This window comes from Coffea arabica, chromosome 10c, assembly GCF_036785885.1.
Source record: "Coffea arabica cultivar ET-39 chromosome 10c, Coffea Arabica ET-39 HiFi, whole genome shotgun sequence".
In the NCBI taxonomy this organism is placed as follows: domain Eukaryota; kingdom Viridiplantae; phylum Streptophyta; class Magnoliopsida; order Gentianales; family Rubiaceae; genus Coffea; species Coffea arabica.
Genome location: NC_092329.1, coordinates 9,003,955 through 9,064,902, shown reverse-complemented (window position 1 = coordinate 9,064,902; position 60,948 = coordinate 9,003,955). Strand labels below are relative to the sequence as shown.

Genomic DNA, 60,948 nt, shown 5'->3' with positions numbered 1-60,948 from the left:
CGGTTAGCTTGAACTCGACTCAAGTTCGGCATTGATCGAATTTGAGTTGAGTTTTAACTTAAGCCGCTCACGATCGACTCACGAGTGACTTGACTCATATGCAGCATAGTTGAAACCAGCCATGTTACCTAGATATACCTATTGTTGTTTTTTTGGTTATTTCCGGCAACATAGCTAACAGCTCAAAGTATTAAAGAAAGTTTCATTTAGGATCCTAAAAACAATAATTTCTGAAATTATTATATCTGTAATAAGAAATGCTTGAATACAGGAAGAGGAAATACTAGGATGGATGTCAACTGTACTAGAATACGTCGTGCCCTTTTTTTCCCTAATATTTTTGATAGGTGTGTAGTACACACTAAACCATATTCTAAACTATTGTTTATCCCATCGTACATGCATAAACTAATATTAAATTCATCAACAGATGAAGAAAGTTAATCATACTTAATAAGTTAATCAACCAAGAGGCAAAATCGTCCAACCATAATATTAAAAAGGATATGTCTAACGAGTGGCACTAGTTAAAATATAGTTCAAATGTTAGATTTTTGAAAAGTTAAAATTAATTAGAAAAAGTGTATAAATAAAAAAATGTACTAATTGTTAAATTGTATGTATAAATAATAGGTTGGATGAAATTTACGTAGGATTAATTAGTGGTCATTGAACACTGGATATGAAGCAACATTTCAAAAATGGGAAGTAAACCGAGTTTAAATAAAATACGCACGCGTCAGTCATCCACAAGGGTGGCGGCACTTTTCCCCACCCGCTCCCTCACTAAAAGCAATAAAATATCCCCACACGCTCTGTCATTGGTCCACGTGTTATACGAGGAGTGGTTTCTCTTTAGCGGTTTCGCCCCACCCTAGTATTGAAAGCTGTCTCTAAATACAACTGTGCCCTCATTTCTTGGTTGCTTTGCATTTTTATAGTACGCAACTTTCCTTTTATAGCCGATGATGTGATTCGAGGAAACTGACCAAAACGCCAATCAATCCTTTTGTCTCCATCAACACTACACATACAGAAACACCAACCCACCACCAGATTCACCCTCCCTTCTCTCTCTTTCTCTCTCTCTCTCTCTCTTTCTCCTTCCTCCACTCTTGAGAGCTAGTAAGTCCTTTCTCCGTTTATCGCTTCAAAAAGTCCATCTCTAGCCCTTTTTTTCCTTCCATCTTTTCTTGTTTTTCTTTCTCCGTACAGGTTTGTTTGTTTATTCTCTCGAGCTAAAATTTTTTTTTTAAATTTTTTTTATTGCGAATAGTTTAGGACACTTGAAATTTTTCTAGCAGCGAGAAATTAGTCAAAAAGTTTGATTTTGTGCATACTGCAGCAGCGCGTGAGATCGGAGGTCGGACCAGCATGGGGAGAGGGAAGATAGTGATTAGGAGGATCGATAATTCGACGAGCAGGCAAGTGACGTTTTCCAAGAGGAGGAATGGGTTGCTGAAGAAGGCTAAGGAGTTGGCGATCCTGTGCGACGCGGAGGTTGGAGTCGTCATCTTCTCCAGTACTGGCAAGCTCTATGATTTCTCTAGCTCCAGGTCCTTCACCTTCCCATGATCTTCTACACATTTGTTGAAATCCTACTATTGCACTTCTTTTTTTGGGTTATTCTTTTTCTGTTTTTTTTACTACTAAACATTTTCTGCAATTCCTTTAGATCTATGTATCTATGGATAATATTCAACTTCCATAACACTATAGCTACAAAGATGGAATACTGAATTTTTTTGTGGTTGTAATTAATAAGTGAAACTAGGCAAAATTTATGATTTTTTAATTCAAATTTTGTCCATTTATGCAACCAATAGTTAAGAATTTTTTTTTTGGTACGAATTACACTTATTTCCTCGCAATTTTCTCCAGCAAATGTACTAAGGGAAAACTTAATTGATTTAACTGTAGTTACGCGCGTTAATCATGTATTTGGTAGGGTTTTCCCGGTCGCTTGATGTAGTTGATTATGATCAAGTTGAGCAACATATGTAGGTCCATGTTAATGTTGGTTGGTGAGCTAAACCAGTATCTTAGTTGATTATAACTTCTTTAATTTGACTACCATCAGCTAAAGGTTGAGCTGGCTCAAAAAAAAAATTTTTGTGCTCATAGAACCCGCACCAGGTTATTGTATGTTGATACGAGTAAACTTGCTTTTAGGGACAATGTATGCCAAAATTGGGTGAATTGAATATGTATTTCTTATATAATGACTTCTACTTAGTTCCTTAGTAATCCATCCAATTAACAGTACATTCTTGACTGCAGGAGTGAGAATAATTTCTAGGGGGGGGGGGGGGGTGTGTTATCTGGCTGTTGATGTTGAATACTAATTCTGGAAAGTTAGAACTTGCAGGAATGGCTGTAGAATGTGTATCTTTTAGGCTGCATAATCAATTGAGTTAGATGCTTGGATCAAGCATGAGTACATTGCAATAATGCTTTCTTTAGGCTTGCCTAATGGTCATGCTAGTGTAGTTAGTGAATATAGTGGTGAAGGAAATTAGGAACACGGCCATATGGGTAAAAGCTGCCTTGGAAACCTGCAATGTAAACGACTTAAGAGATAAAGCATGCAATAGAAATAAATGGTCACCCCAGCGTACGAAAACTTGTGAATACTTAGACCACAAGGTCAATTAGATCAAAAGAAACATTAACGAACTGTGAAGTTCTAGAAAAGTGCAGTTTTGGCAATTCTAAGGATAGACAGCGTGCGGTAAAATATCAAGATTAATGAACTAACTTTTAGAAATAGGCTAAGAACAACATCCCAAAGGAAGCTAGTATGGCTTCATCTCACAATTCATCCATCAAGTTCCTACGTATTCGTTTGGAAAGCCATGATATTATAAGGAGTCACCTTCTCCGGTTCATCAAGAATACTGGGAACCTTATCATTCTTGATTAGGGAATGTCATACTTTCATTAATTTCATGCAATCTAACATAAGTTACCTTATTATCTCATGCAGCTATGTCTGTAGCGGATAATAATGGAAGGACTCCTTTAGAATTCAGTGGCACTGACCTAGAGGCTATTAAAGATTTCAGGGAACTTGGTTTACGCTTGGAGTGTGATCTGTTCATCTAGGAAAGTTACATCTTAGTTTGTTGCCTGGCTGTGTCACTTGGAATTAATTCGTAGTTACTTACTTCGTAGAGGAAAAAATCTTGATCATTTTATTCACCAGGGACAACGTTTTACTAATTGGTTTGCATGGATGCTCAATAACTGTTTTTCATACTGTAAGAGACAATTTCTGTTCGACTTTGAATTTCTTAAGCTTTCAGGAATTAGTAGTTGGGAATTATGGCATTTAGAATTGACAGATACTTGCATTTGGCATTCTAGTACCATGGGATACGAGGTAGCATAAATAATATATAAGATCTGGAAGTTCCTAATTAAACTCTTTGCTTTTTTGACACATCTTGGAAGATATGTATTGCATGTGACTGCTAGAAAAGAAGAAAAATACAACAAAAGAAACTGAGAAGACTGGAAACAAGAGAACAAAAAAAACTCAAGAAAGATAAGACGAGAATTATATAGAAGCTTGAATGAGGGGACTTAAAGAAAAGGGAGTATTTGTTAGCCAGACTGAAGTTGTCACCTTTAACCATGTCACCTAATAAAGAGAGGGATGCCTAAGCAATTAAGTTAATTGAGCTTGTGAGGAATTGCTCCTTTCTTTGTTGTGTTTACTTGCCTATTTTTCACTCAACTAATCAATCTTGTGTCTCTTTGTTTTCTTCTTTTTCATATTTTTCTTCCATTTATTGAACAATACCATCTCTCTTTTCTGCCCTCTCTTTTTTCCTTGTGGCAACCAAGGGGCCACTTCTTTAGAGAGGTACATAGAATTTTTTTTTTTTTTAAATAAGTGGAAGGTTTTAGATTTAGGATCTCCAACTTACAATCCCTTTCACCTTAACCCCATAAAGCTTGAGCTCGTATATATATTGCATGGTGGCATGCCATCTTAGCTTCGACGTATGAATGTTAAGAAACCAACTCATCAAAATCTTTTGCAATCATAAGCATCCATACCATATTTAAAATATTAAAGTGGAATAAATTTACTTTATATTAAATATTCCTTCATGCATTTTGTCAGGTGACATTTAATAAAACACCATATACTTTTGTTATTGCCTTCGTAGAATAAGCATATATAGATAGAACTCCAATTGCAAGACGGGAAAACCTTCCTTCTATGGTATAAGACAAGGTTTATAAAAAGATGAGTTAGAAGTTGAAGTATGATTGAGGTTAGGTTGAGATCCATTCAACACTTTTTTTTTGAGGGATAAATAGTGATTTTCCACCATGACTCAAATTCGTGATCTCTTGATTACAAGTGAAAAGTCACACTTCGTTGTCCATTCAACACTCATTTTAAAGTTTGTCAAAGTAGATCCGTCTAAATCATGAATAATTAAAGTACGAAAGACTATGCTTTGGAATCATAGTAGCTGTCTAATCTTTCTTGGACTAGCCTAAGATGGTGATTTCGAAAACGTCCACTAGGCTTAGATGTGGTCATAGATTGCTATTTAAAGAAACAAACTACCCTTTTGAAAGATTGTGGTTGCTTCCTCAATCATATTTTAGTTAGTATACCTTCCTGAAGTAGATATACTTCTTTCTTTGAACTCCGGTAATTTAACTTAAGTTCCCAATCTATATAAAGAGTGCATGACGAATTTGCACCCCACGTGCTCATTCATATCACGAAAGAATATGGAATCAAAACTTTCTGGTTCAGTAGCATATGATTCTTTTCAATTAAAGCTCACAATTGAGAAGCAGCCGTAGGAAGAAGAAGAAGAAGCTTCCATTAACGTTTTAAAACCCTTTGAAACTTAAGCTCTAACATTGGATGTTTAATATACCACTAATTTCCTTTTGGTCTACTGAGGTGAGAAGTAAATGGACGGGTAGTTCAAAACCAAAATACATATCTAAAAAAGAAGATTTGGTGGCCACTTAAATAATTTTTTGGGGCTAAGTCTCTATTATTCAATTCCCCTAAATCTAAAGTAGAACAACAATTTAGCCTACTCGACTAATGTCTTAACTGTTAAAAAGTTTAATTTTTAAGGTTAAAGAGAACATATGATGACATGATACTTTACATTCCTTAGCAAACATTTCAAATAGGAAAGAACCAAATAATGCTCGGATTATGATCTTAGAACAAAATGGCCGAATTGTTACTTTTTCATACGTTATTCAATTATGTTAGAAATGGTATACAGCCAAATGTTAACAAGTTTACATGAAAATAAAACTTGTCCAGCTATTCAAAATTCATGGACAATACTTTTTTTTTTTTATCATTGTTCTATTTTTTGATAGAGAGTTTTCAAATCTAATGCTTTTTTACAATTAAATGCGTATATACTGTCCGTCATCCTTATGGATGTGAAATTTTGCACCCATGCAAGCTATGCATAGGTATGAGCATTGGTTGACATATGTATATCTTGAATATGCCCTTTGTTATATAAAATTGTCTTATTTTCTAGCATATTTGTATCTTTCTAACTCTTTTTGAAAATTATAGTCGAATGAATTAGCGTTTTCTAGTCAAATATCATGGAGAAATCCTCTTGTTTTTCTCCCAAACAAATAAATGACATGAATATATGCATGTTAGATCACAAACTATTAGAGAAGGGTTCCCCTCTCTCCTTCCTTCCACCTCCAAGTTTTCTCTCTACACAATGTGCACATATCATGGTGTTAGCTTATGCTTGTACTTAATGAGAATTCCTCAATATGAATGAGATTTCAATTTTTAATTCTTCAATTATCACCCAATTCTCGTGGTTAGCAGTTGAGATTGGAATGTTGAATTAACTTGCATAATAGGTATGGAGTAAGGAGTCAAAGAAGCCATCACAACCCCAACAACCAATATGCTATAGGCGAATCAACAATAGTGTTTGAATTATGGCGAGAGTTATCTAATTAATACATGAATTATGAAGAATTTTAACAAATTTTAAAAATTTAAAGGTTCCTTCAAATATTTGAATGCATGGCATAAACCCCACTGTTCCGATGAGCTTTTCATGATCTATACCCTTGGTAGAATTGTTTTTCACTGCAAACAGGTATATGTCAGCCACAAAAACCAATAAATAATTTTAACACGAATAAATAAAATGGTATTAACACAAATTAATGCATGAATTATAAAAAAATATAAAAATTTAAAGAGTTCTTCAACTATTTGAATGCATAGCGTAATCCCATTGTTACTTTGAGCTTTTCATGATCTATGTCCTTGATTGAATTGGTTTGCACTGCAAAATGGTATATGTTAGCCACAAAATAAATAATTAAAAGAATCCTCAATGAAATAAAAAAAAAAGAACACATAATTATATATGTGGGTACAACCTGAAAAATATAAACATTTGCAATATTATTGTGTGTGTGATGTGATATAACATCCAATGATCTTAGGAATCTACTAAAAAAGAAAGTTTTCAAAGGACCAAATTAAGAATCTAAGAGTTCAACATATTAGATCAAACATAACAAAGATAAAGATAAATTTTACAAATTGTAGGACAAAATAAGTACACAAGGCTCATATTAAATTATGAAACTCATCAAGCATTTAATAACTCATTCTTTTTAACAAATTGAAACATTCACAACCCTATCGTGGATTGGGAGTCCCTCAATATGACAGCCAATTTAATACAAAGCTTGTTATTGAACTTGTCAAATAGTTTTTATTAGGATGTAATGTTTCATAAATGCCTTTATAATTGAATCATCTAGCAAGATGTAGAAGCCAAATTACATTATTGTTTGCAAAATATTTACCAATACCTATTAAGAGAATTTGTGATTATAAGGAAAATTCAAAAGCACATAGTTTTTTCTCCTATTCTTATGAAGTGTCAAAGGAATAACATTATTTTCATTTAATGACTTTGAAATTTAACTAACATAGCACAAAACGTTGTCAAAATAGACCAAATTAATGATAAGTCAATACTTTACATTCTACAACATTTTTAGTTACTATTAAGCCATGAAAAAATGGCTTGAAAGACAATTTTACAAATCACTTGAAAATCTGTAAAACATAACATAATCTAGGATTTCATTATTCAAAAGTTGAAAATTTGCGAGATGAAGCTCAATAATTAAAATGCTATTTTTAATACCTTTATTCCTAATTAAAAATACACTCACAATTTTGAGCAGCCACAAATAATTATTTTAAGAAATATAAAAAAAGGTCATATATGGTAATTTATTCATGCTCTGAAAATTTTCATGTTCTTTTGGTAATCGTATACACTATTTCACTCCTAAACAATCCAAAATAGACTTAATGTAAATTAATATCCATTTTTAGTAGAAACTCGTAGTATTAAAAGAAAAATGTGTTTTCGCCTATAAAAGTGAGTGCATTCTCATGCCATTAAAGAGCTTGCTTAAAGACCTAAGTAGATCTACATTTACCATTTATATTTTCCCTTACTACTATTAATCAATTAGACTTCTATAGTTTTATTCATTTGAAGGTTCAAAAAGATTAATATGGAAATACATATGCACGTCCAAAAACATGCACATTTGTACTAGTACACATATTCTTCTCTCTCATTTCTTTTCGTGACGGACTCTTAATTTCATGTTAATATGTTTTGATTATGTTTTGCAAGCAAATAGAGCAAAAAAATTGCATAAATGATGTTATTAAAAGTTACAAGCTACTCATTTATTCCATACCAAAAAAAAAGAACAAGTAAAATTATGTATTGAAATGTGCATGTCACCTACAAAAATACATTATGAATTTAATTCTACATATTTCTTAAGATCAGCATGGTTGAAAACTAAAATAAGACTATATTAATTGGCTATATTGGATATTCTAAGAATAACAGAAGAATTTATTCAACTCTATTATATGCATTGTTATGATAGGTTTAGTTTTTGTACAAAACTTCAATATATCCAAGTAATTTCAATATATTTAAGTTTTATAGCTTATTGGATTGAAGAAAAAAGAACAAACCATTTTACCCTAATTTGGTTTGGTTTGGTTTGTCTGTCAAATATAATATTTAACAAACCAAAACTTTGTAAATTTTTCAAATTAAAAGTGCTATAGTACAATATGTTTAATCAATTTCGAGATATCAAAAATCAATGGATTTTCCATTATGTTAGCACTAATTAACTTGGCCATATCTACCAAAATTTTATTAAATCCATATTGTACCATCAAAATGTCTAGATGTGACGCCCCGAAAAGAATAAGTGCGAGAACCCGAAATTTTCTAAGTTTCTAGGGTTTATTTTATTGATCGCCCGTCTTTTCTACATTTTCTTTATTAGAAAAATTTCCCAGATAATTTTTATGAGCAAATATAGTTTTTAGATGATTTTTCTAGTATCGGTTAGTTCTTGAGAAATTAAGAGCGTATACCGGACGTGGGACCCACTAGTGCGGAAAGTTCGGTAAAATTCGGCCAATTAGGTTAAGTTTTGGATACCGGATTTATTTTACCAGGTGCTAAAAGATAATTAAAGGTTGCTATATGGATTAGTGTGAGAGGAAACAAAGGGATATGCATGCATTAAATAGGGTGACAAGTGTCACCATAAGATTTAGTCTTGCCATTTGACTACTATTCATGCCTTTACCAAATTAATATCAAAATTTACCAAAAATTCACCATTTTTCTTCTTCTTCTTGGCCGAATTTTTCAAGCAAAAAGGAAAGAAAACTCTCCACAATTTTGGTCTCCAATCTTGCTCAATTCACCAAACCAACCGATTAATCTTGAATCTTCTCCATATAAACCCCTAGTTTAGTGATTGTGAGGTGATTAGTGAAGTGATTTGGAAGCTTAAGGTGCTAAGTTGTCCTCTTTCTTTGGTTGATAAGGTGAGTAGCTAAGGGACCTTTATTTCTTCTCAACAATGTTTAATTAGTGACTTATGTGAGTCCCGGCGAGAGTTGGGCAGGCGACCCGCCGAACCCTGGGGTACGCCCTAGGGAGAGGTGGGGCCGTCACACTAGACTAGTTATTGACAATGAAAGCTTATCATATCTCCTTACATTTTGAGCAAATAAGTTTTTGAAACCAAAATACCTTTTTAATTCATATATGTGAATCGTCAAATTTGCAATTTTAGTAAAATTAAACCATGGATCTAAAAATCGTGTATTTAAAACCCAATGGACTAGCAACAGATGAATCAAGGTCTACCCTAGATTTGTAATGAGTTAAGTGAGAATTATCTTGGATTGTGTACTATTATTGCTATGATAGTTATTAAGAGATAATAACAATGGATAGTGTTTTGTATGCATGGTTACATAAATGTGTTAAAATGTGTATACACAGTTTTTGTTTGAAAAAAAACTTTAAAAGTTAGGTTTCATAATAACCCAATAGGATAATTTCAAAAACCTCTCCTAAGATTTCTGAAAATTTCACTCACCTCCTTTCAGATTTGAATAATTACACTAACTTCTCTTCATGTAGTAAAATGACTATAATATCCTTCACTTATAAATCATTCCTACGAAGAAAAAAATCTTACAACTACAACTAATCTTTCATTCTAAAGTAATGGCTGCTATACAAAATAAACTCTTATTCTCTCTCTCCGACTCTCTCTCCTACCTTTTTGCTCTTGCATCTCATAATCCACTATTTTTTTGCAACTACCATCTACACAACCATCTAATACATCTCAAATCCTCATTCTTATGAAAATAGATCCTCTTTTTTTTTTTTCCTTTTTTTGTAAGTATTATTAAATTGAAATTGTCAAATGACAAGTCATCGGATTAGATTTGTTATCAAACTAAATGAAGGTGAAAAGGATGGCAGTGATACAGAGTAAAGACAAGAAAATAAAAGTGATAACTTAAAAGGAAATATAGATTGAGGAAGATTACGTTATTATGCCAATTATGTAAAAAAAAATTTTGGTATATAAAAACTACAATCATATTTGCTTAGAGACATGGGATATGATTTCTAGTGTTGTTGTTGGTTACTCCATATTGCTATTCTTGGTGGGTTAGATTATTTTAGCATTAACAAGACTGTAGCCATTTGGATTGGATTTAGATAGTGATATTAGTCAATTTAAACACTGAATTTAAGGTGTGTTTAATAAAACTGAAGTTTGAAATCTAAAATTTGAAGCCTGAATCCATTAAGTTATTGAATTGTTAAGTATTAAATCTAATATATTTGAGTGCAAATCACATTTAGTGATAAGTGAATAGTTTATCAATTAATTTTGGGAGCAAATTTTATCTATAAAATTCAATGCCACTTAATTAATTCATTTTTGGTTATCAAACGGTCTGAATATATTAAGATTTGAATTTATTAAATTTAAGTGTTAAATTAGATTATCAAACAGGGCCTTAGGCAAAAGATAAATGAAGCTAAAGATTAGCTTGAGTGCAAACTTTAATTGTCATAGTTAATTTGCATGGAAAGCTTTCGGCGCAATGGTAGGTTGTCAAAATTGTGAGAATATCAGGATTAACTTAAAATTGTTTATTGAGTTCGTTAGAGTGGTAATTATATCGTTTACAATAGTTGCAACGTCAAATAAATTCATTAGTGAGTTTTTCTCCCTTCTAAGTAATAAAGGAGTATTTAGGATTTTTGAGAACAAATGTAGCATACTAAGTTTATATTGTTACTGACATAAGCATAGAAGAGGTAGGCGTAATTTTTTAAGTTGGAGGGAGCTTCCTGCAATAATCAGAACCCTCCCCGAGAGTAGGGGAGGTTTCTGAACTTATCCCTAGCCTAATTTCTCTTTAGCAATTTTATTTTGAAGTAAACATGGTTTTCTTAAAAGTTATGCGTGATCTTAAAGCTTGTACAAATGTTTTTTTGTAAAAACAAGACCTTCCTATTAAAATATCATTCTATACTACACAAACATTTTGACCAACTCTCAAGAATGATAACAAACCCAATAAGTTTTAACACGTTACACAACCTTTTCTTGCAAAATCACTCGGTAACAATAAAACAAGTTGAAATGTAAGATCTTAAGAAATATCAGACAAAGATGAAAGTTATTAAACAAATTTGTAGTTACAGTTTCCAAATTGTCAAAAGACAAGTGCTATTTTGAATTGTTCTTGCATGTTTTCCAATAACAAATGGTTAGCGCAGCGTAGAAGTTAGGGGTAATTGCAGAAACCTACCCTGAGGTTTTTGACAATTGCATTCACCTTCCCTAAAGTTTGAAAAATAACACTAACCTCCCCTAACATGAATTTGGGACCTATAATTGACATAAGATAAGATGAATTTACTTCTATACCCTAAGAGTTTAAGGTTGTTAGTAAACAAATTTGGGGCAAAAAAAATTAAAGCAATAAACAAGTCTAAGATAGCTAATTAAACAACATTAACAATTATTTTTTGCTTTATTAAGCACTGTACGTGCACTTACAAAATGGCGCCAATTTGTGATTGAAAACATTTGAAAGAACAATACAAATCATATATAATCTACATAGAAGAGAAGCAGAAGCACGAAAAATGTAGGAGAAATAAATCTCTAGACGAGGCTTCATAAAAGAATATGTTTCGGTGGTTTTGTTTGAACTTATTTCATCTTATGCATTCATGAAACAAAAGGAGAAAGACAATAGAAATCAAGGCAAAATCTGAGTATTTTTCTATTAAAAACCTGTGGCAATGAGAAAATAATAGGTAAGCAATCCTTGTTGTGTTAGTTATAGTATGATGAAATTGTTGTGTCCATCATGAAAAGGCATAACTGTGTACAAAATATGGTAAATAGTGTGAAATCGATATACCATAAAGCATGACAATAAGAAGTTCTCTTGTACTGTCCAAAGGTTAAATTTTCTTACTTGATCAATAATCTCTTTACATGCTTTAGAATCTCAAATTTCTAAACAAATGTTTGTTGCTTCTTGTAGATTTTACTGCTGCCATTGTCCTCTTTGCACATATATTCTCTAAGTTTCACTAATTGTTTCCATTTCTTAATGTTTTTCATTTTTTTTTACTAATACAACCTCACAAGAAGCAAAAAAGGTACAAATGGAACGAAATTATTATCTTACTTCTCAAAAGACTCTTTTAATGGCACTTTCTCTAACATGGGTTGAAGTTGCTATTAAAATCTTAAATTTAGAGGAGGTTAGTACTATTTTTCAAACCTCAAAGGAAGTGAGTGTTGTTGTTAAAAACCTTGGGGAAGGTTTCTATAATTATCCCTAGAAGTTATACTACCTATGGCTAATTACATTAACCCTCCCTAAAAGTTGGGAACTTTCACTTTGCCCTCTCTTAACCCAGAAGATGGACATTTTAGCCCTAGACCATGAGCCAAATATGTTCCCTAGTAAATTCACTACACATAACCATCTGAAATGACCAAATAAACCTTCAAAAACCTAGTGTTCCTGATCTTATTTGACCCTATGTTAGAAAGAACCTGATATGCATATGCCATCTTAGTAGGGGAAAAGGATGCCAAATTTCATTAGAAGTTATTTTTATAAAAGGAAGAACAAAAACACATTTTTGGAAACATTGAATTTTCATTCATGATTTTTTTTCACATTTATTTATTAGCAAAAACAAAATTAAAAATTTCCAATGGAAAATTTCTTCCAAAAATAACTAATTTTTACTTTTCAAAGTTTCATTGTAATCAAACGAAAAAGTAACATACCGAAATAACCTAAAAAGGTAGAACAACTTGAATGCAAATTTTACCATTCTAACTTGTCTATTGAGAGGATTTGGTGTAGCATCTAAAATTGAGAATTCATGAATTAGAGATCATCGGTTCAATTCCCCCTTTACTTTCTTCACTTCTCAATTACCCATATCCTTTTGGGAAAAAAAAATAAAAACATAAACTTTTCTGGCCGTTAGTTTATCTTTTGTCCATTCAAAAGCAATTTGAATCTTCAACTATGGACAAAGTGCCAATTGCTTGGAATTGATGGGGCAAAGTGAAAGTACCCTAACTTTTAAGGGGCATATTTCAATTATTCATATTATCTGCTACTACATATGAAGCAATTACTCTAGCGCTTTATTTGATTTTGATTGTCAAATATTGTTAAGAGTAGCCAAGAGATGCATTAAATAACCTACCTATCCCAGTTGTGCTTTACTGTATTTTCAGTGTCTTCATGTCATCATCTCTGTTATGAATTGCAAATGAAAATACGGTATTAGTAAAAAAACCATACTTTTTGATGTTTGGATTTGCTAATACTATAACCTGCTTTGAACCTTCACATATACCATCTATGACTTTCTAATGCCATTAAATGTTAGATAGACAAGCTAGTAAAGATAAGTAAAGAATGCAAATTTAAAACAAGAAGCAAAGCTTCAGAAGGGGGTATAAATTTCTCATTCACTTGTAGAGGTTCGCAATACTATTTTCTTTCACTGTACTGTTTAAGAATTTAGAACTTGGAATATGGCTGATGCCCTGCACAAAACATATGAAAAATAAACTGCATCATCAAACTAAGATAATAGGCAAATCATGCATTGACACTGGAGCACTGCAATGCAGTAGGTCATTGCTTCACTTCAGATCTCTGCTGCATGATACAGTGAGCCTCTAAAGTTATCAGCTACAAATTCAGTACAACCATCTCATTATTTCACCGTACTGGAATTTGAGTGGAACTGTAGAATCTAATTCTTTTTTGAAAATTTTAACATAGCTAATCAACATGTGATATGTCGGTGGTATTCCTTGATCACAAGATAATTGCTCTGTTAGATTACACATAAAGCAAGGAGAGGAAAAAAAGGCCATATGCAGATAATGACGAACCATAAGACTGGATTACCTGGGATGCCTGAATTATGTTAGCGTCATTCCAGAGTTGATAGGTTCTCTCCCTTGGCAACCCCCACCCCCCTGCGGGAAGATGCAATAAATAAAAAGGAACCACTTGGATGACCAAATAGAGGAAAAGATTAAGGCCTAGAAACATCAAATAAGCAGCAGCTTATAACTCCTGAGTTCTACTGGGAAACTTTTGTTGAGTTCTGGCTAGAAAATGAAACTGATGATTGGATTTCCAAATGGCTGTCGTGCATCCTTCCTTCTTTGTGCCCTGCTACTCACGAGTCATGAGAGCTTTAAGCTACTACTGCTAAAATTTGCTTGGTTTAAATTCATTGTGCATCTTATAAACGAAGAGCATGCACTAATTCCTGCTTCCATTACTCAATTCTATTACTGTTGTTCCTGCTAATCTCCTTACCCTGCAATATCCTCTACAGTAGCCTCTTGGTTTAGGCATCTATATTCATTCTACACTGTTCGCCCTTCACTTTTTCAACAATAAAACATTTCTAATATGGTTCATTTACAGCATGAAGTCAGTGATTGAACGATATAACAAAGTGAAAGAGGAGCATCACCAATTGGCCAATCCGAGTTCTGAAGTCAAGGTACAATCCAGGACTTAACTTTCTAGTAAGTTGAAAAGCATAAATGTTTGAAGCAAATGGTGACATATTAAACAAAGGAAAAAGGACAAATTTGAAATAATGGAAGAGAAAAAGCTCCTAGGCATGACATTAAGCGCTTTCACTATAATCCTACACACAGATAAATAACATGAAAATTGTTAAAATGATGTAATATACTGGACCGGCCAAAATGGAGAAAAGTTTGACCATAAACACATCATCTCATAATAGGTTTCACAAATGCAGAACTCCATGATGTACTACATCATAACTAAGAGTTCAATGGCTTCCTAGTTACAGATATTCAAAGAAGGCTCAGATTCTAGCTTCAGAACAGTTGGATTTTGTTTTTATCAATCGAAGGAGAAGAAATGGAATGACTGAAAAACATACAAAATCTAGACAACAAATAGTACCATAAGTTACGAGTTAGTTTGCAGTATTGATAGATATAAACCCATTAAGGCACAGCTCATTGGTTATATGCACAGAAACTGTCTGCTTTATGCTTTAGAGTCTCCAAAATGTTGTTCTCTGCACCTGCAGTGTCTAGGGTAATTATTCTACGTCACTTAACATCCCCTGGGCTTTCTAAAGAAGGGAAAAGCAAGATGATCTGTTTGGAGTAGGATGAGAAAATTAAACAATCAACTCTGCCTTCGTAAGAGTTGGATTTCAGGGCAATAAATTTCAGTTTGGAATCTGCCATAGGCCATCTACTTTTGGGTTAGTTGTTGACCATCTCAATAACTTGGATTGAGGAAGCCCCTCTGACAGGGCAGAGATATGAGGGTAAGCAAGAGCATAAGGCCCAATGTGACAAAGCATGGCCTTTGTTGTTACAATATCTAGCCGCAAGATCTGACATACTCAATGTCAGATATGCATATTTTAATTATGTCTGAAAACATCTCAGATGAATGATGATTCAAAAGAACCAATAAAGACTTGCAACTAAATGGTGCACTCAAAAAGATGAGGGGTATGCCATACTGGTACTTTGAGGATGCTTCCATTTACCCCTTTTTAAAATCATTTTTAAGTCTTGAAAGGCGGAGCAATTTCAAAGAACAAACAAGGTAGACAAGAAGTCAAAGATGGAAATGAAATATGGTTGCAAAAGGAGATAAGAAGTAAAGATGCATCATTAAACACCATGTGAAGCACTACCATGAGGACATTAGGCATTCAAGTTTTGGTAGCAGAACAGGAGAAACTCAGTTCTCACTGTTGGGTAGTACCAGAAGGGTGTAAAATGAGAAAACAATGATTTAAGGACTATTCTATATTTTGGGGATAAAAACTTCCCAAATCAGTAGTTGCTTCTTTTATCCTGGGCTGTGGTTCCTCAGTGCCTCTTCAAGCTACAAGGATTCACTCTCAAAAAAAGAGAGGAAAAAAGGAGAGAGAGAGCAGCAGAACAAGTGCTAATTGACTCATCCTGCTGTAAGGAAAGGAGAGACCATATTTAATAATACTTGGTTGACAATATTTTAGACGTGAAAGTTTTTGGTTCTTGGCTGGTAACATGGATCTAACACTGTTTCAAAAGAATGCCTAATGTAGAAAGGAACCAGAAAAAACTTTGTTGGCATGATAGTCCAACAATCACAATATCCACCATATCAGAAACAGTTAAACTAATTGCTAGACCCTTTCTGTGGAAGCCAAACCAAGAATATCACATTATAAATGTGATGTTAATTAGACTTGTTTGGGCTTCCAAAATTGGATCAAAGAAAGCACAGAAATTCCCAATGACTAATCCTACAGACCTTTAATTCCTTTCTCAATCTTAAACTCATTCTTAGATCCATTATTATGCTGATAACCTGATTCCAGCATGAATTTCGACTTCAGCAAGTGTGACTTGTAATCCAAACTCTACAAACAACTTGGGGGTAAATTCACTACTTGGTGAAAATCAAGAGCCGTCCAGCATTGGTAAATAACAAACTTTGGAATCTAGGTTACTCCCGGTAGTAATGGCATGGGTATAAGCCTTTAAAGTCCTCCACTGAGAAAAATCAATACGGAATGTAACTTATCCACTCATTCACTCTGATGCAATTCAGCTAAAGAAAAAGTAAATAAAATATACTTCTCCAAACTATATGGACAAATGCAACCAAAAGTAAAGATTGAAAATGAGGGTTCAACAGGAGAAATATTCATATTACAAAATCCTCCTCAACCAGACACTTCAAAAGGTCATGCTACCATAGAGTAACAGGTCACTTTATTGGAAAGTTCACCTTTTGATCTTCTTCTGTCATTAAACTACTCAATGAAACAAGGAGATATGTAACCGTACGTTCAACTATAGGTAAGTAGGTTGATTATTGATTATACCAGGCACAATCTATTACCAACCAAAAGGAAGCCTTCATGTATTCTAAAAACAGGGAAAAAGCCTTTGTAGCCAAAGCAGGTCAAACATTCAAAAGTAACAAGCTCTTTATCCTAAATGTCATTCTACTGTAACATCTGAACTGTAGAGCTTGCAAAATCTCCTTAAAGACCGAATAACACTATTTTGATGTTGGGAGTTCAAGCTTTTCAAGAAGAAGCATGGTCAGAATGTCTCCTGTACATTGAGGACTTTATCTTCCAACTGCAAAGTTTTGCCTTAAGTTCCATGAAATAGTAGCAGAGCTCCAGGTAACCAAGTTAGAATCAACTCTTGGTGCAGACTAACTCCTGAAAGGTGAATCAGAGTTCAAAGAATAAGCACCATCTTCAAAAGGTGTTAAATGCAGATGGATTAAATATCAGTCACAGGTTTTAGATGTTCTAGTCTCTTTGTGAAGTACAAAACAATCACTCAGGAAAATGATAAGTTAGAGAAAAACTTCTTCCAGCTGTTCTAGTTATTCTAATGTCTTCTGATCCATTCCAATCTCTTAAACTATGATTTACTATTGCAGAAATCAAAAGGCTAGTCAGAAAGTTATTGTATGATAATTTAAAATGTAGCTGCAGCGGAGTTGTAACTTCCATTAAGAGATAGTTCGTTTTGACAGATCAGGTATCAATAATGAAGAAGTAACAGGTATCGATATACTCCATGTGCACAAGGAGCTCTGGAATGGCTGATACTGAGATTCTGGTAAGATTTATCCTAGAGCCCACTAAGGAGGATGATTGTTTTTGGATTTCCACCTATAAAGTACTCAAAGATCTTGAGTAGAACCTAGAAATTCTCTTCCAAATTCATCCATGACCCTCTTATCATCAGCTTCCTTTGCAAGGTTCACAATGTTGGGTATTCCATCAAATAATTCTATCCACATAATTCAAAAAGAACAAAAATCAAACTCTTCCAGCTTCACCTGTCTTGATACTTTAAGCTACGCTTTGATTGCAAAAAGAAGAGGAACACTCCATTTTCTTTAACTAATGAAAAAATTTACATCATCTCATTCCCTTTTCTAGTTGATGATAAAGAGTATCCCAATTCAGTATGTCAATCTTGATTCAACAATGATCAAGCTAACCCAGGACTGCTAAACCTTCAACCACATTGCACAAGTTACTTGAATCCCATTCTTTTTGTACAAGAGGACTAACAAGGACTGCAGAACATCATAGCCAACAATTATTCCAATGTTAAACTTCACAGATAATACAGGAAACCATGTCGTATTCTTTGGTTATACTAGAGAAGTGTCATGTCACCAAAAGGCAAAATCCAAATGGTCATTCCTTAACAGAAATTCTACCCTAAATCTTGGTCTATAAGCCCTCATATGACCTTGAATTATAGAGGTTGTGTCAGAAAGAGTGATACCAATACCGCAACTAAGAGGAGGATATGAACTTGTGGAATGTTATCCATCAGATGCTTGAGGACACAGAATATGCCTTAAAACCCAAAGCACTATCTAAAACATGCCACCAAATCTAGCTCAAAATTTAGCAATGCTTCCATACTAATTTGTTCTCTACGTATGCAGAGAAGAAAAGGGCTAGTTGTCTGGTATGTTTGTTGCTTTCTCAGGCAAGAAAGTGCTGATGAATCATTCAAACTCCCAACCTCATTTCTTACTAACCAACCATGAAATAGGACAAAGAAAGAATAAATCCTTTCCCTTCATCAAATTATTTGGAGGGAAGGGGGTCGGAGAGGGGAAGCGGAATATCTTCAACTGGAATATGCCCGATTGGGTGCAGACAAGGACAACGCATGCTATTCATCCTACAGCATCTAGATATCATTTATAGACAAACTTCTAATTTTATATTTTTCTTGTAACCTGTAAACAACTGTCAACTTTGAACCATGGTTAGAAATTAGAAACTCCATCATTCACCACATAAAGGCATCACTCCTAAGGAAGCTCACTAGAACAAATCTAAACTTGTCAAGACACTTGAATATGTTCAGAAGTACTGCCCATGATCGACCAGTATTTCATCTGGAAGAAAGATGAAATATTTGCAATTTTGGAAAATTCCTAGCAATTTCAATAGTATTTCTCTCTCACTTAATTTGTGTCAATGCAAAGAAGACGTACAATTTCAGCCAAAGACCTTGATTGACAAATGTCAATAGGAATAAATGTGGCATAACTTAATAAACATGAATTGACAGAAGCGCCATGAGGCACCTCACAGTGGTGCTGTAAAGCGTCAGACAACATTTTGGGAAGGGAAGCCTAAACTGAAGATCTTAAAGACTTTTCTAAAGCCACAAATAAATGGACCATCTGTTCAGTTTTCAACTGTTTGGTCCTTATAAACATCAGAATTAATTATCTCATCGTTGATATGGAACACAAGCTAATTTTAATTACTTGAAATATTTGGATTACTCAATTATATTATCTCAATACCAAAAAATCTATGTTTCTTCTATATGACCATCACCCTACTAGACCAAACCGAAAATTGCATTCTCACGAGCAAGTTCTATTTACCTTATTCTTCTTTACCATTCTGCTGAAATGAAAAGAGTATAATTTTTAGGCATAAAGTAGTAGAGTTTTCAGGAACACTTACAAGCCAAAATGAAGAGCATCTATATTAGAAAGGATGCACACAGGGATCTGCAATGGCATTTTGAAACACCTACATTGAAGAATCCTTAACTATCAGCAAATTCTGGAGCAAGTTTACCAATAGATGCCATGATAAGGCAAGACGGGCCGAACAATCAAACCTTGACAGCTGAATACCTGTTAAAACCCTAGCAAAATCATTGAATCTCAGAAAATATCAATCATACCAAAGTTTGGTAAATACATCACCTATATCTCAACATCTTGAAGTTCATTAAATCGCACTTTGATATTTGTAGTAGTCAATACCCATGATATCACAAAGTGGAATAGGAAGAAATTGTAGGGAAGAAGAATAAAGCTAGAGCACAAAACAAATTTTCCACACAATTTCCAAAGTCGTCATTATGCAAGATCTTGTGATGCAACAAAATATTGTTAAAACCCCTCCAAATTCAAATGATTACAAACAATAGGCTAGCAATTGTTCTCAGCAACCTACACGAAGATACATAAACTCCAAAAACCCTCGATATACATTTTAGACTAGCAAAATTAAATAAAATTATATTTGGTTGCACTCTTACCCTTTTAATCCAAGAATAAAGAGATAAAAGGCCCCACATTTCAGCTGAAATTACTCTTTAAAGCTCTCTCTCTATATAGGAGAAAGCGCTCTCCCTATATAGGAGAAAGTAAAAAAAAATGTGAATTTGTAGACTGCTACTGCTATTATATCTACTCATTTTCATTAACCTAAAATTTCCATTTTGTGAGTCGTGGAGACCTTTTCTGCAAATGAAGAAGTAAAAGGAAAGTTAGATGGAGACCCTTTCTTTTGCACATCTGCCAAAAAGCCCAGAGTCTGATAAACTGCATTTCACCTCATCCCAAAGGAACATGGTTAAAGATAATGGAAGCCATTCTTTCAAGCATAACATATGTAATATCCGAACCAGACATAGGATTCTACCTTCAAGACCCTAAAACAACATCCTACGCTTTCTTTTAGACATCTGACCATGCAAAAGCAATCATATCCATGCTATAAATGACTGACTGCAAGATGTGTCTAGTGAAGTTAACATGGTCCAGTAAATGATAAAGATAAAAAAACCAATTCCAACACAATTACTACATTCTCTTCATCTTAACGAACTAGATGCCAGCTTAAGAAGAATTATGTGTATGCTGCATCTTGATAGTTCTTCCACAACAGTATATTTACCATTTATTAGTTTTCAACAGCATATAAGCCATAAATTGCTGTGAGAAAAAAGGAATTCTAGTTTGGATTGTTTGAAAGCTCTCTCTGAACGCATGTCATTTTCTGGGTTATTGTACTGGTACTTGTGTGCTAAATTCAAATTTAAATTGATCACAAAAACAAATAACAAAATTACAGCAAAAGGTTACTAGCTCGTATTTGTGTATTGTGTAACTGATAGCTTGAAATACCTATGATGTAAAAGAAAGAAATACAACACTAATCCTGCTGTGGCATTTTACAGTTTTGGCAGAGGGAAGCGGCAATGCTCAGGCAACAACTGCAGAACTTGCAAGAGAATCATCGGTATATCTTTTGTCCTTAGACATGAATTTAAACTTGAAAATTACTACAAATTTGTGGGACATCATCCTTTGCTTAATATATTGAAATTGCAAAAATAAAATCTATCTTTTTGCTCAAGTAAAATCCCCACAAATGATTCATGTCTTTTTCTTTCTGAAATTTTCACTTTTATCCTTGCCAACTGCCATTTGCATCCCTTTGCTGAAATATTCATTTAAAAGTAAAAACAGAAAAAGGTTACTGACTCCTAAATTGTAATTCACCAGGAAGAATCTAGGTGTCAACAAGAGCAAAACAAGTATTGAATTTCTTTGACATCATTTTGCATACACGCTACTTGCTGTCTGAATATCTGTGTGTGTGTGTGTGTGTTCTAACTCATCCCTGGCAAGTGTTGAGAGTCAACGTTCAAGTCCACAATATACTCAACATGAAGACATTCTAGAAGTTTAAAATACTATGATTTGATCTAGTTATCTAGCTCACGAAATGTCAAAGATGAGAATCATCAATAAGCATACAACCAGAGTGGATAAGCTGTTACCATTCAGGTCTCTGGGTCTTTAGCAGAAAATAGCTTTTCTTCAAAAGGAATTTCTATTCTTCCTACAGCACCTCATTGTGATGCAGACAAAACGTGAAGAAAATAGCCAATTAATTGGGCTAACGAATATCTTTTACATACCATTTAACATTCTTGTAGAATATCTGTTGAGTAAATGTTGTAGCAGTATAGCAGAACTGTCAACCACTGAACCACTTATTCTTCCTCTAAAGTACATGGTGTTCATAGTAAACAATATATGTGTTACTTTCACGTAATACTCAAGGTGCATCCAAATTTCAGCCAAGTGGACATACACATCATGTCATTCCATAAGAATTCAGGTGTGTGCTCATGAATTTACCAATAATTGCAAGTCGAAACCACTAAACCACAAGCCAGGAGCATAACCAGGAGGTCAAATGAAGAACCACGAGACCACAAAAAACAAAAGAATACAACTTCAGACAGAAATTCCTAACACCAGTATTTACATGCTCATTGATTGGTTCCAGTACCTTAACATTATTTAAGAGTGAGATTTATCTTACAAAAGCATTTGCTAGTTGCAGGCAAATGAGGGGCGAAGAGCTTTCTGGTTTGAGTGTCAAAGATCTACAGAACTTGGAGAACCAACTTGAAATGAGCCTTCGAGGTGTCCGTATGAGAAAGGTTTGCACCTCCTATTTCCTATGACTCATCCAAGTACATCCTTTAGTTGAAGTAACATTGAACTATGTAGCTGACAATGATAGCTATGATTTCCTCTTTGTTAATGTAGGACCAAATGCTTATTGACGAGATACAAGAACTAAACCGGAAGGTAAAATCAGAACTGTGAAAACTAAATTCCTATTCCTGTCTAAAAAATATTGTCAAAGCTAAACCTCATTCACTTTTTTGCAGGGTAGCCTCATCCATCAAGAAAATGTTGAACTGTATAAGAAGGTAAACCTAATTCGTGAAGAAAATCAAGAATTGTACAAGAAGGTATCCCTTAAAGAAACTTTAACCGAATTTCTAAGAGCATTATCACAGAATTTGTTTCAAAATGACCCTTAATAAAAATGCTTTTCATGCCAGGTTTATGGAACCAAGGAGGCGAATGGAACTAACAAAACTGCACTTCTGACAAACAATTTAAGCATTCGAGAAGACCCTGATGGTCCTGTACATCTCCAGCTTAGCCAGCCACAACAAAACTATGAGACGACAACAGGGGCATCAAAACTGGGGTAACTGTTTATTGGACTTAAATTCTCTTTTAAAATTACCAATTATGTTGTCAATCCAACATTAAACTCAATTTTAAAAAATATTGCAGCAGATTGCAACTCCATTAGTATGAAGAAAATGCTGAGCTGATTGCTTGTTGATGAAGATCCACCATGCATACAACACAATGTTCAATTCGTAAGGAGTGGTGCAAAAACCACATAATACTCAGAAAAAGTCTTCAATTTCATTGAAAGGATCTTGACATATCCGAGGTAATTAATGCTATAGCTGTCTATGTAAGATGGTGAGAAATAAAGAAATACTGCTAATTGCTTGTCTCAGACTTTCTTCAGATATCTTTCTATAGGGCATCTCTACTCAATTGAAAAATGTACACAAGCATCTCTACACAATAACTGGGATCATAAAAAATGTACTTGTATAGGTATCCACTTGAGTAAGATGCACCCTGGCGACAAGAAATGCCATGAAAAGTAGAAAGTACAGGATGAAGCAAGTCAAAGAATTTGATGGACCAAACAGTCAATGAAAAAGTGACAATAGTACACGCAAAAAGGTAATATTAGAGAGTAAGTTAAATGTTAAGATTTTCGAATAAATTCTGCAGTATAGCATGGCTAACGTTTCAGCACACAAGAAACTACTATTACACATCTTCAGATCCCTGCAAAACAATCTACTGCAAACCTGTACCAACTCATTTGCAGGCTGGTCAAATCTCATGAACAAAAAGATTGGCATACATGCAACAAACCTAAAGAATAATTTCGTTAAAGGGCAAGGCATACACAAAGGTCCACAACCCATTATTGTCTCGATATACTGCAATATGCAACCAAACATACTCAGACCACACCTATGGAAAAAGAGGATAGGAATACTGCTTGACCATATTTCTAATTCCAACAGGTGCTATTCATTAATTGGGAATGGATAAGGTGCAATATTGAATACAGCTCTTGTGCTAAAAGTGATTTTAAAAACCTAAAGGTCAAAGTTGACACCATTTCAAGAAAACGCATTTAAAGAACAAAAATCACTGCAATAAGGAATCCATCCTCAATCGATCTTGGAGAATGTACTTATTTTCTGTTGTATCAGCAGGTAACTCATTGCGAAACAAATCACGGCCAACCACAGTCTCAAGAACCCATCATGCATTAATATAAGTCATTGAAACCACAACATAAGAAACCTTCATTTATTCAACGCACATTACAGTTCCTAGAACTACAAAACATCTCTCTTATGCATAAAGAATAGCAGACTGATAGCAGTAGGAAATTCATAATGGCTATTTAACACTAGGAAAAGAAAGGAAAATTGCTAGATCTATTTACCAATTTCTATATGTAGATTTTCATCACATGAATCACGTTAAAATCCTGGAAGAGAAGTTGATTGAAGCATCTAAGGAAGAATTAAGGTTTTCATGGGATTAATTTTTTATACACTGATAGTGTATACACTATCAGGCCTGGATGCATGACAACCAACTTTAATTTGAATTTAAAATCCAAGTTTTGCACACGTGGCATGCATCCAAGTCCAATAGTGTATAAACTATCAGCATATAGAAGATTAATCCATTTTCAAGGCAAAGTACTAGAAATGGACTACTAGCTAAAAGGAGGCTCCATTTCTGAAATTGTTTTTGGTTGGCTTCAAAACAATCATGATGGAAAGCCTCTTTTAGAAACTTTAATTACTACTACAGCCATATTCAGCAATTGATCAACAGCAACATAAACAACAGTGAAAGATTAGCAGGTTATCTTCATGAACTGAAAGAACTTCAATGAGCTTACACTTACCAGTATGCATAGTTTTTAGCAATAGTAGTCTTCAAAATAAGAAGATTCTATGCTATAACTAATGATCTAATATTCAAACGAAAACAATTAATTCACATTAAAGTACATTGTTACTGTTAAAGTGCCAGTAGCACAAACATAAAGTTGGCATCATTCCTAAGCCCAATGCATCTACGGTTGCTATGCACCAAATGTATAGAACTACTCTACTATATCAATGCAATTTATCAGTCTTGATCTCACAGTGAGTATCATCTTTTTTTAATTTTTCTTTCAGTCAACAATATCATGTTTAATCATGCAGAACCAATATCACTAAACCCTTGATCAACATGTTCACCCCTGCGAAACACACAAATTCCATTGCCTTTTAGGACTCATGAGGAAAATAATACATCTAAAGTCATCTCTTTTTCTCATTTTCCATAAAATATTCTCATGTGCAAGCAAAAGGCGGTCTTAAGACATGCCTTGCTGCCAATTACATGGCTATATATTTCCTTCGTGTCATTTCCTTCTGCAAGATTCAATTGGTAAAGAAATACTTTTTCTGGAACATTGAGAATACACAAACTACTTTGATGTTTAGAGTAAACCTCACGTGTATAGAAGTCAGAACAAAGTTAAATCCACATAATTAAACGATTATATATTTGTTGAATCTCAAACACAACTGCAGATTTTTTCCCCTTCCTAAGAATAAAAGAGACAGAGAAATGAGAAGGTCAAACAGAAAACTGAAGGCAGTGAAACCCAGAAAAGGTAGGAGACACTAGTGAAACAATATGAAATCCAAAGCTTGGTTCACTAATAGTATGTGCTAAAGTCATTTCATGGACCTCTGAGCTTTTGCAATATATTCAAGAGAAAAGTCTACACACTAATATTGAGCATCCATGCAAGACTTAGACAAGATCTTTCCATGCTAAATGGTCATATCTGCAATCTCAAGACTAAACAAACTTTCTTTCCAAAAATTGCAGGATTTGCAATACTAACAAGAGAATATTATGGAGCGTTGCACCAATTTCCAGTCCACAGCAGAAGCGGTTACCCCATAGTTCACTTGAAGACGTAGAATAAAGATGATTCATTTGCAGCCTGTTTAATTGATGGTGTACAACAGGAGAACCCACACATACAAGGCTCTTGCTACTACATGATCTATGTAAAAGCTCAAGTTCTAAAATGCTATATCAGACGTTTAATAAAAAACGCAAATATGTAGAGAAAGGCCAGACATTTCATTCTTGTCCAATGAATAGACGAGATCTCTTCTTTACGATTCTCATATGTGTAAGACTCACAAGTTATATTTGGCATCTATACAGTGCAATCCATTTTGGCATTTTCTGTTTCTATTACTCTGCAGTCTGTTTACTGTTCTATCTGTTAAGAACCCAAATTTCAAAATGGTAAAAAAAAATATGAAATTCAACAAACAGGCAGCCAGTCTCACGTGACTAGGGATAGATTCACATCGGCATCTATGTAGTGCAAGCCATTTTCCATCCCAGGTACCATACTGTCGGCTTACTGTACCTTTATCTATCAATTATCTGAATTTGAAAAATGCATCATCCATTCTCACATAAGCATGCAACAGGAAAAAGGTAAGGTTAGAACAAATATATCATTGGGGAAAAGAAACTACAAATTCATTGATCCATGCCAGATACAGAAACAGTCTGCCCCGAAACAATCTTAGAGCTACAAGAATAACACAGCATTTATATGCTCAAATAATCTACAACAAATAACAAACTATTGCAATGCCCAGACATATGTGCAAAACAATGTCATGCCACTAGGCCGCTAAGGTGAATACACATGAATCAACTGGCCAATTACAAGAAGCAAAACTTTTATGCGGAGAAAAGCAGGAATTCTATCAGGATATAAATCTTCATTAAAATGTGTCCACCAAACCATGATATCCTAACTATGTGAAAAAGAGGAATTTTCAAGCCAGTGATATTGAGTTACCCATCAAAATATTCAAGGACAAAGAAAGTCTTAAAATGAAATAAGAAACTGAAAGCCTCTTCAGTAATTCCACAATCACTACATCCATCTGGAATTAGCAACAACAAATGCAAGCTTAAGCATTTCTCTTAACAATAATCAAACCCCCCACCCCCCCCCCCCCCCCAAAAAAAAGAAAAAGAAAACACAAGTCCCCAATTGAATATGTCTCTTTCTTTCATGGGATGCCTTCAGGTAATGACCTTTCTCCTTAAAAAAGAACTCATCTAATTACCAGTATATAACTTCTAAAGACCACACAACTTCTGCAATTCAAATCCTCTTTGATACTATCAATTCCAAAAGTTATATGGTTCCACAAGATTTAGACTATCTAATTTACAATGCCACACCTTTAACTTGCTTAAAAGTTGAATCGAGACAACACACAACCTTGGATAGTCATATAGTTCTCTATGCCTTAAAAAAGATAAATCTAATCCTGTATGCATGACCTTAGGATGATCTGAGATGCCTACCATTAAATTATCTTATGTCAACATAGGTCCAAATGGAATTTCTTTTTCCACAAACGAGTTGATTGAGTTTTCCAAGCTCATTCACTTTATTCTTTGACTATCAGGCCTTTCAACATTTCACTTTATCCACTTTAACCATATCAATATCATATATCAATTACACGGTTAGCCAAACCATGGATTTTAAATGAAATTGGTTATTTAGCTAATGCAAGACATGCTCCATTATTCTTGACATATGAACGTGTTTCCCGAAATTATGGTATTAACATATCAAAGACATGGCAGATCAAGTTTCAGTATCAAAACAAGCTATAATACTTACTACTGGAAATTCTATGAATGCACATAAATAGGTTTCCGACAATGGACATAGTTTTATTTTGAATTTGAAGATTAACAAAAATGCCATAGTATTTGAATAGGAGGCTAAACAACTCAAAATCTTCTTTACCACTGGGGTTTTAGATGCCACATTCGTTCAAAAGTCAATGGTTTGGCTAATCTCAAACTTTTGGAAAATGAGCATGTCAAACTTGTATACAACCAAATCTCCCCAGAAACAGTCTCCTATTCTGCAAGTACCTAACTTCAATTAAGCAAGCATCTGAAGAGTTCAACTTAGACAAAAAATCTAGGAAGCATTTCCCGGAATGTTTACTATACAATAGTGTTGGGTGCTATTGGAATCTCCCATCCCAAAAGCTAGCTCAAGGGTGAGGCTTTCCTCACACTTATAACCTAACACCTGCCCACTTCCACAATCAATGTGGGATAAACATAAAAAAAAAAAAAAAAAAAAAATTGTCCTTGATTACCAAACTTCTCAAAGGTTTTGGTCCTTCATAGTTTACTGGGACTAAGCAAATCAGTTGCCCTTGCATCATAGCCTTATATCGCAGATGATTGTACACCAACTTTATCAATTCCACTCAGCTTACATCACACATATGAGTTTCAAATAGAATTTTTAGTTAATTACAAATTTTGCCCCTTCAAATCTCATTTTGAATAATTTCACTTGACTACAACTTTTCCTCTTTACAACTCCCTAATAAGAGCATGTTCTACATGATTCATGGCTTGTTCTCAACAATTTATGCTTTTTTAAGCCGATTATTAAAAAGCTGACAAGTGAAAAGCAAAATGCAATCACAAAGCACCTCAATGGCCACTTCTTATAATCCACCTATTTCAACTTGGAATAAGATAAAATCAAAAACCAAAGCCACCATCAGTTGAGAACACTGCAAAACAACTTTTAGCTTATAAAAAGCTGCAATTAACTGATTTTACTTATTGAGACGAGCACTAAGTAATGTTGATCTATAAGAACAACCGAACTTTATCTCAAAGAGCTAATTTCTATCATAATCCAATGAAAAGAGATTAAAAAACCATCTAATTCTTCATAAACATGGATAAAATGCTTTCACATTAGCTATATCCAACACTTTCACTACCTTCCAAGTATGGCTCAAGAACTTTTTTTCCAGCATACTGCACTAGGCTGATTTGACTCGAACCAAAAATGGCATTAACCTAATTGCATCCATTCTAACATATTGTAAATACTTCTGCAACCAAACAAAGCTATTTGGAATTATTCCACTTCCTGCTAGCTTAATAGCAATCAATTAATCGATCCATCCTAAATTGAACACATTTGTCCAATTACAAGTCATCCTTAGTGAATGGCCTAAAAACTTTACTCTGCACATAACTAGCAAATAGCTTATGACATGACAGTATCCCCCCTTTTATCTCCTTTTTAACATTATGTGAAACCAACATGATTCCTGCGCTCTACTGTTCATATCGCGCATTCAACTCACCTTAAAAGTTATTCAAATTCCAAAATCAAAAGAAAACATTGTATTTGAGATAGAGAAATCAATCAGAAACATTTTAAGGCAGTGCTACCTTTTGTATAAAAAAAAGTTGCAAGGACCTAAATTACAACATTCAGAAAAAAATTAAAAAAAAAAAAAAAAACTAAACTTATTGTCGATGAGTGCACCTACTGAATCTCTTATAAGCAACTTTGTTTGCAAAACAATGTAAACAAGAAAAATTCATTCTTAAAGTTAGATGAATCCATAGCTATACTTATATCTATGTCATGTCAGTGCTTGACAATTCGCATGTGGATTTGGATTAGTTAGGCTATAATGTGTTAACATGTCCAAACGGTACTAATAACTACATTTAGGCAAGAGTTGGGTGTATAAACAACAATTTGCTCAATTTATGCATTCATTTTTACATAAAAATTCTGCTAACTTTTTAAGATTCATTTTCAACAATTTTCAAGTGCGCTATTCTTGGAAAACTTAACCTCCGAATAACATTTTGGATAAGTTGCAATGCCCGTGGAATTACAACCTCGAAATTATCTGCAAAATTATTCAAGCATGACTATCTAATGGTTCTAACATATATCAAGGGCTTATCAAAAGAAGATGGGTTCTGAATAAGATTCAATTACAAAGATAAGAGATCTAATTATACTGCCATCCAACAAGAAAAAGAAGAGGTTCAAAATACAAAAGAGAAGATTTGAATACTCTATTGAAGAAGGATTGATTTAAATGGGAATTTGAAGGAAACAGGTGATGACTAATTCATGGACTGTAATATGTGTTTAAGGAAATATAAGGAAGACGGTGATGAATAAATCTTGGACTATAATATGTGTATCACTTGAAAAGTAGACTTGAACAATAATTCATGTACAGGTGGTAGGCGAGGTGGGGAGACCAGTAACAACCAGAAAAAAATATCAAAACCACGAAAGCCTCTAGCGAAGGAAAGGAAATGGATGTATGGCTTTACTATCAATTTGAGTACCTGAGATAAAAGTAAATAAGGGGGTAAAAAACTAAAAAGAGTTGTCGGTAGCTGGATGTTATCGATAATATAAGCACAAAACAACAACTTGAAATGGCACAATACATGTTACATATGTTGACAGCTTGATGCAAGAAATGAAAAGTTAAAACATGTACATCCTGAGCCGCACGAACTAAACAAAAAATACCAAATAGAACATGATGCAATTATCAGTAAAACGGCCAAGACATCAAATACCGTCCAGCAAAAGAAACAACAATAAAAAACAAAATAAGGAAAAAGGGTATCCATGCAATAACAAACATGAGGTCATCGTAGATTTAACCAAGAATGCTAAACAGGCCGTGGTATTAATTACTAGTACGACAGCCACAGTGATAAGCAAGCAAGAATTGACACTAATCAACTCACTTGATTGCTAAAAAGATGATAAAAAAAGGCTTTTTAATCAGTGATCAAGCTAAAGTTTCATACACGAAATGTTGTAGTAGAATTATGGGCAATAATCGGTAAACATACCTGAGGCTGAAAATAAAAAGAATCCGTGCATAGAATGACCAAGATTGAATTTTTATCAATGGTTTTTAGCATCTCCTGATCTGCAAGGAATTTTCCGAAAGAAAACATCAAAGAAATGGAAATATAAATTAGAAGGGAAAAGAAAAAGATTCTCATGGACAACTTGCACTGTATTTTATTCCTAAACAACCATAACGGCCCTTCCCACAGACCCACACCCAAAATGCAAACTTCCTTTCGGATAAAGTTTAAAACTCCAGTTGGCTTCCCAGAAAGGTCATACAAGTAGAAATAATCCATAAACATGGAAGGCCATATGGGGTTTCACCTCAGCAAAAGGCATCAAAGACATGCAATTTATGGAGCGATTTGAAGATATGAAGTATGCCTTTAAACTGTCAAAGACTGCTAATCAAGAATCCAGAAAAGGAGGAGTTTGAGTTTGGACTCTGAAGAGATCAGAGATGAATGAAAGGCGATATAATTGTTCTGGGCTGGAGTGTTTCTCGAGGAGAGACAGGGAATATGAATACCTAAAAGTTGATGTTGAAAGAGAAAGGTGTGTGAGATGAGGAGAATAGCAGGGATTGGTGGGGGCCTGGAAAATATCTGGAGGCAGGAGAAAGTGGGATTTATATAGGGTGTGATTAGAGGAGATGGGATGTGCCCATGATTGGTGGGGTTAATAGTCTGGACTAATTTAACCAAAAAAATTAGAGTATTAATGATCTAAATTTGTCTGGAAGTTCATACCTGAAGATATTTTGGTAAGAGCAAAGGTGGTTTAAAGTGGTAATACATCATTCACCAGAATAACGTGTCAGGACTACTAGATCTTGATTAAGTCCCAACTCTTCTGGAAGATTTTTTTTTTCCATTTTTTTTCTTTTCTTGGATTAGGATTAATTGAATGTGCCCCAAAGCTATCAAATACTTTTGTGATTTGATGAATGTGAGACAAAAAATATAATAAGAAACAATGTTGTGATTATAAGAAAATAGTTGAAAATTATATTTATTATATAAGTAAAATAATATTCAGAAAAATGATTTATTTAACGGGTATCCTGTGAGCACGTGTGGATTAATAAAAAAATATATAAATGTAAGAGAAAATTGTAATTATTAGTGTATGTGTATATATATATATATATATATATATATATATATGATAGATTGAATGAAATATAGGTGTGGGTACCTGTTAAAAAATTCTTAGAATAAAAAAACAAATTTTCCAAATCTTGATATTGCCGTTGGGGACAACTACAGTTAGAGTTGGCAAACAGGTTACTCTCCATAAACTACCATTAGTTGAGCCAAGCTCTTAATTAGCTGTTGAGCCAAGAATCATCAGCTTGAGATATTTCCTAATTTTAATCTCGTACTTCTTGGGTGGGCTTTTTCCTTTTTTTCTTTTTGGAGAATTTCATCATTTAAACATCAATTTTTTTTTTGGTTTGGGGGGAGGGATAGGTTACGTGATACGAAGGAGAGATTTTGAATTCAAAATCTCCTATTTACATTAAAAAAATCAAAATATCCAAGGAGCAACATTGAGATATGATATAAATCTAAAAATGTTTTATAGTTTAAAAGGAACCACTCCACATAAATTTTCTTATTTATCTAGCATTTGAAGTTGAATTTTTTGAAACAAAGGTATCCATTATGTACATCCAAATTAATAGAGTTAAATTTGTTAAATATTAAGATGGCAATAGTCTTGCAAAGATATTGAGCTAATGATTGCTGCAATATATGTAAACTATACTTTGCTTTTTAGTGAATTAATATTCTTCAATATTTCATTTCAAACATTAAATTATATTCAAATTGTAAGAAAAAAAATTTATAACTCTTTTAACATTGTTAGAAGAATGTGATGTCATGCTTATCTTTTGACATCTATAACCTAGGATCAACAAATATGCTTAATATTTCAGATAATATCTATTCTAATGGACCAGATATCTTTAGGGATAATTTCGGAAACCTTCCCTAAGGTTTCTGACCATTTCACTGAGCTCCTCTAAGATTTGAAATATTATACTTATCTCCTTTGATTTTAATAATTTTAGTAACAAAACCTTAAAATAATATTGACTTGGACAATTTTTTAAATGAATACCCAAAAATACTCTTGTGGAATGAGTTTTAATTTATTTTCCTATAAAATTATAAGATTATTTAGTATAATTATAAGGAAAAGGTGCTAAATTTTTCATGTCCATATCTACCATTTGATAAACAACTATAATAATAATTTTATTACTATGATATGATATTTTTAATGGTATTTTATTATGGATTTATATTTATAAGATAAAAAAGAAAATGTTGAAATAATTCATTTAGAGTTTATAAATTTTTGGAGTAGTGGGATTATCATAATTTAGTAGTGCTTTTGGGCCATTTTTTTTGATTTATTGTTAATTTTAATAACAAAAAAAAGGAAACAAAGATCAGTAAAAACATTGGATTACATATAAAATTAACTCGTCAAAAAAAATCACTAGTTCAACATTTGATTATAATGGAAACCTAGAGACAATAGTGGTCGTTCTACAGTTTTATTGGTGAAAAATTTTAAAAAAGGAATAAGAAGGAAAAAGAATAAAAAAATAATTTTAAAACTCATTCTAAATATAAATATACCAAATATGAGAATTTCATTAAAATATTTAAGGGTAAAATTGTCATTGTAAATGACAACGGAGGTATGTGTAATTTTTCAAAACTCAGGGGAGCTCAATAAAATTGTCAGAAACCTCGGGAGAGGTTTCTAAAATTATCCCCATCTTTTATAAGGAATGGAGGAATATGCATCGATTTTTTCTAGTGAAAAAGACACACTATGCCTTTCTTTCTATCGAATCGATCATAATCATTACTTACATTCTAGGAAATTGTACACCACAAATAGGAGCTAATAAAGAGACTCGCGATTTTGTAGAAAAACATGACGATCCCTCGTGGAAAAATAGTCTAAAATCAACTAAGATGATTATTAACAAATTAGAAACTTACACGTTGTTTTGTTTAGTACAACAAAGAAGCTTGGAGAAATATGATCATTACGAATCCATTAGTTAAACTTGCTTTTGTTTGCTTCACTTAATTATTAGTTTTTTTACTTGAAGTTCTCTTGTTCTAAAACGGTGACATAATGTCCAGTTTATGAAAATTATAAATTCAAAAATTATAGCTCCAGTGGACTCAACAGTCAATAGCATTTATTTCATATTTCATAATTTTTTTGGTAACATTCAAATATATTAATCTATTGATAGCAAAACTAAGCCCATTTATATTGGAATTTTTGAAATTTTCTTTTTAGAAAAGTGCATTGTAATTGTATCAACAATTAATTGTAATTTAAAAAATACATCAACAAATTATTCTAAAATTTTTTCATGCAAAACTCGCAATCTAATGCCTTAAGCTAATTGGTTCATTTGAAATTTTGAACTACGTAAAAAATGCTAAGCTAAATGGTTGAGCTAAATGCTTAACACAAAGGAGAGCCGAGCCGATCAAACAAGCCGACGTGCCCGGATTGAACAACCGTATGTTAGGTAAGCTATCTGAGATCCGTGTCAGGTGAATATGAAGCCACGTTACTGGAATATCTTATGGTTCTTAGCCTATGAAAGTGGCTTGTCTCAAACTGAACACGTAGCCTAATGATAATCCACCAAATATTTTATTTTTTTACACAATTTCCAACACATCATCCACATAAATGATGAAACACACTATTAAAATATGAAGTTTAAAGTTATTAAAAAAAAAAAAAAAAGTAAAACCATCAAATGGTTCCCTGGCAACCTAACAATGGCTACATGTCACATTTAGAGTCCATAAACATGCAAAATAGAAAATAAAGAATACAAAAAAATTACCAGATATTTTTGAAGGAATGACAACGGGGAAGGCCAGTTGTCCCAAAAGTGCAAACTTAAGGGTCACCAGAAAATCAGATGTTGGACCTTTGAAGACTACTTTGAATCTTGAGCAGATTTGAATTGCACAAAGTGGCTTAAGAGCCTAAATCTTTAGCATTATATTATTGGCAAATATTACAGATGTCCCATAAAAAAAAAAGTTATGTCAAACTACTTTTGAATAAAGATTAATTTTTGGCCTAATTGCCTACCAATAAGATGAATCAGGGAAGAGTCCAATGTTATAGATTTGACAGAACCAAAGAAAGATTGAAACCTGCGAAGGGGAAGATTAACAATATTTGTATCTGTTAGTCTAGCCAATGTAATTAAGGCAGGTGAAGAAGTAATATGTCCCGCTTTCTTACCAATACAAGAATAATAATCACATGTATGCTTTCGTGCCGACTAGAAAGAACTACATTATATTTCAAATTATTATATTCTTGAAAAGTGTTTGGAGGTACAAACAAGTCCATCGTACATGAAACTTATCGAATTATGATCGATCACTTTGTAGTCGAATTCAATCTCAACGATTCAAGAAAATACTACTCGAACTCGACTCGAATTAGGAACAATCATACTCGAATTCGACTCGTCAAAGTTTGACAAGATTTGAGTTTTCGACAACAACTCGAGCAGTTCGAATTGAGTTTGAAAATTTCTGGCAGTCCTAAACATAATCAGCTTCATTTAATCGGCTCCTAATCAACATTTAAGCCACACAATGCCTTGCAAACTTGAATTTAACAATTCCTGGCATGAAATTAAAAGTAACAACAGCTAACAACTAGTATTTGATTGTCCAATATCCGGTAATACAGTCATGAAATGAGAAGCAAATGACCACATAATTGTTTACAAATTCTTCACTTCAAATGTTAAACAGTCGTGGATTCTTGGGACCTGTTAATGGAAAATATAATGAGGTGGGAGCACAAAAAATCTTTTTGACATTGATGATTGGGCCTAGAGAATGTGTTTGATTGACCAGATCCTGACCAGATATTTTTCTCTTTCCTCTTTTCTTGCTCTTTCTCTCCCAACAGTTCACGTTGGGAGATTAATATATATGAAATTGGATGTGTTAGTAATGAGTTTTTGGACACAAATATTATTAAGGTTTTGTTTGATAACTCAATTCAGCACTTAAATTTAATGAATTCAGATTTTAATATATTTAGATATGTTTGATAACCAAAAATTGAACATCTGAATTAATTAAGTGGCACTGAATTTTTTAGACAAAATTTACTCTCAAAATTAAGCGATAAACTATTTACTTATTATTGGATGTGATATACACTCAAATGTATTACATTTACTATTTAACAATTCAATAACTTAATAGATTCATATTTCAGATTTCAGTTTTATCAAACACACTCCAAGTAATCTATCTATTTCTATTTATATATACCTATTCGCTAGTTGAGATATTCGAAAAGGTTTAATATTCTGATATGTGTTATTTTTAGGGTTGTTGAATTATCTTATTCTTTGATAAATTTAATTGAACTTATCCAATATTTATATGTTAGTTAAATTCAAATGTTTTAATCCCTATGTAACACGGACGTAAATTTAAATATCTAAATCCTTACTTTATTCTAAAATTTAAATTATTATTAATCATTTATAAACCCCGTGCATAAAGTTAGTTGATTACCATGAAAAAAGCGGATCAACTTGGACATGATTTAAGTGAAAGGTTCACAGCTTGAAGGTATAATATTGAGTGATTTTGCTGAACTAGAACTTAACGCCATAATTATATTTTTTTTGAGTATGTAGTAGTTGTAGATGGTTGAGGAAATTAGACAACGCTCTCACAATGATGGGTGCTTCTAATTTCACGTCTCGATCATACTTCAATGCCCATGTTACATCTATTATGTTTATCAATAAAAAACTCATTTATCTTCTCATTTTCGGCTCCCACATTAACCTAGCATGACAAAACTTCATAAAAATTACACAAAATATATGACAATGTAGCTGAAATTAACTTCTGTTCCATTTTCACATGTTGTTTCGGTGCTTATCATTATTGTTATTTAGTGTTTACACGTGTTCTATTAAGTTTTATATCGCGCAATGATGAAAATTGTTACTAATAATTACAGATGCTGTAGATTCACCCTAGTCTCACAGAAACAATTAGGAGGGTGAAAATTGAAATTTGTTCTCAATCAAAATTTACTCATCAACTAAATTTAAGAAAAGAAATGGTTGTACAAATCGCCAGACAATTTTTCAAGCTTCAACTCATGAAAAGCATTTTTATCTACAAAATGGATTATTGACCATTTCCAAGTGGGACTCGAAGATTATATGGACCATTTCCAACTCAAGAAAGCTGCCAAAACTTTAGGAGTGAAAGACTGAATCAACGGATAATTCGCTGCGAACTTGCAACTGCTCACAAATCTTAAAAGGAGTTGTTAGTCATGGCAATCAACTAGCATTCTCCTAGGTAGCTTCCATGACTAATTTCAGAATCTACATGGGAAGTTTGTTGGCGTCACAGGCTAAGTGTTGCAAGAGTCCTTACGTCTAAATACAACAAACTCGTACAAAATGCTATGTGATACTTTCTCACCCATGAATTTAACTAGAAAAAAGGTGAAACCACAAAACAAAAGGTGATAGGTTGATCTTTAACAGTAATTATGGCAAGTCTACGGGGTAGATTATAATGAATCCATTGAGATAATTAACAATGTGAATCTTACTGCTTTGAAATGGTTCAAATAAATACCGAAGTGACAACGAAACATGTTCTAATTGGTAAAATACTTCATCTATAACGGAGAAGTTACAAGTTCGAGTCATTATAAAAATAAGTAGAGAAATCACTGTTGACCGTCTATAAATTTTTTTAAAAAATAAACACCAAAGTTTGTTTGAGCAGATTAAAATGCTGTGAATTGTCATCATTCGACCTACTTTGTCACTGCCAATGAGGATAATTTTCTCCCTTCCATCTTTTGCAATTTCGGTTCCTTTCTTACAAGTTTGTTCTTCCTATTTCTCGTGGGCCGGACTAAACATATGCAACTATTACACTTAAGATGTGTATAATCCTCTCCGTGGTTTTGTTATACCCGATCTACCTCTACGCAATCTACCATAAGAAAATTTTTAAGATCAGTTTCTTTCTTTTACTTTTAACGCATTTTCAAGTTTTTTTTAAATTTAAATTGTGATATCAGTTCTTCCAAGGCCTTAAGCCCTAAAAGGGTTCAGATGAACATTTGTATAGATGAACTGACCTTGTTGAAACTCAAAATAGTGGGAGGAACATCTAATACTACTATAAACTACAGGCAATCTGAACTACTTTTTCGTGCACAGGGTCAATCACATTGTAGATCTCCTAGAGTCTTGTAGGAGTCAAACTAATTACAGGGACGAATATTTAAGATTATTATTTCCATTAATTCAAAGCAAATAAATCAAATTTTCTCAGATTTGACTAAATTCTAGAAAAGAAATCTTTTTAACAGCACAATTGCATAGTTGTAGAAAATCACTGAAAAAGGTACTAAAGTTACACATTTCACCTATGTAGAAATCAATTAGAGCAGTTTAGGATTAATTGACTTACCACGAATGACAATTACATAATTTTGTTCTAATATAGTTGTTAAGAAATTTAGACTGTGCCTAATTGAATATAACGTACTTGTTACTATCACATAATTAAGTTCAATTAAGCCTTCTGACAATCTTAAGTAATTTCTGAAGTGTCATCACTTCCAATCTAAAATTCTGTTGGATCAAGATATTTGTGTGTTTACTTTTCTAGTATACAGATGTTTTTCAGCTCTGAGTTCTTAACACAAATCTCAAAAACTACTACTATAGTGATCAAGCGTAGAAGTATCAGTTGAAGCAAAAGAAATAAATCATGTATAGGAATAAATAGAAAATTAAAATATATGCATATAAATTAATTCCAAGTAATACTGATTAATTCCCCCAAATCGGAGATACTAGCTTTATCCCCATGCTAAGCACGGGACTTACACATTTATAAAAAAAAGTAATTAAAGTTTTAGAATAAATTATTCAATATTAGTATTATAATAAAAATTTAGCTAAAATTCTTAGGCACTATTTGTATTAAAGGATAGGGAAGGAAAGGAAAGGAAAGAAGAGGACTCTAGTGGAAAAGAAAAGAAGGAGAGTAGAAAAATTTAAATCTATCCATCTTGTTTGGATTATGGAAGGAAAGGAAAGCAAACTACCATGCATTAGTTACGTTTTTATTCATAATTTGCAAGTTTAATTTATAAACACATGATAATTATTTTAGAAAATTTTAAAATTTTCATTAATTTTGGTATCCTTTCCTTCTATTTCCACTCCCTTTTGGATAAAAAAGTATGCTGATAAAAAATAACTAAACGTTATCTCTCCACTTCCCTCCCAATCCTTTCCTTTCCCTCCCCAACAATCAATTCAAATATTAAAAATCTTATCCCTCCATTTTGTTTCCTTTCCTTTCCCTCCTATTCCCTCAAAACAAATAGTGCCGCAGAGTCAAATGCAATTTCATATGAAATGGATTACAAAACTATCCATGCCATTAACTTTTGAGCACAGCAATCATTGGCAATTTTAATAATATTATATGTTTTTGTTATTTTGAAATTTAAATTATAATAAAATGTGTAAATTTTGTAAATCTGTAACATACCAGTGCCGGATATCTGCAATTCAAATACTTGCTATTGTACACAAATATTTATTTCATAAAATGCAAATTTATAGCATGCCAGTATATATAGTTAATACAGAGTTGCTTTTTACATATGGCTGGTGATGACCATAGGACCTCTTTGAAAATATCGAATAAAGGATTTAAAATAGTCAAGATTCATTAGGTGAACTACCATTTTGTGATCTTTGGGGCTATGAAATGTCTATCATGCATTCATGCGTAAAGGTAATCTATATATCTATATATCTATATGTATTGCAGAAAGGGTTTTTAGCAGAGATCCTCTCAATGGCTTCCAAATTTCTTATTTTTTTTCCTAGATTTTTGTATTTATTTTAATACATAAAAAGTAGTGGATTATAACCAACCCTATCACCAATCAAATTTAAAATTTAAAACATTCCCACTATCTACTTCATGTTATCACTTATAGTTTGTTAGTTATACTTTCAATCATTTGTACTCCTTAATTAAGGACAAATGCTCATTGGTATGCTATTTTAATACAATGTTACATTTTTATAATTAAGAAATATTTGTCACCACACTAACCTTATAACCACCCCTACAAATGAGCTTTGCCAATTACAATCACATTTCAAAAAAATCACAAATGTACAACTAAATATAAAGTTGAGGGGGCAAAGTGCAGCTAAATTTAAAGTTAAGAGGCTTACTATATTTAACCCTAAAAAAAAATCCCAAGAACCGAACAAGTAGTGAGTTATAGATTTTTGTATTTATTTTAATACATAAAAAGTAGTGGGTTATAACCAACCCTATCACCAGTCAAATTTAAAATTTAAAACTTTTCCATAATTTACTTCATAAACCGTTTATAGTTTGTTGTTGATACTTTAAATTCTTTTAACTCCTTAATTAAAGACAAATGCTTATTCACATGCTATTTTAATACAATTTTAATTCGAAAGCATACGACACGATCAAGAAACAGCAGAACCAATTAGGACTAGATTTTGGCCAAAAAAAAATTAGGCCTGGATGCCACTGGCACGTTGCCGTAACTTGCGATGCCAATTAGGACTATTTAGCGCTTTTTTCTTTTGTAAGGAGTTAGGACACTGTAAAGCTTATTTAGACAAACTTTGCCTCATCAGTGATTTGAGTATCAAGTTATTGAATATACTACAAATCCTATAATATCAGTCTGCTACAAAAAATAATATTTTACTAGCATGTGGTATTTGCGTACAAAATTTCAGAGGTAAATCAAATGTTTTTACTTATATTCTATATAATTTGAATAGTTTTTTAGCGAATATAACCATACTATGCAGGACCATCACTTTGTACAATTGGAGCTAGCAAATTGTATATCAATCACAATTTAGATTTTGCTCGATACCTGCGCAGTTGGTGAGTTTCATCAGTAACACTATATCAAACTTTTAATGTTGTTTCATACTCTTATTAACATGTGTTTCAAAAAATTGTAGGTTTGAAAAAGATACATGTGCTCGAAAGTTAGTTACGTGGTTGAGGTCAAACAATTTTATAACATCACAAGCATTGTTAATAGCAAATTCAAAGAGAATATGGATTTCCGAATATACAATCATGCATACGGTAAACTTACTCTATTTAATTTAATAATTGCACAAATTTTTTAAATTTATAATCATAACCTATACCTTCTTTCATTCTTACTAGGTTAAATATTTTCGAATACTTGCTTACATTCAGAGTATTAACATAGAAAACATGTTCTATGAGTTATGCAAAAATTATGGACAACTATGTGAAGATCATTTTTCAAAAACAGTGTATATGCATTGTAATAACGTGGTCGATACTGTTGTTAGGTAATTAATTTCATGTACCTTTAATTTCAACAAATTTTTCTGTATTGTATATAACATTTTATTTGTCAAACAGGTATAATGTTAACATACAAATCAGAGATTCCAGTGGTAACATGCATCTTAATCTACAGGACAGACATGCACGATTCGTATTTAGTTGTGATGCTTCTTATCTCAGAGAATTACAAAAAAAGGTAGAATTTCTTGATATATGTTTATTTTTTATAATGCTATTTATAAATCATGTAAAAAAAATACACTAATTTTGAATTTCGTACGTACTTAATTCTCAGGACAATGGTGATAAGTTGTTCAACCAACGAATCAATTCATGCAAAGATCGTGCATTTTCATTAGTAATACGCATTCCACAAAATTTAACAGAATTAATTAAATCACCAATTTTGGCTTTCGTACTAAAAGTTGATTGGTGTGAAGAGTGTTCGCACCTTCATACAAGATTATCAAATCGAATACATAATATTTGTAAGTATTTCATTTTAACAACACTTAATTACATTCATTTTTATTCATATATCATTCATTTTTTAATATAAATTTTTATTATTTTTTCAGGATCTATCTTCCGAAAAAAGGTAAATTTTGAATAATATACACATTCTATTATATTTCAAACTATTGTTAGACAGATACTATATTTTAATTGTGTTGGTACAATTTTTTAACCTTTTTTAATTCACCTTTCTATTTTTATTTTTTTAATAATATCAGCACATGCGTAGCACAGGTATTCACACTAGTTGTAGTCGTACTTAATTAGCTAATTTCCAAAGTAGTATATCTACTCTTGAAAGTAGAAATGTTGTTAACTTTAGATTCTCACGGGATTATATTTCTTGTGGTTCTTCCCTTCTGAAAAATCCTTTGAGAACTGTAAGGGTACTTATAAGGGTATAGTGGTGCATTAGTAGTAAATAGTAAATAGTAAATAGAAATAACAATCGCAGTATAGTTCCTATTCTAATGCAACCATAAATTGACTGAAACGTCAAAATATGATAAAGTGAGGTTGCATATACCATCCGGCATTTTTTGAAATCATTAAGACCCATAATTAACAATATAATGAAACTTAATTGAAGTGGTCTTCAAATGTTAATGGCTGATGGACAAGTTTATAGGCTAGTGAAATGCAAAATTAGGGAAGAGGTGGGGAGAGGTTGTTGTGAATGGACAGAGTGAGAATTTTTATTGTAGAGTTTAAGTTGTTTCTATTTTGGATAGTTAAAAAACAAATTTGAAAGTTTGGATAACTAAAAAGATTTGACTTAATAGTAGTTTTTAAAATTTGTACAGATAAGTGACAACTAACCAAGCAGCGTAATGTTAAAAGTTTGGATAATGTTTGGATAATTATAGAGATTATTTTTAAAGATTGTACAGATAAGTCCTATATAACTAATTTAATGTAAGTAGAGTTTGTTTGAGATTTGTACAGATAACTAACTAATATCTTTGTAATTTCAAAACTAACAAAGTGTGATAAACATCAGATTTAGTAGCATTATTTGTTAAACAAATGTCAAGTTCTAAGAACATTACAAGCCTTCTAAAAGACTTAACTGGTGACTACTATATATATTATAGATGCTATGCCCTAATTTGAAGTCAAAATAAATAACTTTAAAATCAAAACAAAAAGCATTTGAACAAAAACAAAATTGAAAAACTTCTCAGATTCTGTAACTTGATCCATATATCTTTGCCATGATCTACAATTCCTGACCCTTCTTCGCGACACTCTACTCTCATGATGCCTCCCTCTATTCTACGAGATCCCCTTTCAATATAGCCTAGCAGATTATTTAGTCTCTCAAATCCAAGGCTTGGTGGTCAGATCACGCAGCCCATTGAACCGGCCACTTAGGCTTGGTTCAGGTTTCTAATCTGACCAAATAAGAAATTGATCAGTCAAACTGGTTTGACTTGCCGATTCAATTAAAACCCCAATTTTTTGTTGACTTTTTTTTATTTTTTCTAAGATGTGGGGTTTTTTTAAAAATCAAAATATACATATGATTTTGAGAAGATTTGAACATTGGATTCCCTTTTAATGTGCATAAAACTTTACCATTAGGCTACGTATTTATTTCATATTTAAGTGTACATTAAATTAGTTTCTTTACTTTTTTTTTGCACAATTGATATTTATAACTCCCAAACAAAAAATGTTATCATCATACGATAATAGTTGAATATTTTAAAAAATATTTTAGTTTTAGAAAAAAATAAAATATTTAAAAAATTATGTTTTTCCGTGAAACTAATTGAAAAAATTAATTTTATCTTTGACTACATAATCTCATTGCAACTGTAAAGTACAATTAAATGAAATTAAGTCTTCTGTTAATGTCTATATGTATATGATATATCAACTACAATAATTAATAGTTAAAAGCATTTTATTTATAAAGTTTACGTATACTAAAATCACTATCATGTGTTAACAAAAATTTTTTTGGTGAAATTCCAATCCCTCTCTCCCCCAACTTCTTAAATCTCACCTTTTCCTAATAGAAAATAGTTAAAAGAAAAATATTATTCTAGTGATTCTCTAATTTAACCATTTACTCATTGATTGAACTAGTGACCTGTTCATTCAATTTGCTTTTGCTGGGCACCTTGCCAGGATGGGCTTAATAACTATGATAAGTAGCCAATGTTTTGAGTTAGCATGCAGTGACAAGGGAATTCAGAAGTACCAAAACTCTGAAAGTTTAGGAATTGTATTCAGAGGTTAACGGAAGATTTCTTTTGCCAAGTCGAGATCTTAGGGGTGGTATCTCAAACTTGAGAAAAGCAACGTGTTAGTTGAGAAGAATATCTGATAAATAACAAACCTATCTCATTTTGACTCTTTAAACATTCTTAGAATCACAAGGAAGTATCAAGTATTTGTGCAGGCATATCTTTTAGCTTTCCTTCTGCAATGTCTCTCCTATCTTAACCTTCTCTCTTTTTTTTAAGGCATCTCTGGAAATAAGTGCGGACGATTCAACCTTCTACATGGTTGAGGAAATTAGATAGATGTTTTCACAATGATGGGTACTTCTAATTTCACGTCTCGATCATACTTCAATGCCCACTCAGTGTAGAGTGTTACATCTATTATGTTTATCAATGAAAAACTCATTTATCTTCTCATTTTCAGCTCCCACATTTACTTAGCATGACAAAACTTCATAAAAATTACACAAAATATATGACATTGTAGTTGAAATTAACTTATGCTCCATTTTCACATGTCGTTTTAGTGTTTATATTTATTATTTTTTAGTGTTTACACGTGTTGTACTAAGGTGGCGTTTGGTAAAAGGGTTTCGAAATGGAGAATTGGAATAAACTTCATAATTGTTGTTTGGATTACTACTATCGGAATCGGGATTTTGGAATCATACCTAAAAATTTAGAATTCCTCAATTCTCTAGTAACTTGGAGGGTTTTGGACCAAACCCAAGTCTGATTCCCATTTAAAAATGGGACCCGTCCTACCACCCATTAAAAAAATTAATATATAATTATATACATATATATAATTATGTATATAATATATTTGTAATTATTATATAGACATATATAATATATTATATAAATATATATTATAATTATTTAATTAAATGTAATTATATTTATATATTATATATTATATATTATAAATTTATTAATATTATATAATAATATATTTGTATTATATATATTTATTTATAAATGTATATTATATGTGCATATAATTATAATATGCATGTGTATAGAATAACAATATATTATATAATTATATTTATTTTTATTATTATAAATATAATAATATATAATAAAAATTATATTTAATGTATAATATACTTTATAATCATATAATATTAGTATAATTAATATATATTATTTAATTATATATTTATATTTATAATTATATTATAATATATACATCTATAATATATATTATAATTATAATATTTTATTATAATTATATATTTTATTATAATATTAGTATATTATATAAATATATATTATAATTATTTAGTTAAATATAATTATAATTATATAATATATATTATAAATTAATTAATATTATATAATAATATATATGTATATATATTTATAAATGTATATTATGTGTGCATATAATTATAATATATACATGTATATAATACTAGTAAATTATATAAGTATAATTATATTTATTATTTTAAATATCATAATATATAGTAATAATAATATTTAATATATAATATACATTATATTTATATAAAATATTAGTATAATTAATAATTATATCTATTATATAATTATAATTATATATTTATATTATAACATTTGTATAATTATATTTAATTTAATTAGTTACAAACTTATAATAATGATATTATTAGTTATATGTGTTATATAATGTATATTAATCTATGTAATATAATTGATATTATCAATTATACTAATAATTATATATATTTGCCAATAGAAATTATTAATTAGTTATACTAAATTTACTAATACATTTATACTAATATATTTAATTAGTGAAAATTTCTTATATCCCATTTATAAAGAGTCAACGAACCAAACATCAATTATAGTAATGATATACATTCTTGGCACTGAACCAAACAAATGTATTGGAATGATTGATTCCATACCAAATTTAGGATGAATGATTTCGAATTCGAATCCGATTTCAACATGCGAACCAAATGCCACCTAATTTTTGTATCGTACGATGAAAATTGTCATTAGTAATAACAGATGTTGTAGATTTGCCCTAGTCTCACAGAAACAATTAGGACGGTGAAAATTGAAATTTGTTCTCAATCAAAATTTACTCATCAACTAAATTTAAGAAAAGAAATAGTTGTACAAATCGCCAAACAATTTTTCAAGCTTCAACTCATGAAAGCATTTTTTATCTACAAAATGGATTGACCATTTCATAGTGGGACTCCAAGATTATATGCATCATTTCCAACTCAAGAAAGCTCCCAAAACTTTGGAAGTGAAAGACTGAATCAACGGATAATTCGTTGCGAACTTGCAAGTGCTCACAAATCTTAAAAGGAGTTATCAGTCATGGCGATCAACTAGCATTCTCCTAGGTAGCTTCCATGACTAATTCGAGTATCTACTTGGGAAGTTTGTTGGGGTCACAACTCACAAGCCAAGTGTTGCAAGAGTCCTTACGTCTAAATACAACAAACTCATTATGTGATACTTTCTCACTGATGAATTTAACTAAAAAAAAAGGAGAAAGCACAAAAAAAAAGAGATAAGTTGATCTTTAACAGTAATTATGGTAAGTCTATGGGGTAGATTATAACGAATCCATTGAGATAATTACACAATATGAATCTTAATGCTTTGAAATGGTTCAAATAAATACCGAAGTGACAACGAAGTATGTTTTAATTGGTAAAATACTTCATCCGTAACGGAGAAGTTACAGGTTCGAATCATTATAGGAATAAGTGGGGAAACCACTCTTGATCCACTGTAAATTAAAAGAAAATAATAATAAACACCAAAGTTTGTTTGAGCAGATTAAAATTATGTGAATTGTCACATTTGACCTTCTTTGTTATTGCTAATGGGGATAATTTTCTCCCTTCTATGTTTTGCAATTTCGGTTCCTTTTTTACAAGTTTGTTCTTCCTATTTCTCGTGGGCCGGCATAAACATATGCAACTATTACAGTTAAGGTGTATATAATCCTCTTCGTGGTTTTGTTATACCCGATCTACCTCTACGCAATCTACCATAAGAAAATTTTTAAGAACAGTTTCTTTCTTTTTCTTGCATTTTCAAGTTTTTTTTTTAAATTTAAATTGTGATATCAGTTCTTTCAAGGTTTTAAGCCCCAGAAGGGTGATTTGGGAATGAAAATACCTTTTAGCTTTTCATATGAACATTTGTATAGCTGAACTGACCTTGTTTTTTTTTTTTTTTGACGAAACGATAGGAATATATATTGCTTGAGCCAAAAGTATTTACACCCGAGCAAAGGCTCGATACATACACTGTGCATCTAGCACAATAAACTGGGATTAACCCACTCTACATCTTGATAACTGCTCAAAACTTGAGCACTAAATTGAACACCAAGATCATTACTAATGCCTATGTCTAGATAAAAAGAGCATTTGTAAAACATGGAGCTCGGCTCACGGATATCTTGTATCACAGTTGCTATTCTTTCAGCCATTAGTTTTGTCCACTGGATTTGTTGTAGCAGATTTTTGTCAGGAACTCCTATGTTAATCAGTCGCCATCCTTGTTTGGCTGCCTTAATTTGGGCTAGTTTGACACCTTCAGCCAGGTGTTGAAGATGGTTGTCCACTGCCCTTTCTCTCAAAGCCCAAGCTATTAGTTCCTGTTGTCTTCCATCACACGCTACAATGCCATACCCAACAGCTTTGTCCTCTTTGCTCCATTGCACTGCAATTCTCATACTTGTGCCTGGGGATGTGGGGTGCTCTTGCTGCTCTTCCTCCTGTTCCCTGTGTTGCTGAGCTACTACTGGTTTCCCAACGCTCCAATTCCTAGCTTTCCCTGCTGCATTTTCAAATTCGCACCATGCATTGCGTGCTTTGTTTACAATTGTAGCTGGATCCATACCTTTGTTGTTGAAAACCTTGTTGTTCCTACTTTTCTAGATCTGCCACAAGATATATGCCGTGAGGCCTATATGAGCTTTCCCTTGAATCCTACTTCTTGCTTCAGAACCTGCTGCCCACCAATCTTTGAATTTATCCGACCTGTGTTCAATACCATCCCAGTGTTTAGGAGCTAGTTTCTAGATTCCTTGACTTTGCTACATTTAAGTAACATATGTTCCAGTGTTTCCACTTCTTCTCCACACATTGTGCATATTGGATCTCCCATTTTGACTCTTCTCCATATCAATTTCTTGACTGGTACTGCATCCGAGAGACCTTTCCATATGAACATCTTAACTTTGTGGCTGATGTTTAAGCTCCACAGTACCTTCCACACTTGCTGGCTTAGTGAGCTGCAGCTCGATTCTGCTCCCTCATCTTCTTTCCTAGTCTCTTCCTCCCTCCTGTCCATTGCCATTTTGTATCCCGATTGCACAGTGTACTCCCTATTTGGGTTCCCTATCCAGAAAGTATTATCATCTCTCCCCGTAATGCTGATAGGAATTTTCAAAATATTGTCTGCATCCTCTTTCCAAAAGGTCTTAAAGATGAGGGGTTTATTCCACCTGTAGTGACTGATCAAGTCAGCAACTTTGTTAAGCATGCATTCTTATGGTTTGGCAGTGACTGGTTTCCCTTTGAAGTTGTTTGGAATCCATTGGTCGTTCCAAATACTAGTTTTCTTCCCATTTCCTATTCATCTTCTCACTCCCCACCAAAGGGTCTCTCTGCTACTCAATATGTTTTGCTAGAACCATGATGCATTCTTAGGAACTATGCACTCCTGGATGCAGCTCTTAGGAAAATACTTCGCCTTTAGCACCTTGCTAGATAACAGGTTTGGATTTCTTATGATCCTCCAAATCTGTTTGGCTAACAAGACTCTATTAAAGCTTTGAAAATCCTTAAAGCCTAGGCCTCCTTTTTTCTTCTCCTTGGTCATCTTCTCCCATGCCACCCAATGTATTTTGTTCTTGTTGTCTTGCTCTCCCCAGCAGAATTTTGAGAGTAGAGAGCAGATATCTTTACATAACCTGCATGGCAATTTGAAACAAGACATAGTGTAAGTAGGCATAGCCATTGAGACTGCTTTGATCAAGATTTCTTTCTCAGCTGAGCTTAGCAATTTGGATTTCCAGCTTTGCATTCTGTGTTCAATGTTGTCCTTGATGAATCCGAACATTTGCTTCTTTGTTTTGGTGATCACCATTGGGAGTCCCAAGTATTTCCCTTGAGATACTTGTTGAATTCCTTCCAGCTTGCTGCATACTTCCTCCCTTGTTTCCTGGTTGACATTTTTGTTGAAGAAGGCATTGGATTTGTCAAGATTTATCATTTGTCCTAAAGCTTGTTCGTATCTCTTCAGGATTTTTGTCAACTCCTGTGCCTCTTGACATGAAACCTTGCAAAAGATTAGCGAGTCATCAGCAAAGAAAAGATATGTCACTGAAGGGCCTTGTCTACTTATCTTGATTCCACTTATTCTCCTGTCTTGAGCTGCATTTTTTAGAAGGTTAGAAAAGCCTTCTGAACAAATGAGAAAGAGGTAAGGTGACAAGGGATCTCCTTGTCTAATCCCTCGTTGAGGTGTAATATATTCTTTACAATCTCCATTTATATTGAAAGAAAAAGAGGCTGTTTTGATACAGTTCATGATCCAATTAATCCACCTCTCACAAAACCCCATTTTGCTCATAATAGATTGTAAGAAATCCCATTCAACTCTATCGTATGCTTTTGACATACCAACTTCACAACCATATAACCATCATTTCCATGCCTTCTATTTTTAAGGTAATGCAAATATTCATGAGAGATGATTATGTTATCAATAATGTGCCTCCCAGGTATAAAGGCAGATTGATTGATGCTAATGCAGTGCTTAAGAATAGGCTTTAGTCTATTAACAATGATTTTGGTTATAGCTTTATACACGACATTGCACAGACTAATAGGTCTATATTGCTTGATGTTAGTAGGACAAGGAACTTTGGGAATGAGGGAAATGATTGTGTGGTTAATGGCTTTTAACATAAGACCAGAATGGAAGAAACTTTGAATAGCATTTACCAGGTCTCCTTTTATAATTTCCCAAAATTTCTGGAAAAATAAAAGTGTCATACCATCGGAGCCAGGAGCCTTATTGCAATCCATAGTGAAGAAGGCATTTTTGATCTCTTCTTCTGTCACTTCCTTGGTTAGTTCCATGTTCATTTCTGCCGTGATAGAAGATGAAATCCCCTCTAATACCTCTTGAGCATTACTGGTTGAGGACTTGGCGAAGAGCTTCCTGTAATAGTCTACAATTTCTTTCCCAATTTCTTCTTCTGATTCGGTCCAACCACCATCTTCCTTTTGAATTCTTTGTAATCTATTATGTTTCCTTCTGCCATTTACCTGTGCATGGAAGTATTGAATATTTCGGTCTCCCTCTTGCTGAACTGACCTTGTTGAAACTCAAAAATAGTGGGAGGAACATCTACTACTATAAACCACAGGCAATCTGATCTGCTTTTTCGTACACAAGATCAATCACATTGTAGATTTCCTAGAGTCTTGCAGGAGTCAAATTTACAGGGACGAATATTTAAGATTATTATTTCAATTAATTCAAAGCAAATAAGTCAAATTTGCTTAGTTTTAGCTAAATTCTAGAAAAGAAATCTTTTTAACAACACAATTGCATAGTTGTAGAAAATCACTGAAAAAGGTACTAAAGTTACATATTTCACCTATGTAGGAATCAATTAGAGCACTTTAGGATTAATTGACTTACCACGAATGACAATTACATAATTTTGTGCTAATATAGTTGTTAAGAAATTTAGACTGTGCCTAAGAAATATAACGTACTTGTTACTATCACATAAGTTGAATTAAACCTTCTGGCAATCTTAAGTAATTTCTGAAGTGTCATCACTTCCAATCTAAAATTCTGTTGGATCAAGATATTTGTGTGTTTACTTTTCTAGTACACAGATGTGTTTCACCTATGAGTTCTTAACACAAATCTCAAAAACTACTACTATAGTGATCAAGCACAGGAATATCAGTTGAAGCAAAATAAATAAAAAGTAATACTAGTTAATTCCCCCAAATAGGAGATACTAGCTTTATCCCCTGTTAAGCATGGGACTTGCACATTTATAAAAAAAATAATTAAAGTTTTAGAATAAATTATTCAATATTAGTATTATAATAAAAATTTATTTAGAATTCTTAGTCACTATTTGGATTGAAGGAAAGGAATGGAAAGGACTCTAATGAAAAAGAAAAGAAAGGAGAATAGAGAAAACCTAAATCTATCCATTTTGTTTGGATTATGGAAGGAAAGGAAAGTAAGCATTAATTACGTTTTTATCCATAATTTAAAAGTCTAATTTGTAAACACATGATAAGTATTTTAGAAGATTTTAAAATTTTCATTAATTTTGAAATCCTTTCCTTCTATTTCCGCCCGCTTTTGGATCAAAAAATATGTTGATAAAAAATAACTAAACATTATCTCTCCACTTCCCTCCCAATTCTTTCATTTCCTTCCCCAAGAATCAATTCAAATATTAAAAATCTTATTCCTCTATTTCATTTGCTTTCCTTTCCCTCCTATTCCCTCCAAACAAATAGTGCCTTAGAGTCAAATGCAATCTCATAAGAAATGGATTACGGAACTATGAGGTATTGGGACAAGTGTATGAAAATTATTCATTCTCTAAATTTCTAACTCTTCTTGAAAGATGTAGGCACTTTTTTGTACTACACTACAAGAAAATTGGTCATCAGTGACAACTTTTCTCTGTGACGAAACAAAGTTGTCACAAAAGGGGATCCTTTATTGACGACTTTCTAACTCGTCACAAACCTCTAATGGGAGCCAACTCATTTGTGACGACTTTTCTAAGTCGTCACTAGTAAATTCCCGCCAAGATTTAGTAAGAGCGCGGGAGTGTTTAGAACACACAATAGTGACGACATTAAGAACATCATCACTATTGCTTGGCCTATTTACGGACGACTTTTTGTTGTCGTCACTGATCACCAAAAAAAAAAGTTATTAGTGATAACATTTTGTAGTGATGACAATAAGTAGTCACAAAAGGAGCTTCTTTAGTCGTGACACTTAAAGTTGTCACAATTGCATCAAAGCAACTAAATATTTAGTGACGACCCATTATTTTCGTCACAAACTACACTGCAAGAAATATGGTCATTAGTGACAACATTTTCTAGTGACGATAAAAGTCATCACAAAACGTGGTTGTTTAGTGACGACAAGTATAGTTGTCATAATTGCTCAAAGCAACTAAGTCTTCAGTGACGACCTTGAAAAACGTTGTCACTAAAATGATCTATATAGTGACAACTTGTAATATCGTCACTGTTTAAAGTACTTATTTCTAAGTCACTTTCAATAATTCTACTGTGCCACCCTAACTTTTGCGATTTAGTCCCAAATGTTGTAAAAAATTCCATTCATTCCATTATGATACCTTAACTTTTACAATTTAGCCCCATATGTAGTACACCGATTTCTTTAATTCTATTATTACTCCCTAACTTTTGTAATTTAGCCCCATATGTAATTCACCAATTTCATTAATTCTACTATGGCACTCTAACTTTTGCAATTTAACCCCCATATGTAATACACCAATTTTATTATTTCTATTATGGCACCCTAGCTTTTACAATTTAGCCCCTATTTTTTATTAGGAAATTGCGAATGGTATCTTGATAAACTATGCATAAATATTTTATAATTTTCTCAAACTTAAGTAATAATTTGTTATAAACTCTAAAGATATATCTTTCATTACAATAGTTATAAGGCAGCCAGGTCTTTTTATCAATGGAATAAGAAATTTATGCCAGATTTATCCTTTGTACTACGTGCCAAGTAGTATTAGCAAAGGAATAACAAAGTACTACAAAGTAATTAACAAAATAGCCTTCAGGGAGTGTAGTTTATGGGCAAATGAGCATTATCTATTCAAAGTACCAACTTTTTATGGGCATTTTACTCTCAAACATATAATTTATGATAAATTTATAAATGTTTGTAAGTAAAATTGAAAAAGTGTTACACTGATTTCTTACAAAACGAAAACTGGCAGGTTATCTTTTCAACATAAATTACATTTTTTTAAAAAAAGAAATGGCCCATAAAGTACCAACTCTTTGTGGGTTTCCTCCATTACATGAACAAATATTCTGCTCTTTATGGGCATTTCACTCTGAATCATTTAATTTATGTTAAATACATAAATGTTTGTAAGTAAAATTCAAAAAGTGTTGCACTAATATTTTTATGAAAGGGAAACTGGTAGGTTTTGTATTTAACATAAATTAAATATGTGAAAGAAAAAAAAAGAAATTACCCATAAATCTATGTCTTGCAAATCTATGCTAGTAAAATAGTTTCAAACAAAATTAAACATTAAAATAAACTGTAATTTATACACATTAAAATATCTGTAATTTATACACATTTTGCAACTACTACTTTGTGTTTTCTCTGTAATGAATTTTTTAACTATTGAGAACTTAAGTTTTGTCATGCAAATCTATACTAGTACAATAGTTTTAAACAAAATTAAATATTAAAATAAATGTTTGAAAAAGAACAAAAGTACATTTATCACTTGCAGTAATGTAACAAAATTTTCTCAACCATTATCAATATTTTCACAAAAGTATTAAAAACTAGCAATTGACAATATTAAAAACTAGCAATTTAATTAGTGACGACTTTTGTTGTCATTATAATCTTGAATAAATTAGTGATAACATTATGTCATCACTAAATTTTCTTTGATTTTGACTTAACAATAATGTCTTATTAATAGCATTTGATTATTTTTAATGAAAGTCTGTTATAACCATACAATTTGACTTTCGTTATTTTCAATTAATGATGTACTTTAGTGCTGCAATTATAAAAAATTGCAGGGCTAAAATATTTGCAAATTATAAAAGTATATTTTCACTTATATGTAATTAACAAATTTTGCCACCTATATTGATGAAAATTTGTGTTTTTGTACTAAAAAATAAAGAATAATACTATAGCAATAAAATCTATGCTTCAAACCAAATTAAAAATAAAAAAAGCATGATGATTGGTCTCAAATGTTGGGAAAATGATTATTTTTATTGAAACTATGTTATAACCATATAATTTGAGTTTAATTATTTTCAATTACAAGATGTTCTTTAGTGCTGCAATTATAAGAAATTAGTATAAAATATTAGCAAATTATAAAAGTACATTTTCAATTATATGAAATTAACAATTTTTGCCACCTATGTTGATGAAAATTTTTATTTTTTGCTAAAAAATAAAGAATAATACTATAGCATTAAAATCTATGGTTCAAACCATATTACAAATCTAGAAAAAAACATGATTTTTGGTATCAAATGGAGGGAAAATGAGTGAAGTCAAAATTTTGATCAAATCATAGTGAAAGTGCCGCGCAACAAAAACAATATCCAAAGCAAAGCAAAGACCAAAGCAGCGGAACACATTCTGAAAACAAAAGCAACGGAACACTTGGTCTGACTTAAAGCAACGGAACACTTGAGACAAACTTTCACCGAGCTGAAGTAAACAAAAGCTTCTGCACTAAGCACCAAAACAGAGCACTGAGCACAAAACAGAGCTTCCGCACGGCCTGATACTTTCACCCACACAACAAATCCGTTCTCTGGCTTCTCACTAGCATCACCATGGCTGTCCAGCATTAAAGTACAAGGTTTTCATTGGAAAGGTTCATTTTTCTCTCTCCTATACATTTTCCCCAATTTTTCCAAATCCCTAATATGTAAGATCCTTTTTGTTATCGCTACTGAGTCGCCTGGATTAAGCTGTGTAGCTACTTGTTTTAGCTTCAATATTTCGGGTTATCTGACCACAGGTTAGGGTAGTTTAGGATGGTCCGAGGAGCCAGTGCTCCTTATTTTCTGGAATGCATTAAAGAGGGAGGAGACAGAATTGTTGAAAATTGGAATGGAAGCCTATGTTGGGCATTCCGAGAGAAGGGATCGAGTTTTGTTTAAATAACTGGCCAATTAGGTGAGTAGTTCAAGGTTATTTCATTGACAGCGCAATTAATTTTTGTAGGCTTACCCAGTAAGCGAAGTTTTGAGCTTCCATGGTTTTGGTTTGCTGTCGTTGGAAATACTGATATATTAAATTTTTGTGGCCCTATTGCTAATTACGTAATACATGTCTTGGTTGAGAGTTAGGTGTAACCGTGACCAAAATCTTTTTCGTTTTCTTGGGTATATATCCCCTTATCCAATAAGGTTGCCATGAAAGGGGACAGAAATTGAGGGAATGGACGAAGGAATCATTTATGTCCACTGCCCAGTTCTTGTGAATTAGCAGCAACCAAGACTCTAGTCTCAGTGGGTCTATTTTGTCTAATATTTTCAGTTGCATTGCAATAAATTCTGGTATTGTTTTTTTAAAAAGAAAATTCTGGTTTTTGTATATAGGGATCGAAGGGTTAAATTAACACCCTATATCTGAAATCTGCACTTTTGATGGCTTAATAAGTAGCATAGTTATATTGATTATGTACAGCATTAATCCTCCGAAGTGGAGCATAAGCTATGATTATAGCAGATTAAAGTCTACAGCCATTCACGTGTTTGCGTGTTTGTTAGATTAGCACATAGCGACTCATAAACACAGGAATTTGGACCACGATAAAATCTACTAGTAAGGTAGTAAAACATTACAGCTTTTGCTAAAAATTTGCTTTTTGATGTGTAACATAAAAATGTAATTGGCTAGTCTTGAATCATTAACACTAACAGGGCATGTCCACTACTAAATCTCTCAACCAATTGCTATTTTGGCTTCAAATCCCCGAAGCATATTGTATATTTAGGTGCCCACAAACACCTTATTGATAATGCCCCAAAAGTCTAAAAAGAACATTTGGTAGTAATGCTTATCCATTATATAAGCTAATGTAATGATGTCTCAAAAGAAAGTGCTAATGTCCATTAAAGAATTTGATCCATTTTAATGCAATTAAAAATTGAGCATAGGTAGTTGATTACTACTTCTATTTATCCCAACGGATTGATTCTTTTATCCATGAACTATCTCCACCGCGTTAGGCAAGGGGGGAACCAAGATCCTACGGTAAGTGAGATCAAATTTTAGTATAGTAAAATTTTTTATTTTGTAAAAAATAAACAATAAAAACTACTAACGTTACATATAAATTATAATTGTGCTCCACGAGTACTAATTTTCTTAAAGCGTTACAAAATGAATTCATTATCAATTTTGTTAAATACATCTTTTCCAATGTAAGTAACTGAAGTTTTTTTATTTTCGTAAAATAATTTGCGAGCTATCATTAGCTCGATCTTTTATGAGTTTCTTTTAAAAAATTTATCTTTACTATGTTATAAATAAAAATCATAATAACTTAATTTCATATTATAAATAAAAACTTACCATCTACTTGAAAAATTCTTGTTTTTGAAAACTTTGAAGCTTGAAAAAATTATTTTTTTCATTCCACTCAAGAAAGCTCATCCTTAATTTTTGGAAACTTTAAAAGAATTTATTCTTGAACTAACTTCTATAAATTACTTCAAATAAATTCAAAATATTGACTTTCTGATCTTAGCCGGTGACCACAATTTCATTTAGCTATGGTTTGTTTTTCAATTTACTTGACCGAGCTCAGGTAGGACATTAGGAACTGTGATGAGTCAATTTCAGGCTAATTGTAAAGCGCATAGCCATCAGTGGAAGCTTTAAGGACTTTCACTAACCTGGAATTGGATGTTCTCATATTTAGTTCAAAGTCACGTATTCCTTAAAAGATATGAGCAATTTGAAAACCTGTCTTTCTTGTTAGTAAATTGATTATGCTCAAAGTCCCCTTTTTCCTCAAGATACTCCAGATTCTAAGTTTGTTAAAAGGAGATGCTAAATTTATCTTTAATGGATGTTAAAGAGGCTGGTGGAGAAGGTCTATGCCTTGTATTCAAGTCCTTACATTAGTGGCTTACCATATAATTGGGGATATTCTTGATAAACAGGGTTGGTAACAAAAGCACTGGACGTTTTCTCCCAGTTGCATTTCAGACCAGATATAAGGAGGTTCTTGTAAAGGCACATACTACTGCATCTGGAGCGGTGCTAAGATTGCAAATAGCTCCTGTTCTTGGTAGGAAAAGGAAACCAATTGAGTGGTCTGAGTTTCAGGTACTGTTCCTTCTTACCATTATTCAGGCTTGAAATTTATATTTGTGCTTTACTCTTCTATTATTTCTGCGTTGGGCATCTTCCCTTTACAAATATATGATGCCTGATCCTATGTTTTTTGAACATGTAGTGTGCTGTTAGCTAGCAAAATCAGCCTATGAAATTGATTATTCATGTTATGGCTTTATCTTTTGTTTGCCAAACTTTTGCATGTATACTGTGGCTGCAGATTCTATTTAGTTTGTTGCCTTACTAATGCATTTGTACTTGAGATGGTTGATTTTTGCTAAAAATGTGTTTTACACCTTGGATCCCATTGCTGGTATTTGAGGAGTTTAAATTTAGTTCATATTACATTGCATTTGTTTTCTATATAATGTGGCGGTCATATTCTTTATGGTAGGATAAAGGGCTACAACAATATGGACAGGAGTTGGATGTCTATTAAGAACTACCTAGACCCCAAGTATTTAGATGGAGTTGATGAATTTATTAAGTTTGCTTTTCTAAGCAAGGATCCTAATTGTAAACTGCCATGTCCTTGCAAAGTATGCAATAATTTTGAGGATCAAACTAAGGAAGTCATGGCCAATCACTTGTGTCGAGGAATTGTTGATAGTTATACTAGGTGGATATATCATGGCGAAGGGTTTGAATCTGATGATGAGAATGATGACATAGAAATAAATGACAACGATAGTGACTTTGACAGTATGGAGGAGCTGTTAAATGATGTAGGAGTTGCTAACTTTGGTGAGAGTTGGAGACATTCACCGGAACTTGATACGGGTGCTTGTACCGAGAAAGAAGGAGAAGCAAGTAGGTTTCTCAGATTATTATCGGAGGCTGAAAAATCTCTATACCCGGGCTGTGAAAAGTATTCAAAACTCTCGTTTATTGTCCATATCCTCCACTTGAAAACAATGAATCGGTGGACTTGTAAATCTACTGATATGTTGCTGAAGTTCTTGCATCAAGTATTTCCTACAGCTTTGATACCCAGTTCATATTACGAGGCAAAAAATTTCATCCGTGAGTTGGGGCTGAAGTGTGAAAAGATCCACGCCTGTGAAAATGATTGCGCACTCTTTTGGAATGAAAATAAAGGCCTTGATCATTGTCCAAATGAAAAATGTAAAACACCGCGGTATAAATCTCCAAATTCCAAAATACCTAGAAAGGTGTTGCGTTATTTTCCATTAAAACCAAGGCTGCAAAGACTGTTTGTGAACAAAGAGATTGCTCGGGATATGAGGTGGCATAAGGAGAGACGTGTAGATAATGAGAACATGATGCGACACCCTGCTGATTCATTAGCTTGGAAGGATTTTGATAGAAATCACAAGTCCTTCGCTGAAGATCCTAGAAATGTGAGGCTAGGACTTGCTAGTGATGGCTTTAATCCCTTTGGAACCATGAGCAATTCATACAGTATATGGCCTGTTATCCTTGTTCCTTACAATCTACCTCCTTGGAAATGCTTAAAAGATCCATTTTTTTTCCTATCAATGATTATTCCTGGTCCCAAAGCACCTGGAAATGACATTGACATATTCTTTAGACCACTAGTTGATGAGTTAAAAGAGTTATTTGCCACTGGTGTGGAGACATATGATGCCTTCAGGGAGGAGAAGTTCATGTTACGTGCAGCACTTTTGTGGACAATAAACGATTTTCCAGCATATGGCTATTTGTCGGGATGGAGTACAAAAGGGTACAAGGCATGTCCTGTGTGCTTAGATGAGACGACTAGTCTATATCTTAATAATGGTCACAAATGTTGTTACATGGGCCATCGCCGTTTTCTACCTATTGATCATAAATAGCGTCGAGAAAAAAAGCAATTTAATGGAGAAAGAGAACATAGACAGCCTCCTAGGACCCTATCAGGTGAGGAAGTCCTCCAACAACTTCTTCGTATTGAGCAAGTTGAGTTTGGCAAGGCACCTGATTTGCTACAACAGAAGAAAAGAAAACGCGTGCAGAACAGTTCAAATTGGAAGAAGATGAGCATATTCTTTGAACTTCCATATTGGAGTACCAATAAAATTAGACATAATTTGGATATTATGCACATTGTCAAGAATGTATGTGAATCTTTGGTAGGTACATTAATGAATATCCCTTCGAGAACTAAGGACACATTGCAGGCTAGGGAGGATTTAAAAGAAATGGGATTAAGGGAAGAGTTGCATCTACAACCGGGAGGTGGCACATCTAAAGTTATGCCACCTGCATGTTACACTTTATCACGCCTAGAGAAAAAGAATTTCTGCCAGTTTTTGAGCACTATCAAGTTCCCGGATGGCTTTGCTTCAAACATTCCTCGGTGTGTGAAGACCAAGGAGTGTCAACTTTTAGGAATGAAGAGTCATGACTACTATGTGTTCATACAACGACTTCTTCCACTAGCAACTAGAGGAATGCTGTCAAAAGATGTATCTCAGATTTTAGTAGAGATCAACAATTTTTTTCGAAAAATTTGTTCTGAGATAGAATTGACAATTGTAGGCCTTAAGTGAGCAAAATAAGCTGAACAGATCAAAGCAGCAAACTGCCCATACAGCTGGAACAAAATCATTTTTACGTCATAAGGATGACCGGGTCAGTAAACGTGTAAAGTAGTTCATTTATGATGTGTGGTTGGGTTATTTAACCTGTTTTGCTAATAGGAAGCTAAGGAGGGAAGGACAGTTGGACCAATTGAACTTGATGACATGACACATTTTTGTCGAAAGAAGAATGCTATGGTTGATGAGACATCAGCTGAAAAACTGGTAAGAAAAATATCACTTTCAACTTAATACCAATGCTTCATGTCTCTTATGCATATATCAATAATAGCAAACCTGTGATTGTAGAGCAAAATGAAGGACTTACAGCTACAAGCTCAATCTAGTGGTGTAAATCGAACCGAAGAAGACATCTGTATTGAGGTGACTGGGCGTATAACTGGATATGTACGTGGTCGTGGCCCCTCCAAGGCTAGTTTAATTACACAAAAACTTGCAGAGATAGAAGAATTCAAGAAAAGGGCAGAACAAGCTGAGAAACGATCAGTTGAATTGGAAGTTCAAGTCCAATCTCAACAGCAGCTGATGCAAAGGCTTGAGAATCAACAAGCTGAAATGCAAAACCAGCAGCTTGAAATGCAGGAACTCCTTAAGGCTTTACGAGCAGAATTGCAGTCCAAGAACCAAGGCAATGGAAATGCATTTGGTAGTAATAGCTGGTAATGCATCCTTCTCATACGAATAATTGAATTACAATACTAATGTGAACTGTTGCTATTCTGATCCTTTAACTTATTGATTTTGGGGCTGATGTTATGCATCATTGTGGACTGTTTTTGATAATAGCATTTTTTGGGGCTGATGTGACCTGTTTTTGGGTAACTTGTGGTCACTGTGGACTGTTTTTTGGTAATAGCTGGTAATAGCATTTTTTGGGGCTGATGTTATGCATCATTGTGGACTATTTTTTGTTATAGTTGTATAGTTTATGGTTATGGTTATGGCTGATGTGTAGTTTTTGGTAACTTGTGGTCATTGTGGACTGTTTTTTGGTAATAGGTGGTAATAACATTTTTTGGGGCTGATGTTATCCATCATTGTGGACTATTTTTTGTTATGGTTGTGTAGTTTATGGTTATGGTTATGGGGCTGATGGTTGTGTAATAACATTTTTTGGGGCTGATGTTATGCATCATTGTTATCTGAACTTATTCTTTGGGAAATATTTAGGTATCATGTATATAGTGCTGTTAGTTTATCAATAGAGAGGTAAAAATCTGATTGTTCATCTGCAATAGTATATTATTTCCAAGTACAAGCGACAGACCATGCATGGATAGCAATCTTCTTTTTGCCTATGTAGTGACTTGAAAGAAATGAATATAATGCAAAGGGGGCGTTTGTGAACTTTGATTGGTTTCACCTGTTTAGATGGTCTTCACTTTCACATTGTGAGGCA

The 60,948-nt window shown here is 32.9% G+C and overlaps 2 protein-coding genes and 1 long non-coding RNA gene across 17 annotated transcripts in view; 2 read left to right on the top strand and 1 right to left on the bottom strand.

Moving 5' to 3' along the window:
* The first annotated feature begins 1,004 nt into the window (after positions 1-1,004).
* LOC113714692 (MADS-box transcription factor 23-like) lies at positions 1,005-26,052 on the top strand. Of its 6 annotated transcripts, XR_011822457.1 has the most exons (10): positions 1,013-1,215; positions 1,346-1,556; positions 14,435-14,513; positions 21,046-21,107; positions 22,224-22,323; positions 22,433-22,474; positions 22,558-22,641; positions 22,735-22,886; positions 22,976-23,141; positions 25,688-26,052. XR_011822457.1 is itself a non-coding variant. In XM_027238692.2 (9 exons), exons 2-9 carry the CDS (start codon positions 1,375-1,377, stop codon positions 22,992-22,994), a joined length of 720 nt encoding a protein of 239 aa, XP_027094493.1. In that variant the 5' UTR covers positions 1,005-1,125; positions 1,346-1,374; the 3' UTR covers positions 22,995-23,210. The 6 variants fall into 6 exon arrangements, 5 of the variants coding, with proteins under 5 accessions (XP_027094493.1, XP_071925445.1, XP_027094492.1 ...); XM_027238692.2 differs by lacking the exon at positions 25,688-26,052 and having other exon boundaries at positions 1,005-1,125; positions 22,976-23,210; XM_072069344.1 differs by lacking the exon at positions 25,688-26,052 and having other exon boundaries at positions 1,009-1,215; positions 22,979-23,210.
* On the bottom strand, positions 5,948-31,338 carry LOC113714693 (uncharacterized). Of its 5 annotated transcripts, XR_011822460.1 has the most exons (6): positions 30,909-31,321; positions 30,581-30,660; positions 19,536-19,722; positions 13,904-17,234; positions 13,188-13,237; positions 5,948-6,329 (listed from the first exon to the last, which is right to left on the bottom strand). It is a non-coding gene; the product is annotated as an uncharacterized lncRNA (long non-coding RNA). The 5 variants fall into 5 exon arrangements; XR_011822459.1 differs by lacking the exon at positions 5,948-6,329 and having other exon boundaries at positions 11,083-13,237; positions 30,909-31,320; XR_011822458.1 differs by lacking the exons at positions 5,948-6,329; positions 13,188-13,237 and adding an exon at positions 13,430-13,533 and having other exon boundaries at positions 30,909-31,320.
* A 22,905-nt stretch (positions 31,339-54,243) lies between these two features.
* LOC113714691 (uncharacterized) overlaps positions 54,244-60,948 on the top strand; it is a 7,450-nt gene continuing 745 nt past the window's right edge. Inside the window, exons 1-5 of one of the 6 annotated variants that reach the window (XM_072069542.1) lie at positions 54,244-54,508; positions 56,811-56,976; positions 57,380-59,580; positions 59,649-59,753; positions 59,838-60,009. In XM_072069542.1, coding sequence (XP_071925643.1) covers positions 57,399-58,802 — 1,404 coding nt within the window. In that variant the 5' untranslated portion in view covers positions 54,244-54,508; positions 56,811-56,976; positions 57,380-57,398 and the 3' untranslated portion in view covers positions 58,803-59,580; positions 59,649-59,753; positions 59,838-60,009. Of the gene's footprint in view, positions 54,509-56,810; positions 56,977-57,379; positions 59,754-59,837; positions 60,209-60,948 lie in introns of those variants that run through there. The other 5 variants (XM_027238689.2, XM_072069544.1, XM_072069541.1 and 2 more) reach the window with 5 other exon arrangements.

Bases quoted from the DNA above. Each gene is read 5' to 3' on its own strand.
- LOC113714692 (XM_027238692.2), top strand. From the start codon at position 1,375: ATGGGGAGAGGGAAGATAGTGATTAGGAGGATCGATAATTCGACGAGC. The intron at 1,557-14,434 runs GTCCTTCACCTT...GTTCATTTACAG, and splicing joins TATGATTTCTCTAGCTCCAG to CATGAAGTCAGTGATTGAAC. The intron at 22,475-22,557 runs GTAAAATCAGAA...ACTTTTTTGCAG, and splicing joins TACAAGAACTAAACCGGAAG to GGTAGCCTCATCCATCAAGA.